General features: G+C 38.1%; 5 protein-coding genes across 5 annotated transcripts; 2 read left to right on the forward strand and 3 right to left on the reverse strand.

The window, feature by feature from the left end:
* The first annotated feature begins 538 nt into the window (after positions 1-538).
* LOC111880619 (F-box protein At5g03100) lies at positions 539-2,060 on the forward strand. The gene is made up of 2 exons (XM_023877041.3): positions 539-1,571; positions 1,760-2,060. Exons 1-2 carry the CDS (start codon positions 567-569, stop codon positions 1,892-1,894), a joined length of 1,140 nt encoding a protein of 379 aa, XP_023732809.1. The 5' UTR covers positions 539-566; the 3' UTR covers positions 1,895-2,060.
* A 3,130-nt stretch (positions 2,061-5,190) lies between these two features.
* LOC111880644 (F-box protein At5g03100-like) lies at positions 5,191-26,210 on the forward strand. The gene is made up of 7 exons (XM_052765646.1): positions 5,191-5,565; positions 20,720-21,655; positions 21,757-22,475; positions 22,990-24,070; positions 24,225-24,333; positions 24,440-24,524; positions 25,755-26,210. Exons 1-3 carry the CDS (start codon positions 5,191-5,193, stop codon positions 21,910-21,912), a joined length of 1,467 nt encoding a protein of 488 aa, XP_052621606.1. The 3' UTR covers positions 21,913-22,475; positions 22,990-24,070; positions 24,225-24,333; positions 24,440-24,524; positions 25,755-26,210.
* LOC111880645 (uncharacterized) lies at positions 26,116-29,301 on the reverse strand. Its single transcript, XM_042896718.2, has 5 exons — positions 29,256-29,301; positions 28,487-28,849; positions 26,855-26,999; positions 26,635-26,658; positions 26,116-26,557 (listed from the first exon to the last, which is right to left on the reverse strand). Exons 1-5 carry the CDS (start codon positions 29,299-29,301, stop codon positions 26,506-26,508), a joined length of 630 nt encoding a protein of 209 aa, XP_042752652.1. The 3' UTR covers positions 26,116-26,505.
* A 400-nt stretch (positions 29,302-29,701) lies between these two features.
* LOC111880791 (uncharacterized) lies at positions 29,702-34,008 on the reverse strand. The gene is made up of 8 exons (XM_052765527.1): positions 33,931-34,008; positions 33,197-33,437; positions 31,512-31,656; positions 31,168-31,408; positions 30,833-31,024; positions 30,591-30,692; positions 30,351-30,412; positions 29,702-30,125 (listed from the first exon to the last, which is right to left on the reverse strand). Exons 2-8 carry the CDS (start codon positions 33,207-33,209, stop codon positions 29,990-29,992), a joined length of 891 nt encoding a protein of 296 aa, XP_052621487.1. The 5' UTR covers positions 33,210-33,437; positions 33,931-34,008; the 3' UTR covers positions 29,702-29,989.
* Positions 34,009-35,163: 1,155 nt separating this feature from the next.
* Positions 35,164-39,292, reverse strand: LOC111880646 (F-box protein At5g03100; the record flags this gene model as incomplete). The annotated part of the gene is given in 3 exon segments (XM_052765647.1): positions 35,164-36,865; positions 37,261-38,113; positions 38,291-39,292. Coding segments are annotated over 2 exon segments (1,086 nt in total), but the record flags the coding sequence as incomplete, so codon positions are not given.
* Positions 39,293-72,089: the final 32,797 nt, after the last annotated feature.

Raw genomic sequence — 72,089 nt, forward strand, 5'->3', positions numbered from 1 at the left:
TGAGGGGGTGAAAGTGACATTGTAGAATGGTAGATGGTGGAAAATAAAAAGGGTGAAAGTGGCATTTTAAAAACTTAAAAGTTAAAAACGTAAAAATGATATTTTAAAAAGTAAAGGATAAGAAAGCTTCATTTTTCAAAATAAGGGTGCAAAATGTAGGTAGGTAGAAGGTTGAGGGTTGAATCAAATGGAAATAAGAAAGTGGAAGTTTTTTCAAAATAAGGGTGAAAAATGTAGGTAGGCAGAAAGTTGAAGGGTAAAGAATGGTGAATCGAATGGAAAATAAGAAAATTGGAAGTTTTTCAAAATAAAGGTAGAAAATATAGGTAGTAAGAAAGTTGAGGGGGTAAAGTGTGGTGAATCGAATGGAAAGTAAGAAAAGTGCAAGGGAGGAACCGACTTTTCTATTTAGAATAATTCTCAGCTTTTATAGGGATTGAATTGTACCGATTCAAAGTTTAGGGGCTAAATCAAAACTTCATTTCACAGTTTGTATAAATTTACGCCTAATTCGAGTTTCGTTTCAAATTTTCGGGTGGGAAAGCAGCGAGAGCTTTGTTGCGACAATGGAAATGGTGGAAGAAGGACAAAATCAACCTAAAATTGCTACAAAGCGGATAAAGTTTGAAGAAATCATGGAGGTGGGTGGAGGAGATCGAATAACTGCGTTGCCGGATTGCTTGCTTGTTGAAATCCTGTCTCGTTTACCCTCCACAGAGGACGCTATCAGAACAGGTACTCTCTCCAAGCGATGGAAACATCTCTGGAATCCGGTTCCTTCCCTCATTTTCGATGATGAGAATCATCGGCGGTTGAATTTCGTTTCGTTAGTCACCAAAACCCTAAATCAATGCCGCCAACAGAAGCTGAAGAAATTCGTAGTGTCTACCGGATATGATACTCGATCTGAATCGCAAGTCCACAATTGGATTCGATATGCTGTAAGTTGTAACGTTGAAGAACTTAATTTAAAAGTATGGAATGTGGAAGTCATAGCTGATGAGTTTGTTTTAGATCAATTTTTCTTCATCAATTCATGTTTTACTGATCTAAGATTATCCGGCTGCATATTGAATCCAATTGGGGTGATTAGTTGGAAAAATCTGAGGAGTTTATGGATATCCGAAGGGAATTTAGATGAAGATTTGATTGAAAATATATTATCCGGGAGTCCTCAATTGGAAACGTTGGTGTTCAATGAATGCTATGGTTACAAGCGGCTTGATATTACTTCAAAGAGCGTTAAGAATTTGGTGTTCAATGGATACTACTGGGTTCCTCCTGATGATGAATGTGATGATTTGTCCCATATTATTGAAATTAACGCTCCTAATATTTTATCCCTAACAATCGAAGGTGATTTGTTGTTGTGGAAGCTTTTGTTGGTAAATGTGTCTTCTTTAATTGAAGCCAACTTAGATTATACAATGCTTGGGCATCACGAGACAACAGAGTATTCACTTTTTGGGTATCATGCAACAACACTTAAAGACGAAGAAGAGATGCTTGAAGAATTTATACTAAACCTTTCCCATGTCAATGAGCTTAAAATTCGAAGATCCTGTTCTAAGGTAATCTGTCCTTTTTAACAGCACATAAACTCTAATAATTTGCAAAGATCATCAAACCATATACATATACTGATATACATTTCAGAGGTTGTGATTGCAAGTTATACTTTTGTTTGCCTTATTGATAATAATAATGCATTTCATGGTTCTTTTTGTTGTCTTCTCACTTGTATTGTTTGTGTTGGTAGGTTGTGTCTCGTTTGGAATTTAAAGGATTTGTTTTTCCATCAAATATCAAGTTTCCTGATGCTGTTTATGATTGGTCTGATAGTGAATCAATTGAAAGCGGAGATTGTTATTCAGTTGAGAGTGGAGATTGGTGATGCTTTGAATTCATGATTAGACATTTTAGTTATCTTGGAATATTTTTGTCTCTTTTTTTTGGTTCATTTTTGTAAGATTTACTTGGTTCTATTGGGTTATCTCCTTTGTGTTGTGTTGTGGATCATTTCTCTTATTTTAAAATATTGATTCATTGACTGTTTCATATGTTCTTTCTTTATTTAGCTAATACATTATTACTTGTTACTTTAATGCATTTATTGTAGTTTAGAAGCTCTGTTTTTGTTCTTTTCTTTTGTTTATCCGCTTTGAATCATGTTTTGGCTAGACATTTGTTAAAGTATCCTAAAATACATAGATTTGTTACACCCAAGGTTGTAAAAATTGCTCGATGTTAGCTAGTCGGTGGATCGGGGTTAAGGGATTAATCGGCTAGACGGAGATTAATCGAAGGATTAATCGGGGACCATTAATTGCTAATTTGTTAGATTTTAAATAATTAAATATGACTAATATCATATAAAAGTTCATAAATATCATAACAAAATAGGTTAATATGATAAATACAAAACTAATCATATCTCAAATAGTTTTTATTGAGATATATAACTTCTTCAAAGTGTTAAAATTTCTTCGGGTTCTACTGTTTCAGTCATTTTGTATGCATGGATTAATCGCTAGACGTTCTCTAATCGGTCGAGTAGCGCCTAGGGATTAATCGGGATTTTTACAACATTACACCATGGGATTTTGAATCGAGTAGTTTATGATTAATGCTTGATTGCTTGTTTTAATTGGCTCTTAAGCTTATTATATGTTGGTGTTAAACCTCTAGTCTATGGTTCTTTGGTTCAAGAATGATTTGAGGTAATTCTTAGTTTATGTAATCTATTTTGTGATAGTTTGATGATTTTGTATGTGCATTTAGGTGTTAAGATTTTAATGTTGTTTCGTTTATTTAATGGAATATATTAAGGAAATGACTTTCAGTGAGTTATATATAATATATGTATGTTTTCGGCGAATTGTCTTCTTCATGGGACTATGATGATTGACTTGCATTAAAAAGGATTTAGGTGAAATTTCTTAATACATGTACAAGTGGGAACATTATTAATTGGATCAATCTTCATTTTGTTCTTTACATATATCATTGGGCCCTCGTTGAACTCTTAAGGATTTAATTGATTTTTGAACTCTTAAGGATTTAATAGATTGCCACGTCACATTAGTATACCCTAACTCTTTCATTACTGCATCCATTTCATGAATTGAGAGCTCGTATATGTCCAAAAAATTGATGAAAACACCATTGTTGAACCCTAATAGATTTCACTAACGTATGACTAAAACTTGCCACATTGATTTAATGAAAACACCATTGTTAAATCCTAAATGGTTATCTTATTGAAAACACCATTGTTAGACCCTAAATGATTATCTTATTATGTTGCTTTAACAAATATGTAAATCGAATCTCGATCTTTAATAGTGTCAAATGTTTGGGAGCTATTGGTAGTCAGCTCAAGTGGTCTATCTAGTGAGCTTGAGACAACTCTAGTGAGTTTGAGTCAGTTCAATCTAATAACTTAAGTTTCTGGCCCGACTATTTTGGCCCAAAGTAAAAAAGTCCATCCGTATTTGTTATGTAATTCTCAGTGAAGAAAGGTAGGGTTAGTGTGTGTGAGAAGAACATCACGTATTGTAGAGGGAAAGTGAGGTCAATTGCTTAACCTAATACAAAAGACTCTCTCTTCTGGTGTGGATGTAGGCAAATTTGCTGAACCACATAAATCTCTTGTTTCTTTCTCTATTTACTTTCATTACTTGGTTGTTGTCATTATTTGATTTTGGGTCCAAAGGGAAAAAATTGGAATATAAGATACATAATGTTAGTTGTTTTTCTTTTGATTTCTGCATTGTTTTTGCTACAACAACAATTGGTATCAGAGCTTAATATCAAATTCGGGTGGTAGAGCTTGGATTTGAGGTATTTATGTGGTATTTTGTATTCTGCACATAAGGTGTTTGATAAAAGTCCCGAGAGAGGAAAATTCTGAAACAAGCGGGTAAATGACATCTATGAGCGGAACGGTTAAAGTTGGGAATTATGAATTAGAGAAGTTCAATGGAAAGAATGATTTTTCTTTTTGGAGGATGACAATGAAAAACTTACTAATCTCACACAAGTTACATAAGGTTTTGGTGGGTAAGAGAATGAAGCATAAAGTTATTTCCGATGAGGATTAGGAGGAGTTAGATCCTGAAGCACGGGCATCGATCATTACATGCCTTAAAAGAGATGATGCTTTCTTGGTAGGTAATGAGGAATCGACAGCGGCAATGTGGAAAAAGTTGAAGGCAAATTTCATGACGAAAACTCTAACAAACATGATCTATTTGAAGTCCAAGTTGTTTACTTGCAAAATGGATGAAGGTTCTTCAATCCGAGAACACATCAGTAAATTTGATAGGTGTATTTTAGATTTAAAAGACATTGATGTGAAGGTAGAAGATGAGGATCAAGCACTTTTAATACATATTTTGTTGCCAAATTCTTATGAGAATCTTGTACAAACATTAATGCTTGTGGGTAATAGTCGTACGATAGATGAGACTAGAATGTCAGTTCTAGCGGATGATATTTGAAAGATTGCAACTGGTGACATGACTGCTACTAGTGGAAACAAAGACCAAGCATATTGACTGTTTGCAAGAGGTAGAAGTAATGAGAGAGGAAAAGGAAAAGAGGAAAGTTTAGATCTAAATGTAGACGTCTTGCCGAAAGGCGGTGTTTCAAGTGTAGCGAACTTGGGTATTACGAAGCAAATTGTCCCAACAAGAGAGTAGGATGGAACAAAGACAACAACAACAACAATGGAAATACAGAAGAGAAGTAAGAAGCTACTTACGGCTCAGGAGAAGGAAGGAAGTAGCGATGCTTGTTACTTTGTCACTTCTGATGAAGAAATATTTGGTAAATGGATTCTTGATTCGGGTTGCTCTTATCATATGTGCCCAAAAAGGAAGTGGTTTATAACTATAGAAGCATAAATGGTGGAACCGTGGTAATGGGGAATAATCATTCTTGCAAAACAGTTGGAATTGGTTCTATTAGAATCAAAATGCATGATGGAGCGGTCAGAACTTTTTTGGATGTAAGACATGTCCCTGAGTTACGAAAGAATCTCATTTACCGGTGGGTGTAAGATAATTACATGGGAAGGAGTAAACAAGGTTGTTTGAGGTTCTTTGGTTGTAATGAAAGGTATTCGTAAAGGAAACCTTTATGTTCTTTCGGGTACAACAATGACAAATGATGTGGCAGTTGGAAAAAATGGTAGTGGTGGTGACCCATGTAAAAGCACTCGTTTATGGCATAGACGGCTTGGGCATATGTCTGAAAAAGGGTCTTGATCTGCATGGTAAAGAAGGTTTGTTGAAGAATTTTAAGAAGCCTTGTATGGATTTTTGTGAGCATTGTGTGTGTACAGTAAAGCACACTGGATTTAGTTCAAGTCAAGCAAACACAAAAACAAAGGAATTTGAGATGTTCAAGTCTCAAGTAGTTGATATAGAACCTAAAAGCCAACAAGGTTCTAATCGTGTTCACGAGAAAGATCATGATGGTATTCACGAGGTTATTGAACATGAGATGGTTCAACAAGAAAATGTACAGGAACCAGAGGAACAAGAGCTTGAGGACAATTCGGTATCAACTAGGCCGAGAAGAGCATATAAGAAACTTCTAAAGTTGGGGTCTGATCAACCCTTGAATCACTACGGACATGCAAATTTGGTTGAGTATGTCTCCTTCAAGGAAGATGAGTAGGTCTCCTTCAAGGAAGCTATTCAGAATGGAAATACTGAGAGTTGGTTGGCTGTGATGGAAGAAGAGATGTAGCCTCTTCGGAAGAACCAAACTTGGGAGGTGGTCCCATTTCCCATAGGGAAGAAAGCTATTGGTTGTAAGTGGGTGTACAAGAGAAAAGAGGATCCTTCCGAACTCGGTGATACAAGGTACAAGGCAAGACTAGTAGCAAAGAGATTTTCACAAAAGGAGGGAGTAGACTACGATGAGATATTTTCTACGGCAGTGAAACATACTTCCATCTAGGTGTTATTGAGTATTGTTGCTTATGGTGATTTGGAGCTGGAACAACACGACGTAAAAACTGCTTTCTTGCATGGAGAATTGTGTGATGAAATTTATATGCATCAAACTAAGGGATTCAAGGTTGTTGATAAGGAAAGTCAAGTAGGTCGCTTGAAGAAATCACTTTATGGATTAAAGCAATCTCCTCGATAGTGGTACAAGCGATCTGACTCTTTCATGCTGAAGCATGGGTTCTCCAGAAGTCTGTATGATTGTTGTGTTTACATGCGGAAGCTTCATGTAGGTGATTATATTTATCTTCGTTTATATGTGGATGACATGTAGGTTTGTTCGGGAAATGCTAAGGAATGTATGAGTTGATTATTGTTTTTATTCGGTTTGTATTTTGAAGTTAAAGGGTATTTTGGTAATATGGCAGCTCGGGCTTTTATGGAAATTGGAGATTTGTTCGGGAAATGGTAAGGAAGGTATGAGTTGATTAGAGTGTAGAGCTTCTCGTTACCTTTTCATGGATATATGGATCGTCGGAATCAGATTTATATCGAAGAAGTTATGGCCTTCATAGTGCTTAAGGGTTTAAGATGAAACCCTAGTACGCAGGGCGTACGTAGGGAACACGCGGGGTGTACTGGTGCGAAGGACATTACGTTGGGCATAATATGGTGTATGCTTAACGTACTGTGAGGTTTTGGTTGGGGTGCGAGACCTCGTATGCTGGGCGTACGAGGGAAAAGTGAAAACCTTAATTCTTGGAGTTGTACACTATATAATCTCATTAAGTCTTTTTGGTTGTCCCCTTTTACCAACCTCCAAGTCCCCAAACCCTAGAAATCATCCCTTAGTCTCCATGGTGGTGTTTTCGAGCTCATTATGTGCATCTTGGTGTTTTTGGTCATTTCCAAGAAGATGGCGTTTGGTGCAAGGTTGTGGATCAAGGAAGAGTTTGTGGATCTTGTTTTTGTGCTTTATTTCCAGCATGTTCTAGACGTTCTTTAAGAAGTAGATCTGTGGTCTGGACTCCTGGTCTTGAATATTAAGAGCTTAAGAAGGGTTGTTGGGTCAAAAATATGGTTTATACTTTACTTTTCTAGGCAAATATATTTTTCTGTAATATTTCTGGAGTTTACGGTCATGTTTACGGCCGTAAACACCTTACGGCCGTAAACCCATTTACGGGCCATGTTATCCGGCCCATGTTCCCCTTGTATATATATAGGTGTTAGGGTGAGGAGTAGAGATTAATGAACATAAGAGAGTTTACGGCCAGAGAGAAGTTTTGTGTGTGTGAATCTTTTGTATCTGGAACTTTAATTCTAATCAATTCATACAGAGATTCATATTATTATTATTATTATTATTCTCTTCTATTTTATCTGACATCATCCGTTTGATTGGGATTCCGCACCATCAAACGGATCTGATTGCTACACAGGCAAATTAGGGACTTACAATTGGTATCAGAGCCAAGTTGTTTCAGTCAGTTTTGTCAGATTTGGAGCATTATTTGATTTTATTTTCGAAATATTCTCGCGTTTTTGGATAGATCTCTAAAAAATAAGGGGGGGGGGGGGGGGGGGGTTGTTCTTCATGTTTTTCATAAAAAAGGGTTTTTGATCGAGTTTTGGAGCTTCAAAGTCGAAAAATCGTTGTTTTTTTGTCGTAATCAGCGAGGAGTTTGCGGTCGGCGGCTAGGGTTCCGAAGAGTTTGCGGCCGGTGTTTGCGGTCCGAGGCCTTGCAGGTTTACAGTCCGAGCTTGCAGCCTCGGAGTTCACGGTTTGCACCTCGCCCTCGCAAGCAGCAGGTGTCTTCGCAGCGTCTATTAAAAAAGGAAGAGGCAGACAGAATTTTAGAGGTGTCGGGGATCGAACCCGGGTCTTCTGGGTACTAAGCCTCGCGCCTTTCCAACTCAGCTAGAAGACTCTTTGTGTCTCTCCTTCCTAATTTAATTCATAAAGCGTCTTTTTCGCTTCAAGTTTCGCATTTTTGACACTCTTAACCCAAAACTCAATTTCTTTTAATTTTAAATTCTTTTTTCCTCCATAATAAAAAAAATTAAAAAAAATTAAATAAATTAAATAATAATAATAATAATAAAATAATTTTAAAAAAAAATAATTTATTTTTAACTTTTATTTTTGATTTTTTATTTAAATTTTGAGTTTGACTTTCAAGTTTGACCTTTGACTTTAATCTTTGACTTTCTCGTTTGACTTTTAAAATTTCAAATTTAGCTTTCCGGTTTGACTTTTGAGTTTGACTTTTCAAGTTTGACTTTTGAGTTTGACTTTTTAAATTTGACTTTTAAGGTTGACTTTTGAGGTTTGTAGTCAAAGGGTTTGACTTTTAAGTTTGATTTTGGTTTTTAGTTGTGCTTTTTAATTGATTTTAAGGTCTACGAGGGAGTTGAAAACATGAAAGAGAGTCGTCAGGATATGTTAAGACAAAATTTCAACATTTTCGATTATATCCCTAGAGAAACCCTCGAAACTCAGTTGCAGCGATTTACTACACTTACTACTGAGATGAATATAGCTGGGATCTTCTTGTCTAAGTTTGAGATAAACAAAAAGCTGCTGAATTCACTTCCGAAATCGTGGGATATGAACGTGGCTATCATCAAGAAGACAAAAGATCTCAATCATCTTAGTCTTGCTGATGTAATTGTAGAACTTGATGCTTTGAAGTGTAGAAAAACAATGAGTTCTGAAAACATTCCGATCACTGAAGTTACATGTTACATGTACTCCAGCTTGTGAAATTACGATTAAATTTCTTTAGGAACAAATTGATTTATTAAAAAGAGAAGTTGAGGACCTGAGATATGAAGGATATCAACTCAGGAAAGGACAGAAACCCCTAAAGGCTGAATTAGAAGCAAAAACCAAGGACTTTAGGAAACTTCAGGAAGAGTATAGCAACAAGTGTGAAAATTATGACTATATTAAGAGACAAGTTGTTGCTGTAACTGAAGAACTTGACTCTTTGAAAATTAAGTGTGGAAAAACAGACGTCAGTTTCAAAAATTATACTGCGTCAAGTCAGACAGTCGAGTCCTTATTTGAAACCCAATTAACATTTAAAGATAATCAAAACAAGGGTCTAGGGTATACTAGTGTTCCTCCACCTTTCAATCATAACTACACATCCATCACTATGACTCAGGAAGAAATTGACAGGGAGGCACATCTTCGATATGGCAAACTAGCTGGGTTTGTGTCAGGAGGTATTCAGGTAGAAAATACTAATGTTTCTACTTCATGTGCAGGTAAAGTAGCAGAAGATGAGAACAAGGAGAACACTACTGAACAAACCAATGACTCCTTGAACTCAGAATCTGTTGCCTCGAATTCTGTTACTCCTAACAAACCTGCCGTTGAGAAATACAGGCCTCCAATTCCAATGAAACAGAGTGCCTGTTGTAATTGTGCTTGTGGGAACCATAAGAGACAAGGCATGGATATGCCACCAGGGGCAGGAAGAAACAACTTCACAGTGAAGAACAAGACATGTTTTCACTGTGGAACACCTGGACACATTGCCAAAAATTGTCCTAATCGTGCATACGTTCCCTACTGTGCACAAGGATGGCAGAATGCGCCAAGAGGGAGATACTTCAAAAGAAACCCCTCCAGGTCACGTTCAGACAATGGTGACTGGAACGCGTAGAAGGCCAAGAGTCAAACCCACAAGGCAAAGAATCCGAATCCCAATGGCAAGAAGGAAATGCCTGCCAAGAAGCCAAATCCAAAAGATGCTCCTGTGAAGCCAAGACCGGTTAGGTCAAAGTCATCTTGGCAGCCGGCTTCAAGTTCCAAATCAAGTGCCGAGGCACCCATCGGATCAAACAAGAAATGGGTTAAACCCGGATATAGATGGGTACCAAAGGTGAAAACTCCCAAATCTTCTAATGACTCTAATATTTCATCGTCTTTTGTTTGTGATAAGCAGGATATGTCATGGGAGAGAGTATCGTGCAAGGATGACAAAGGTCGAACCAGTTTCAAAATGGACTGGGTTCCAAAGACCAATTGATCCCACTCTGTGTCGGAGCAGCGATGGAGGCATATTATCAGACTTCAGTTTGTTGGTAGTGGCTGTTCCAGGCACATGATAAGGGACATCTCTTAACTGTACAACACTAAGAACATTATTTGAGAGTATGTATCTTTTGCGGGAAAGGAAGAGATCACAAACGGGGTTAGTGCTTAATGACATGAAGAATTTTTGGATCTATTCTTAGATTACGCGTGCTGTGCTTAGACCTTCTGAATACAGATTCAATCGGTGAATTACGGTTTGCGTTTTCTTCTCTATACTCTTGAGTTTTTCTTAAGCTGATTCACTTTAAAGACTAATTTTTGTTTTAGGATAGTTAAATTTGCACATTTATTTTCATTTCTCTCCATGCACAAATTTAGGGGGAGAAATAAAAACAAAACAAAAATTAGAAAATTAAAAAAAAAATCCAAAAACATTACAAAATCAAAAAAAATATGGTGTTAATGGAATGTTCTTGCAGGAGATGTTTTGGGAAATGAAATTAGCAAGTGATAACGGGCAATCTGAATCGGCGTAACGTACCTAAGTTGAATCATCTATGCTCTGTGTTCGATGTGCTGATAGCCACGAAAGATTTTAAATGGACTTAACTAGGGAGAGTTGAACCTAATGAATTTAAGGACTTGACAAACTTTGACCTAGTTAGATCCGTTTAACCTGATGTCACGACGCTTGGATAGGTTGAGCAGGGAGATATACATGGGAATCTACCGGTCACATTAAATAACCCGTATCTAGAACTGTAGATTCACTTTTCCTCGATGTGCGGATTCTGTCCTTAATTCCGGTTGGATGGGGCGACTGGTAAATTCCGATAAATTAGGCCTGTAGAAAATCGTTTTCTTTCTTTCTGTCTGTTAGTCATATGTTGTCTCCTTTGCGTGACTTCCAATTCGACCTGGTACACAACATATGCAACTCTATTTCTCTGCATGTTTTATATATATATATATATATATATATATATATATATATATATATATATATATATATGAAATTCCTCTTATCTGTTAGCCATATGCTGTCTCCTTTGCGTGACTTCCAATCCGACCTAGTACACAGCATATGCAACCTTCTACTTCTCAACCCCTCTGAAACAATAAGTAATAGCAATCTGAATTTGTCCTCTCTCTGAATGATTGTCTGCTCACCCGGTGTAAGGAGTACTCTGGAAGTTCTTGATGGCTGGGGCATATCAGGAAGCGGGAAACACGTTCTAGTACACTTAAAATTGAACATATGCAGATTGTCTGTAGATCTCGCTGCTCAATTTAGGTGGACAACAATATACCTGGTTGTAGTCAGTTAAATGGTCATAAGAAAAATCTATTTAAGAATTAGGGCCAATCATGATAATAAAGTTATAATTAGATATATGCATGTATCATGTCATTGGTAAATTGTCCAAATCTTGTCACAAATGTTTTGTGTTTAAGTGGACCATAATATTGGCGATCGACCAGACAAAGACGTGTAGATAGAAGGTACTGACAAGCGGATAAAGGTTGTCTAAAAAACTTTGATCCCAAATCATCCTTAAAGTTAACTATTATTTTTGTTTTTGTTAAGTTTGTTCATAGTGTTCTTCTAATTTAAATATTATGGGAGAATTAAAAAAAAATCAGAAAATTCAAAATAAAATAAAAAATAGTGTTATTTCTCTTTTATTTCTTGTTCAAGAAAATAAAAAAAAATAAAATAAAAAAATCCAAAAATATTTTTGTTTCTATTTTATTTTTTTTCAGAAAATATGAAAAACCCAAAAATGTTGTGTGCTAAGTTTTCTTTTAGTTTTGTTTTGTCTTGAAAAGTGATTTCAGGTATAGATGAAACTCATGGAGTTTGTGTCGAAGATTTCTGAGCCAAAACCTCGTCCGTGAGCATCGAAGAATTCTCATTCGAAGGAGCAAGAAATGAAGATTATTCTTTCAAATTCAATCTTTCAACCCCAGAAGCAAGGTGAAGCTGAAATTGAAGATTATGTGACGGATTGCATTGAAGCTTCCTTAATCAGTCTGTTGCTATCTATGAACCTGCTGAAGTGATCCAGAAGATTTGTTCTCTCTGAAGATTCTCAAGCTGAAAGCACCAATTTTCAAGAATCAGTACAAGAAGCCTCCTCACCCAATGTGCGTTAAATGTCAAATTCTGAAGAAATTCCCAAGTGCTCAAGATGAAGTCATTCATTGAAGATTCATCAAGTACATCTTGAAGTTGTGAAGAATTTGAAGATAAATGCTAAATCCAATCTCCCAATGAAGATTAACAAGAAGAGCCAGCTACTTTTTAGGGGGAGCTTGTTGGGTCATTCAAGAAAAGAAAGCTATAAACCAAGGGGGAGATTGTTGGGTCAAAAATATGGTTTATACTTTACTTTTCTAGGAAAATATATTTTTCTGTAATATTTCTGGAGTTTACGGTCATGTTTACGGCCGTAAACCCATTTACGGCCCATGTTATCTGGCCCATGTTCCCCTTGTATATATATAGGTGTTAGGGTGAGGAGTAGAGATTGATGAACATAAGAGAGTTTACGGCCAGAGAGAAGTTTTGTGTGTGTGAATCTTTTGTATCTGGAACTTTAATTCTAATCAATTCATACATAGATTCATATTCTTCTTCTTTTTCTTCTCTTCTATTTTATCTGACATCATCCGTTTGATTGGGATTCCGCACCATCAAACGGATCTGGTTGATACACAGGAAAATTAGGGACTTACAAGGGTTTTGGCTTAATAGATTAGTACGTTGGGTGTACATGTATGTACGCATTGCGTACAAGCCAAATAGCGAGTACGCTTAGCGTACAGTTGAGTACGTTGTGTGTACTCAGTCAGGTGGTTTTTTGCTTTTGGGCTTCCTTTTTGGGCTTGCGTGTTTGAGTTCTTAATAAGCCATCTGAGCATAAGTGTTTCGGACTAGAAAATTGGTTGGGCTTTAGGGTAAGGCCCATATAAGGGTTTGGGCCCAATTTAGAAAATTAGGCCATATTTCGGCCTTGGTTGATTATTTGGCTTTTGGGCTTTCAGATTGTGACTTTGGGCCTTTGTCTTAGACCAAGCTAGGTTAAGGGTAAAATTGTCCTTTCACCCAGAGTATGGATTATGTTTATGGAGTGGAACCCAATTGTTAATTGGGTGTTATATTGCTACTAATAGTTCAACGATTTGTCAGCCAGTAGCTAGGGATCTTTGTGTTTTGGTAGTGCGAGGTGAGTCTCATCACTGGGTTTAGTGGATCGAAGGCACCAATGCCATCCTATGGTTTATATGTTAGGATGCTAGATGTGTGTGCGACTCTTGCATGTATTGTATGATGACATGTTTACCGGGTAAGGCCCAATGCCTGGCGGGACCTGATGAGTATATTGAATGGTAGTTATAAGTATATGTTTTTATTCTTAATGGGCAGGGCTTGATGACTGTATGGTATGCTATGGTCTTTGTGATTATTGCATGTGTTAGTAAGGTTATATGTTTATATGATTATATGTGTATCGGGTGGGGCCCAATGTCAGTCGAGGCCTGGTGATTGACAAATCTGTAATTTGAGCGGGACTCGAAGCCAGGCGGGGCTTGAGGCCGAGTAGGACTCGATACCGGGCGGGGCCCGAGGCTGAGTGGGAATCGATACAGGGTGAAGCCCGATGGAAGGTGCGTGCTCAGTATGTGATTTATGTATGTATAGTATGAGATATCTTGGTGAACTCACTAAGCTTTGTGCTTATAGTTTTCAGTTTATGTTTCAGGAACTTGGATTTTCATATGGAAGAGCTCAGGATGATTGCAGAGCACACACCATAGGTTTCTGCATTTCGCAATTTACCCTGATTTGATGATGATTTGCTAAATCTTGATTACCTTGGTTTTATGGAAATGATATGTACTAACGATTTATTAATCTAAAAATGAAAAATTTATGTCATTATGAGTGGGACGTTACAAGTTGGTATCAGATCCTTGGTTTGAGGGATTCAGACATACTCTTGGGTGTGTCTGAACTCAATGAAGATTTGTTAATGTTTTTCAAAAGTGAAAGAAAAACGATTTAAAAAGGAAAAAAAGAACAAGTTTTCTAATACAAAAAGGGGTATGGTGCTAGCAATTGACCAAGCTCAAGTAAGTTTCTCCCAAAATACTCATACATGATATCTGGTATTACTTGATTTATGAATCTGTGAATCACATGCTAGTTAGGGCTAAGGATCTGCTCGGTTTTTGCATGATAGAATGCTAGGAGAGATGCCTTGTATAGCTATTGTATGAGCTTATAGACTTGCATGCTAGTTATGATTAGCTAGTGATAGGGTGGCTTGTTATTTGATGCTTGGTAGCCTAGGAAGCATGGGATGTTGGATTGGGTTGATTTGGATGCGTAAGGAAATCAGTAGTAGGAGTGAGAGCTCCTAGTATTAGTTATAGTATGTGGGATTGGAGTGCTACTGCTCGAATGCTGCTTGCTTTGTGCTTTGTGGAACTCTCAAGTGACGGGAGTTAGCTACTAAGTGGATATGTCAGGTCACATATGACAAAGGTTGAATAATCTCAGAGTGATGGACTTGACCCTATTACGCAACTCTTGTTTGAGTCCAAACGTTGTAGGGATGAGTATGTTACTCGAAGGATTATCTAAGCTTTGTTTCATGTGATTGTATTCATGAGGTGGGTGACTAGCATTATGGGGAGTTCTTCAGCAGTTGATGGATGCGTGAGGTCGGAAACCTAGGAAAGCCTAGGGATTGCTTCAATGGGTTCTGTTGTGCGGGTTAGCAAGTGTTGGTGTATGGATTTGAGAAGGCAACTTAGAGGATTCGGGTGGATTCTTGAGGAAAGTATGGATATGTGTGGAAGGTAGTATTGGGCCCGTACTACTGAAAGCACAAGATCCATACTTGAATCGGTGGGAGTCATGGAAAATCTAGGAAGCCTGTGGGATGAGGATTCTTGGGAATATTCAGATCTGTTGCATGTTGTTTCGGTAAGGTGTTGAGCACTTAGGAATGGGGTTCAGATGCTAGTTCCAACCCAGGAGCAGGTGCTGAGTCGATCGATGCGCGGATGCAGGAGTTCATCTCATCAAAGATTACTCATGGTATTTTGGAGTGGAGCGTGGTGGTCTTTGGTTTAGTCAAGGAAGGGAATTTGGAGTTCTTGGATGGTCATCTCAGGGCCTTTCGGGCCAACTTTGTAGCAGGGTAGTTGGGGGCTCATCTGGAGCCCAAAGCTTTTGGATCTCTAGAATCCTTCTGGAAGAAGGATCCTATCGTTAGTTCTTATTATTTGGGATCAGAGGGGAGTTTTACACCATATCCTCGGGATGGTCGGGGTAACTCAGGAGGAGGAAGTCAGGATTCCTTATGATGCTTTTGCAAGCATGTTATCTTCTGGGTTGTTATCGGGAATTTGTATTACGTTGGAATTTTGTTGGGGTTTGGGTAAGTTGTATCTCGGGTTGCTTCTCTGATATTGTCTGGATTGTATTATCAAGGATTACAATATGCCATTCTGCATGCCAGGAGTCTTCGATGAATCTTTAAAGGGTTGTATTTTGTTGGGCAGGTTCTAGCGTGTTCAGTTGTTGATCTGGGTCTTTGTCGGGATCAATTCAGGAGTTTTGTTTGGAAGATATTTGGTCAAGTTTTAGTGGTTTTATCATTTGTTCTGGTATGATTGGCGGTTGCCTATGGAAGAACTTTTGGGTTCAAACCCTACTATTTCTCGGAGAGGAGCGGTAGCAGGAAGATGGTGGTGTCAGTTGCATAAGTTGTTTGATCATTGGATGTGTTAGGAGAGTTGTATTTTCGCATGGATTGTAGTTGGTTAGAGTTTAGTAATTCTTTGAGAATGGGTATTGGGGTTAATATTTGTCAGTGCATGGCAAGGGTTATGGTTTCTACTCACCAATATAAGAACTCAATAAATTGGTAAGGTATCATGGGAGGTGATTTGGGTTATTAGAGGGGTTAAGATTTCAAGAGTATTCTTCAGGATTTCAGGAATTGGGCGATCATTGAGTTTGACTAACAATGGAACGTTAGTTTTGATTATCGCAAATCATAGGCGGTTCATACTATATAAGGTTGATGTTTGTTGTCTTGGAATCCATGGGATTTATGGGATGAGAGAAAGCTTCGTCAAATCCAAGAGGGGGAGAATCGATCAGAATTACGGGAGTTCAATCGGGTGTGAAACTATGGCAAGTTTCACAACCTGGTCAGGAGGGAGATGACCCAAGTGGCTGTTTAGATTGAGGATGTGTAAGTAGGAGTTTAGGAAACTTCCAACCGTTGGCCGGCGCCTTCTTTATTTTGTATAACAGGCTTGTGGTTGAGTCCAGGTTAAGGGTTTTGGAATTCGAGGTATGAACCGAACACCTAATTGGATGCAGTTGGATGTAGGTATCGGTTCAAGATGCATGGGGTTGTGATGGGTAGGGTGTGGTTAGGCCATGCGTGGTAACCATGGTTGGGTTGTAGTGTTGTAAGGTTGCGATGGGATTGTAGCATTCACCAGTTCGAGGTAGACTATCGTTGGAGGTGGTTATGAGCGTAAAGTGGGGAATCCGTTTGTTCCTTAGGCACGCCGACCGGGATTGGCGAGGAGTATTTCTCTATTTGAGTTGATGACCATTGGGGTCTGAGGCGGAGTCGGGCCTGTGTATCTCTAAATGGGTGGGACCCGTGGGCGAGGTTGCTTCGTGGTATAGTTGGGGGTGACCTGTACGTGAGGCATGTATGATTATGGCAATACAGGTGGGACCTGGTGGAGACCGTTGGGCAATGTTTTGGGATCTTGAGTTGCAGGAGTAAGCGGGTGGTTAGTGTGTGACGTAGAGGGGTTTATAGGCTGGGTAGCCTCGTGATTTGGGAACCTGGTGGTGGGACCGGGTGCAAGATTGGTAGTCTCAGCAATGGTTGGGAACCTTTATATATTGGTCTAGTGAGGGGTTGTCGTGAATTAGAAGGTTTTGGGTGAAATGCAAGCGCAGATCCATGGATCTCGGGTTATGAGTTAAGTATCAGGTTGGATTTTTGGGTGAGATCTCGAGTTGGGAATCGCGAGGGTTTATGTGTAGAATTTTCTTTTCATGGGATGAGAATTTAGGGTATCTATATGCCGAGGGCATCAATTGAAGGGTTCAAGGGTAAGGAATCGATCCAGTTTTGGTGATAAATCAAGCTCTTTTGATGGTGTCTTGGATTGGTTCTATCTGTGAAGGGCATCAAGATAAGTCAAGGTGGTGTTATTGATTTGGAACTCATGTGTAGAGTAGCTTGTTATTCGGAGGAGGTGTAGGTCACTTGCAATTAGGATTGGATAATCTCAGAGTAAATGATTTGGTCCTATTGCGCAACTCTCGTCTGAGTCTAACCGTTACAGTGATAAGTCTCCTACCAAAGGATTCTTTGAGCCTTCTTTCAAGTATAAGTGTTCTGCATAGATAATTGGTATGTGATTATGTTTTCTAATAGGAACTTCAAGTTATCAGAAAGTGAATAGTCAGTTGGAAGATAAGTGGAAAGGAATAAGCAATGGTTCAGTATGGGCGGTCTGTCAGGGAGTCAGACCAACTCGAGTCTTCAGGTTTTAGTTTGAGTAGATGTGGTTATTTTGCAAGGGATTATTTTTAGGTGGAGAAAGGATTTGTTCATCTTCGAGCTGGAGAGCCCTGCTAGGGTTGGTTTCGGTTGCCTTGGGAAGGTTGTGGTATGCCCAGGTTATGGCTGTGTTGCTCAGGTTGTTTGGTGTGTCGAGAATGATAAGGAATGATTTCGAGGACGAAATCTAATTTAAGTGGGGGACAGTTGTAACGCCTTGCTTCGAATCGTTTCCCATTGCGGGGTGGTTATCAAGGATTGTGTATTATTAGACTTAGGACCCTTGAAGAATTGAATTTTGGGCTTACTTGGAGGTGGATGATGTAATTTGGATGATCCAGGTATTCGGTTTGTGTTTTGGAGTCAAATGGTATTTTGGTATTATGCAAGGTTGGGCTTTTATTGAAATTGGAGGTTTGTTCGGGAAATGGTACTGTAGGTACGAGTTGATTAGAGTGTAGAGCTTCTCATTACCTCTTCATGGATATATGGATCGTCGAAATCAGATTTATAGCGAAGAAGTTATGGCCTTCAGAGTGCTTAGAGGTTTAAAAGGAAACCCTAGTACGTGAGACGTACCTAGGGAGTTCGCGGGGCGTATTGATGCGAAGGGAATTACATTGGGCGTAATGTGGTGTACGCTTAGCGTACTGTGAGGGTTTGGTTGGGGGTGCAAGACCTCGTATGTTGGGTGTACGAGGAGTACAAGGGGCGTACGAGGGAAAAGTGAAAACCCTAATTCTTGGAGTTGTACTCTATATAATCTCATTAGTTCTTTTTGGTTGGCCCCTTTTACTAGCCTCCAACTCCCCAAACCCTAGAAATCGTCCCTTAGCCTCCATGGTGGTGTTTTGAGCTCATTATGTGCATCTTAGTGTTTTTGGGTTATTTCCAAGAAGATGGAGTTTGGTGCAAGGTTGTGGATCAAGGAAGAGCTTGTGGATCTTGTTTATGTGCTTCATTTGCACATTGTTTTAGGTAAAAAACTTTGATCTTGTTCATTGTTGTCTTAGATATAGTTTGTATGAGTTTTGGTTCATTTTGGGTCCTAAGAATGAGATCTAGTGGTTTGGTACGACTCCAGTAGCAATGAGTTGCCACTCTGATGTTTCTGAGGTTCTAGATGCATAAAGTTTTCTCCTTTAGGGCTTGGAATCCCTCATGCATGAGATGGTGTCCATTTGGTGAAAGTTTAGTGCTTTATCTTGAAAATTGGTTATTTCGGGGCATGCAAAGTCATCAAGTCTATGACTTTATGGTTCTAGATGTTCTTTAAGGAGTAGATTTGAGGTTTGGGCTCCTGGTCTTGAACATGAAGAGCTTAATAAGGGTTTTGGCTTAATGGATGAGTACGCTGGATGTATAAGTCTCTACGCGCAGTGTACAAGCCAAATAGCGAGTACGCTTAGCGTACAGCTGAGTACGCCCCACATACTCAGTCAGGTGGGTTTTTGCTTTTGGGATTTATGGTTGGGCTTCCTTTTTGGGCTTGGGTGTTTGAGTTCTTAATAGGCCATCTGAGTACAAGTGTTTTGGACTAGGAAATTGGTTGGGCTTTAGGGTAAGGCCCATGTAATAGTTTGGACCCAATTTGGAAAATTAGGCCATATGTGGGCCTTGGTTGATTATTTGTCTTTTGGGCCTTTCAGATTGTGAGTTTGGGCCTTAGTCTTGGACCAAGCTAGGTTAGGGGTAAATTGGTCTTTTTACCCTGAGTATGGATTATGGTTCTGGAGTTGAACCTAGTTATTAATTGGGTGTTGTTTTGTTATTGACAGTTCATGGATCTGTCAGCCAGCAGCCAGGGATCTTCTTTGTTTTTCGGTAGTGTGAGGTGAGTCTCCTCACTGGGTTTAGCGGGTCGAAGGCAACAATATCAGACCATGGTTTATATGTTAGGATGCTAGATGTCCGTGCGACTCTTGCATGTATTGTATGATGGCATGTTTACCGGGCAAAGCCCGATGCCAGGTGGGGCCTGATGAGTATATTGAATGCTAGTTATAAGTATCCATTTTTATGCTTACCGGGTGAGGCCCGATGCCGGGCGGGGCTCGATGACTTTAAGGTAGGCTATAGTCTTTGTGATTATTGCATGTATTAGTAAGATTATATATTTATATGATTATATGGTTATATGATTATGTGTGTATCGTGGCGGGGCCTGGTGATTGACAGATCTATAATCCAAGCGGGGCTCGATGCCAGGCGGGGCTCGAGGCTGAGTGGGACTCGAGACCGGGTGAGGCCCGATGGAGGACGGGGGCCAGTATGTGATTTATGTATGTATGGTATGAGGTATCTTGGGGAACTTACTAAGCTTTGTGCTTATGGTTTTTAGTTTATATCTCAGGTACTTCGGATTTTCATATGGAAGAGCTCGGGATGATTGCAAAGCACACACCACATGTACCCGCATTCTGGAATTTACTCTGATTTGATGATGATTTGTTAAATCTTGATTAACTTGGTTTTATGGAAATGATATGTATTAACGATTTATTAATCTAAAAACGAAAATTTTATGTCATTATGAGTGGGAGGGTACATGATTTTGAAAGTTTAGTGTACAAATGTGTATGCAAAAGGCGGCAATAGAGATATGTAAGAGAGTAACGGGAGGGGATGAGTTGACTTGAGAGATTTTCTCAAATGGTGTTTGAGGACAAAGGAGGGGCTAAATCAACAACAAAATGGAAAGACAGAGGACTACTATGATAAAATGAAAAGTTGGACTTGTACTTTTTTTTTGTGTGTGTGTAAACCATAAGAACCAAACTCATGCATTATTCCTATCTTTTTCTATTTAACGTATTATGTATAGATAGAGTAACGCCACAGACTTTTTATTTGCATCATTGTTTTAATCGCTAAATGTTATTTTCACTGTTGTTTTTAATGCTGTCTTGGCCAATAAACAAACACTGAAAATCGATTTGAATATTGAAAAAATCTCTCATTTTCATAAAGAATGAATTGTAGTTTTTAACGTTTAGAGGTGAAAGCAAAGCTTTATCTCACCATTTGTATACATATTTACACCTAACTGTGTAGAAGGACTAATAAATCAAGCTAAATTTGCCCCAAAACAGATAAGGTTTCAAGAAATTATGGAGGAGGGAGAAGATGATCGAATCAGTGCTTTGCCGGATTGCTTGCTTCTTGAAATCCTCTCTCGTTTACCCTCCATAAAACGTGCCATTAGAACAGGTACACTCTCCAAACGATGGAAACATCTTTGGACTTCAGTTCCTACTCTCTGTTTCAATGATTATACACGTACACTTTCCGATTTCATTTCATCCGTTGACAAAACTCTAACTCAATGTCATCAACTGATGCTCAAGAAATTCCTTGTGTGTACCACTTATGATACTCGATATGTATCACAAGTGAACAGTTGGATTCGTTATGCTATAAGTTGTAACGTTGAAGATTTTAGTTTAACGTTATGGAATATGAAATTTGAAGCTGAGTTTCTGTTAGAACAAATTTTTTTCATTAGTTCATCTTTTACCGAACTGACATTAAGAGGCTGCATATTCAATCCGGTTGGGGCTATTAATTGGAAAAATCTTAGAAATTTGTGTATAACTTGGGGGAATTTACATGAAGATTTGATTGAAAATATATTATCCGGGAGTCCTCTGTTGGAAACTTTGGTGTTGAGATATTGCTATGGCTATAAACGGCTCAATATTACTTCGAAGAGCGTTAAGAACTTGGTGTTCTCTGGACACATTATTCGTGATGATGATGATGATGATGACGACGATGATGATGGTGATATCACATATATTATCGAAATCAATGCTCCTAATATTTTGTCACTAACAATTGAAGATGATGTTGTGTTGTGGAGGCTTTTGTTACTAAACGTGTCTTCTTTAGTCGAAGCTAATTTAGATTTTGCGAATATGGGGCATAATGAGATAATACCTGAAGAGGTGGAAGAAGAGATGCTTAAAGGATTATTACTAAAGCTTCACCATGTCAAGGAGCTTAAAATTGGCGATTTATGTTCTGAGGTAAAATTTCTTGTGTTTCACAATTTATTCTTTTGTAATAATCGTATAAAGTTTTTAGTTGTAGTAGTACTTTACTGATTATACTTTGATAAACATGTTAGGTTTTGTCTCGTTTGGAAGCAAAAGGTTTCATTTTTCCATCGAATATGAAGTTTCCTGATGTCATTCCACCTTTATGCTCTGATAGTAATTCCAATGAGATTGAAAGGTGCTCTTGCTTGACCATGGTCCTAAAATTGATGTGCTTAATTGATTGATGACACTTGAGCTCATGTTTGGGTACTTGAATTATTTTTGATCGATGTCACCACTTCCATCAACATCTAAACGTCTCATTATGATATCTATTATCTCGTTTGTTGGTATCTTGCCCTCCATCGGAATCTCGTCCAAGTTCAATTCTCTGACATACTTTTTCAATTCAAGGCATGTAATAAGTTTATCGTCGCTCACAGATAGGTTAGTAGCACAAACTAGGTTCATTGAAGTACTTCAGGGAAACTGATGATGCTTACCAGATTGATTGTACTTCCTCCCCGACTGATCAAATACGGATCATCCATCAAATTTCTCGTTTCATCAAGCCACTTTTTGAACATATCATAAAGTTTTTCCCTGGTCAATGTTTTGTCGTCGTTAGGGTCAGGGTGTTTCAACAAGTTCTACTCTGCAAAAGATCGATATGCCCAGAAAGAGAAAGTCAGCAATTAAAATTGCAGATGTATCTCCTTGCAACTTCTGTTTATAGGGAATCGATATATACCTGAGCATGGAAGTTTGTAAAGAAGTACCTAATCCCAAGAAGAAGTGACAGAACAAGGTAACCGTTGTTTTTTTCACTAGAAAATGATAAACGAATATTCAGTGTTAGAATGGCAACAAAAGGTATAAGTGAAAGTAACATCTTCAAGGCATGATACTTAGTTTCATCTTCTGTAAGAACACCTGAACCTGTTAAAAACTTCAATATGTTAAGCTCGCCAACGAGTGATAACTTTTCAGATGATCATAAATAGTTCTTTGAGCATGTTAGTTATCAAAACTCTCAGGAGATCAGACGGCAAGAGCAAACCTGTTGATAGTTGTACCACTTTATTTTTCACTATTAGCACTAAGAACATAAGTTTGGCATGATAACTGGTTTCTTCCATATCTGTAAGAGCACCATAACTTGTAAAAATATCAATATATTTACTTTGTTTCCACGGAACAGAGTTAAAGAAAATGACTATTAAACTTATACAGTATGTTTTTTAAGCATATTCAAGCAAATAGCAAACTCTATGCAATCAAACCTGTTAAATATAGTTGAGTCCCTTGATTTCTTTGTGTAGGACTAGGTTCTACATCGAATTCTGTTTTAGCACAGATGAAAAATATTCCCCATACAAGTGTGAGAAGCAGTATTGATGATCCAGCTAGCAATCCAACACCCGTCACAACATATTCTTGACTTTATCTTTACTACTCATTATTCCAGTTGCTGCAATCAGACGATCAATAACAGAAATGTAAGAAACAAGTTCATCGATGCTGAAGTCAAGCAAACCCATTCAATACCCAAAACTCTTTAGATAAATGTCCTCACGCCACGGTTGAGGTGCAAAATTCCATACAGGAGGATCAAGGTTCAAACCTTGCACGCTTATAATATCGCTAGTGCTCTAGGATTTACCCCCACATGATGGGTTCAGCATGGTTCGTCCAGAGCCATTTACCCCTTTTTAGTATTGGATAAATTGATGTGTGAAACTTTGCATCACTACTATACTTGGAATTTCATAAATATAGAATATTATACGGTCATCTTTTTTACAAAGACGCATAGAAACAAAAAGGTGGTTGATATGGAGAACATAAAAAAGAGAAGCAACCAAGAAGTATTAAAAATTCTGGGAGTTAATCGATAAGCCGAGAATTAAATTCAGTCCAGAAGCTCTCACTAAAGGCATGATAAATTCATCAATCACCACTCGCATAATATTCCCCTTGATATAATAGGTACCCGTATGTAACAATCAGGAAGAATTGACTCAGGACATTGGTTGCACATGGGAAAAACCCATACATTATCTGGCAATGCTCTTCAGAAGAATACATTTCTTTAAGATCCAGAAACGATTCTTGCTCTCGAGCAACAGCATCATCAGTAACACCATCATTGGCCACCAACTCAGCAGACAAATGATCAAAATGACGACTATACTGCCTTCCCAGATAACAGGAAAAGTATAAAAACAAAAGAAGAAGATGCAATACTTACAAATAGCTTTCCCATTTTGAAATTGGTGATCCGGTTGAGTAACATTACCTATGGGTATCCTGCAATATATGGAGCCATGGGGGCAACCTTGTAGCATAGAGGGGGAGCATAGTCAACGTTTACTAGTATTTTTGGTCTTCTAATATAACAAGGTTAGGTAGAGTGAATCCTTTCTCTAATCTTAATCTTAATATCTTAGTATAACATTAAACTCATCCTCATACATTAATTGCTCAAAGTGTATTTAGTTTTGTAAGGCCACATTGACGTCTAACATATAACAGTTTAATTCCTGGAAATTTTCAGGTAAAATTAATCTGTGGCATGTAATTAAGATTTGCAGAAATGGATAGTGGTGCATATGTGCTTTACAAAATCGCAAGTTTTCTCTAACATTTGCATTGCGTTACATAGGGTATATATGTCCTTATCCTTTTGATTTATTTTGGTTTCGGCCTCTTATCAATGTGAATTGACTTTCTTTCCATGATCTTCACCTATTGTTCAAACCCCACTTTCAGTTTCCATCCAAGGACTTTCATGGTAGGAAAAGATCCTAAAAGAGTCCAGTCCACTGACTAGACACGAGGAAACAAAGCATAACTTGTAAGTTTTTTGTCTCACCCAAAAAGGTGAGACATAGATTTGCTCTTAGTTTCGGATATTTAATTAGGTTGTGTTTGGCGTGCCACAACTAGCTGATAAGTTAGCTTATTTTTCAAGTTTTTTTAAGTTGTCATGTTTGACAAGCCTAAAAATAGCTTATAAGCTAGCTTTTTAAAAAGATACTTAGGCTATGTTTGGTGTACTAGCTGAAAAGTAGCTGTTAAATAAAAAGCTAGCTGATAGCTGAAAAACTAACCGATAAAAAAATGATGTTTGATAAACCTAGCTGACATATATAAAATGACATAAAAAAACATTTTAAAAGAATGTGTTTCTCTAATTAATTAGGGGGTATTTTTGGAAAATTTTAAAAAAGCTCTCAAAAAGCTAGTCTAAGTAGCTTTTTAGAAAGTTAGCTTATAAGCTACTTTATGGCTTACCAAACACGACAACATGAAAAAGCTCGAAAAACAAGTTAGCTTATCAGTTAGCTAGCTATGGTACATCAAACATAGCCTTAGACTAGCTTTTTATGAGCTTTTTTAAAAAGTTTCCAAATATACTCTTAATTAGTTATAGAAACACATTTTTTTTAAATGTCCTTTTAAGTCATTTTATATTTGTCAGTTACATTTTCAGTTAGTCTTACGAAACGACATTTTTTATCAACTAGATTTTTAACTATCAGCTATTTTTTATATAACAACTAGCTTTTTAGCTATCAGTTAGTTTTTTCAACTACCAACTAGCTTTTTAGCTAGTATGTCAAACATAGCCTTAGTCACAGTGTGACAATCATTACAAACCCGTATCCTGGTTTCCTATTCAAGAATCCAAACATAATTTCAATCCTTTCAATATGCCCACAAAGAATCTCCCTTTTCTCATCCTCTCCAACATCATGGAAAACAGATGTCAAATTACTAATATACCCTTCTTTGACTATTAACTCACTAAGAACTTCAAACAACTTCTTAACCTCTTCATATTGTTTAAAACACTTGTCCCCCATTACCAAAAGCATACATTTTTTTAATCAATATCCAACCAACTACGCCCCGTATCTTTCCTAAATCCCTTAACTTTAATTTGCTCACCACTCTAGCTTGATCCGATTTCCCTAAAGATGCATATAGATTATATACCAAAACATAATATCCTGAATTATCTCGGTTTAAACTAATTATACGTTTTGAAGCACGTTCTGCAATCTTAGACGTTTTTTTTCAGGAACCACTAAGTAAAGAACCATATATGCTTGCATTGGGGGTCATTGGCATGGAAAGAATGAACTTGTCTGCTTCAGGTAGCTGCCTGGACCGTGAAAGAAGGCCAACTAAACAAACATAGTATTTCGATCATTGGTTCCATTAGGTGATCTTTTGTCATTTGGTCAAACTTGTTTGCATTCTGAACGATGAATTAGGGATTAACTTTGCATAGTTCACAATTCTCAGCAAAAAGAACCCACAGTACATAAGAATTAAATTGCTAAAACCCTTGTTAAAGCAATCTTAAACACTTCATTAGTGAATGAACAATGTCATAAATCATAGAAGAACAGAGATTACGAACAAAAAACCAACACTACTAGAAAAAGGTTAATAGAGTACGGTTGAAATTATGAATATAGTACTTACATAGCAGGCGTATTAGTAGAGGGGTGTATTAGATTACATGCATAATAAAGTACAGCTATTTAACCGTATTATATGTATCATATACCATCTCATACAATCATCTAGTACGCCATATATACACATCTAATACACCAATAAACAACCGTACTTGATGTCTCAAGTATCATCTAATACGCCATATGTACACATCTAATACACCAATAAACAACCGTACTTGATGTCTCAAGTATTATCTAATACACCTTATATACACATCTAATACATCAATATACAACCGCACTTGATGTCTCACATCCCCATTCCTTCCAGCCCATTCTGGCTTTGCATTCTATCCTTATTAATCAGCCAATTCCACTCCATGGATGCTGTGGAACACATGGATCACCATTCCAACTGAAACAAACTCAACTGTTAAATTTGATAGATAGTCTTTAGAATGGTCTCTAATCAATGTCACACTTCTTTTTTACTTTTCTGGACGATCCATTGTATGCCTACAAAAGCATAAACACTCATATAATTAATTCTAAGAGTCAAACACAAAAAAAATTTTTATATAAAATCGAAGATACCCAAGGTAAGTTTATGTTCTTTTCAAAGCAAATTCAATGCTTTATGTACTCTTGATTCATATATTAACTCAAATAATGTTTGTTAATATGTATATCAAATGCTAGTTAATATGTATACCTTGCTTCAAGATGTTTCGTTCTGGGTTTACCAACACTTCTTTTTCTGGTTTTTCTTTCTACCATATAGATCCTCCTACTCTTGGTTGTTTGCACTAGTACCTCATCTATATGTAATGGTAAATTTCTGATGTATAACCTCATACCTGTTGATAAGAAAATGAGCATAAAAATGATCACAAAAAATGACGAGGGTAATGATATGTTAAAGATTATGACTTAATCCAACTAATGATATTATTATGACACTTTTTTTTATATATGAAATGAGAAGCAACTCTGATGTTTTGTATAATGTTTGTATAGAATGTTTTGGTAATTCAAGAATCCATGAAAGAATCTTGAAAAAGATGCATCACCTAATCTTTTCACATACAACATCCAAAACATAAAAAAATCATACCAAAAAAGTGTGATATAGTCATTTCATTTAGGATAGAGACCTTGATGGTTATATAACATAAAAATAAGGACCAAAATTACATTTGATGCAATTTATAATCAAATACAACAATAAACAATTACATTTGATGTAAACAAAAAGAAATATGATGCAATTTATATTCAACCCTTATTGATGGGTACTGCAAGAACGGTCAAATAGAGGAGGCGTTTTCACTTTATAATGAGATGGTTCAAATAGGTTTAACTCCAAATGTTGTAACTTATACTTCATTGGTTGACGGTTTATGCAAACAAGTGAAACCTACAAGGGTATGTTGGGAAAAGGAGTTTCCCCGAATACCAACACATATGATGTTCTAATAAGAGGACATCGTAAAGCAAGTAATATGAAGGAGGCATGGTTTTTGTATAAAGAAATGGTGGAGAAGGGATATGATCTCACAGTAAATGGTTATAATGCTCTCATCAAGGGGTTCATTAAAAGGAAAAATTTGGAGGCAAAAAGTTGTTTGATGAAATGGAAAAAAAATCCAAAAATACCCTTTGGACTTTTCTACAGTCAAAATCAAAAGCATGATATCGATATGATATGAGTTAAGCTTTCAACATGCATCCTCATATAATGTACAATTCCATTTAGGTGAAAAAGCACTTGTTTTCAAGAATATAAATAGTTCACTTGTAGCATGGAGAGGCATAAGCACGTTTGTAACAGAACTAGCAATGATAACAGATTGATCATACCCATCCATGGACCCCACTGACCTCCCACCTTCTGAGAAAAGATCACCAAACAAAGGTGTTCTAAAACACAATGATGTTGCAGAAAATTGTGTGAACGAAGTAGAGAAACGCCTCCAGTAGCAACAATACAAGGCTTTCGATATTGAACTCAATAGAAACATTGTTTGTGGCAAACTCATATCTACTTGCAAACAAACTAGACAACACGTTGATAAATGATGCAAAAGATCCCAACAGCTTAGCATAATATTCAACATTTCAAGGAGACAAGGAATATGAAGGAAACAAAATAGAGTCAATGATGTTTACAAACTATATGAATGGATGCTAATGCCACTCCAAAGATGTACAAAATAGAGTTGATGATGTTTTCTAGGTTTATCAACAATCAATATGAAGTAATATGTCGTACACAAAGAAGACATTGTCATAAACAAAACATTAATCAACGAATCAATCAACTACACCGAAAAGCCGATCGTACCTGTAAACAATGTGAAAGAAGGAGGAGGCGGAAGCAGCTGTAGGCCGGAGTAGGAGACTTCGTATGTGTTTTCGACCGGAGACCAGCGGTGGAGGCGTCGTTGGCCGAAGGCGGAGGCCAAAACAATGTGAAAGAAGGAGGAGGCGGAAGCAGTTGTAGTCCGGATTAGGAGACTTCGTATGTGTCGTCGACCGGAGACCGGCGATGGAGACGTCGTCAGCCAAAGGTGGAGACATCGATGGCCAGAGGCGGAGGCGTCGTTGGCAGAAGGCTCCGTCGTTCTCGTGATAAGCAAACAAGTATAAGCAAAAGTGAAGAATTGCAATTTAGACTTTTGGGTCAATTTTGTTAAGTTTGCAAATTCTTTTTACCCTTTTTTTCTTCTGTATTAGTAAATCTTTTTTTTTTCTTCAAGGAGCTCAAATGGTCTCCTTATTTTTACGGAAATTTTATTCCAGACAATAAAAACCCACAACTTTTATTTCGAGTGTATAATTATTATTTTTTTCACGTTTATTGTGATTTTTTTTCTATAATAACTTAGTAATTAATTTAAACTTAAGAAACCCCAAACAAAATATTCTTAGTTTTCTATATAACTTTAAACATAACCATGTTTATAATTACTCATTATTATTATTCGCAAGAAAACATGTCTAATTCTCAAGTATCTTCATGAACCATGGCATGGACTCAAAATTTAATGGGCTTGATTATTGCAAGAAAACATGTCCAATTCTGATGTAGCATAAGCGAGCAAATTGATTACCAAAAGGCAAAAAAGCTACCGATTCATTGGCAGATAATGTTGTCATGTTGTGACATAATTTTATGATATTTGCATACGTGATATGTATTTGGTTCATTTACTCTGAGCAATTTTGTGTGTTTTGTTGGCGTAATTTAGGAAAAATCCCACAGAGGCATTTTAGGAAAATTGCTTTTATTATGTTTGTTTCCCGGTTTTAGAGTATGACTTAAACTATTTTTTCTTTTATTATAAATATGCTACGTTATCACCGGTAAAATCAAAGTTTTCGCAGCAATAAAAGTTTTCTTTTCCACCAAGCAAAATCAAAAAATCCTGTGTTTCTCTTCCCCTGTTATCACCAGTTGCTTGCTATGCAGTCTTCTTTCCTTCTTTCCTTCATGTTCTGTTTTGTTTTGTGTTCTTAGGCAACAAGGTTGCAGCAAGGTATCAGGTAGATACACTACTAGAAAAAGGTTAATAGAGTACGGTTGAAATTGTAAATATAGTACGTACATAGAGGGCGTATTAGTAGAGGGGTGTATTAGATTACATGCATAATAGAGTACGGCTATTTGACCGTATTATATTATCCTATCTACTTTTTACAACCATCGCATACAATCATCTAATACGCCATATATACACATCTAATACGCCATATATAGACATCTAATACACCAATAAACACATTTAATACACCAATAAACAACCGTACTTGATGTCTCACATCCCCTTTGCATTCCAGAGCCTTATTAAACAGACAATTCCACTCCAATTGCATTCCAGAGCCTTATTAAACAGACAATTCCAATCCAATTCCACTCCAGCCTTATTAAACAGCCAATTCCAGTCCATGGATGTTGTGGAACACATGGATCACCGTTCCAACTGAAACAAACTTTTCAATTTATACAAAGCTACTATATGATTACCATGTGAATTATAACCGAAGGATCAATCTCTACAAAATACAAACCTACTGTATGATTCCATTCCAACCATAAGAAGTGGGACATCACAGATCATGTTTTCATTTTCAGAAATAGAAAAAAAAAATTACAATGAACTTAGTTCATTAAACAGAAAAAAATTTGTTAATGTCACATCTCTAACCTCTCTTTCCCCTTTGTCACCTCTAACCTCTCTTTCCCCTTTGTGGTTGACTCATTGTATGCCTACAAAAATTAACAAGAAAACTTAGGATTCAAAATCTCACATAACTTTTAACGAAGAAAACTCAAATTATAGGACCTTCCTGCCATTAACAACTTCATCTATAGCAATGTAAGGGTGAAAACTTCTCTAGAACATAAAAAATATGAGCAAATACAACATGAAATACAATTTGTGTACCTTACAAAAAGGCTTCACTTTATCACCAAAAGTTCTCATCCATGTTTTAACACGTTCCTCCAATTCCTCACTAGAAAATAGTTTTTTGTCCTTCCAAATGTTCTACAAACAAATTAAGATAACAAATTTGTTATTTAACAAAGGTGAGCCTTTATTACAATAAACAAAAATGAAAAAAAATATCTAACATTAGAAATAGTAAAACATAATAATATTATAAATAATAATAAACTCAAACATACCTCAAATTCTTCCGTGGATTTTAGAACAAGGAAATTTTTCCACATTGCTTTGTCAAGGTACGGGTATTTTTTTACTAGATTGACACCATTGTCCCACAACTTAAGAAGCTCCGACTTGTAGGCCTTCCAATGTATGTTGCAATCTCTAAGTACTTGTGCTTTATGATCATCATCTCGTATATGCCAATAATTCTGCTTTTTTAAATAAAAAATGAAGATAACAACTTTTAGGTATATGATATGATACAACTTGTATGATAGAAGAGAATAACATGGCAGGAAATTGTGATTGCTAGTATTAAATGATATCAAAAGTGTGCTGAATTGAGTTTTACCTTTATGTTTAACCACAATTGATCTTTGGCACATTGATCCACTAAATCCCAACTATCTATCAGGATAGAAATCATCTTCCTCGTAGTCACTCCACGATAACCCGTGAACTTAAAGCGGTTAGGTCCAATAGCTCTACCAAAGTGATCGAACTCAACTGTTAAATTTGATAGATACTCTTTGGAGTGATCTCTGATCAATGTCACACTTCTCTTTTTCTTTTCTGGACGTTCCATTGTATTCCTACAAAAGCATAAACACTCGTATAATTAATTCTAAGAGTCTCGAACACCAAAAAAAACCAAAATTTTATATAAAATTGAAGATACCCAAGGTAAGTTTATACCTGGCTTCAAGATGTTTCGTTTTGGGTTTACCAACACTTCTTTTTCTGGTTTTTCTTTCTACCATACGGATCCTCCTGCTCTTGGTTGTTTTCACTAGTACCTCATCCATATGTAATGGAAAATTTCCGATGTATAACCTCAGACCTGGTTATAAGAAAATGAGCATAAAAATGATGATAGAAAATGATGAGGGTAAAGATATGTTAAAGATTATGACTTAATCCAACTAATGAGAAGATTATGACACGTTTTTTATAGTAGATCAAAACATAAAAAAAATCATACCAAAAAAATGTGATAGAGACCTTGATGGTTATATAACATAAAAATAAGGACCAAAACTGTAAGAGAAAGCTTTTAAGGACCAAGATAGCTACCATTGGCACTCTCAAAAGAAATATGATGCAATTTATAATCAAATACAGCAAAAAATAATTACATTTGATGGAAAAAAAACAAATATGATGCAATTCATATTCAGCCCATATTGATGGGTACTGCAAGAATGGTCAAATAAAGGTAGTTGTCTGCATGGCAAATTTCTGTGAGGTTTTTAGGCATACAGTAAGATGTTTGAATGCTATAAATGTAGGAAAGACAACTAATTTTATATAATATTTGTGTGAGGTTTAGGCTCCCATCAATTCAACCCATTTGTTTTTATCTATTTTGACAGGTTAATGGTGTAGCACAATTGCACAGTGACGTCTTAAAGGCAGAGTGATTTGTAGATTATGTGTCAATATGACCAAACAAGAAATTTGGGCATTACTCCTAGACATTGGCTCAGATTTTGTAGTCCTAAACTTAATCAGATCATAACAAAATGGTTAAAAACAGACAAGTAAAACGCATTAATTCCATTTGCAGAAAATAGGTATCTAGTAACTACTTGTGGGTCTGCAGGAGGTACAAGTAACTAGTTTAAGTGCAGTTAGATTATCTCACAACCTGCTCTTCCCTAAGCTTAATCTTTAACCCTAACCAAAAAATTTCAAATAAGAAACTAAGGTTTTTGGAGGTGTGTTGATTTTCACCATGAATGGTGATTTCAAACCTTGTAGATTAAAGAGATAAAAGTATGGAAGCAAAACCACCTACCTTTTGGACTTAATCTAGGAGAACTTGAAGAAGGTTTGAAGTTTTATGATGCTATGGATGGTTTTTCCACCAAAGAGGTTAGAGAGAATGAATAAAATAAGATGCTGCTCAACTAAATCGATTGGAACAGAATTAGAAAGTTTGGCAACCAAGAACTGAATCATTAATAATAGATGAAGTAGTTTTATATTTATATCCAACAACTTAGCATAATGGGATTTACAGAATAACTATAGTACTACTGGTGTATACAGTTCCTCTTATACCAGGAAGTGAGGTGTCACAGCATATAAGTACAGCTGGAATGGAAGCTAATGGGACAAGTAATATGAAATTTGCACTCAATGGATGCCTGATTATAGGAACATTAGATGGGGCTAATGTTGAAATCAGGAAGGAAGTTGGAGAGGACAATTTTTTTCTTTTTGGAGCAACAGTAGATGAAGTTCAAAACAGAGTCGATGATGCTTTCTAGGGTTATCAACCAGAAATATGAAGTAATATGTCTTACACAAAGAAGACATTGTCATAAACACAACATTAATCAACGAATAAATCAACTACACCCAAAGTCTGAGCGTACCTGTAAACAACATGAAAGAAGGAGGCAGAAGCAGCTGTAGGCCGGAGTAGGAGACTTCGTCTGTCTCGTCGACCGGAGACCGGAGGCGGAGGCGTCGTAAATCGGAGGCGGAGGCGTCGTTGGCCAGAGGCGGAGGCGTCGTCGGCCGAAGGCTAAGGTTTCGTATAAACAACTCTAAGTAATAGAGCTGGAGAATTTTATTCGTCGTGGAAGAAAGTCAAAATCTCTATTTCTTACGTACCTGCGAACATCCGTCTAAGTTTTAAAATAAACGTAATGAACAACTTTGTTATTTAATTTTTTATTTCAAGTATTTTGACTCATAACAATCTCATATTGAATTTAATTGCCTCATGGTATTTTCTTCCCTTGTACTCGACATGGAATATATCAAAGCATTAGTATAGTAACATGACTTGGATAAGATTAAATACGAAATTTTAGTGTTTTTTTTTCTAACAGGAGTCCGTATGATTTCTTTTCTTCATTCAACAAACTGTTTTTTTTTATCTGAAAACCGATAACAAACCTAAAATAATAATAAAAAAATAAATAAAAAAAGTCACTTGTGTTACCCCACAATTCTTCTTACATGAAACAAATCATAAAAAATAAAAATTAGGATGAAAATACAAAAAAGGATAAAATACAGAAAATAGTCAAGTGGTTGAATCAATAAAGTGAACAAGAACTGCTACAATTATTATTATCAAAAATTAAGGGGTAATATTGACCTTTTGGCACAGTTAGTCTACAAAACTGCAGCTTTCTAAAGGATGAGGGCAAAATGGGAATTCGATTATTGCTTGAACTAGTTGCCCAAACCTTGGGTCATTCCTAAGCTCTGTCTAAGATCGCCCATTCGTGCTTTCATGGCCTATAAAGGGGCAAAATGGTCAAATTAAAAATATATTACCCCAAGGGTAAAATTGTACTTTTATATCATCATACAAACCTGGACACTTTTTTGATGCACATCTCTATATGCTTCTGTTATGTACCTCTCTTTTCTTTTCTATGACAGGAATGGAATCAGTCATTCCATTCGCCTATCAATTCCATTCCTTTGTGAATAATGGTTTTGTGAATAATCAGTCATTTTATGTTTTGGACAATGCAAATGGATTCCACTCAGCAGTGTTAATTTTAATTTTCTAGTCATTTGATTTTCAAGTTTTTACATTTACAATATAAGCTTTTTATACTTTAGACATTCAGTTGTTTAATTATTTAAGTCACCAATCATAAATAAAAATAAATAAATAAATAAAAATAAATAAAAAACATCCGACTTTCCATTTGTTGACTTTTTGACCGACTTTGACAGAGCCCAATATCAAAATGAAGACCGAAGAGGAGTATGTTGAAATTTCTATAGCCCTTGCTTGTTGTTTCTTTATGTATAGATAACAACATCTAACAGAAACAAATAACACAGCACATATAATAAGCAAAACAATTAACACATCTATCTAACAACTGCAAAGCCAATTATTGTTTGAGAAAAGAATTGTTATCCCAACAGTTTGTGATGCTTAACTACTCCATGACTCAAAATTCTATCAACAATTACTATAAGAATTTTTTGAGACTACTGATCAGGAATCCTCAGAGGAAGATATGCCAAAATGACCATATTGTCCTTTTTAATTCTCTAATCCTTCTTTGATGTACCTGAAAGAAAGTGAGCAAACCAAACCATGAATGAAAGGGCATTTTGGTCATTTGATCAACACTCAACTCAAGACATTTTTAATGAATCCATTAGGGGCATCACACTAGGAAAACTTTGCATCTCCATCAAAGCCAAAACGCTTCCTTGTCCTTCATGAACAGTTGTAGTTCCTTTGTATTTGTATTTCTGCTCTTGTTTTTCTGTTGCAAAAACAGAAATCAAATCTCTTACCTTTAAATTTGAACCGCTACCTGTGTTTGTCTATTGCAAAAATAGAAATCCAAGCTCTTACCCTTTAAATTTGAACCGCAGGTCCAGTGGTGGGATTTTCAGGTTGGTTGAATTATTGGAGGTGCTAGGCGAGGCGAGGTTGGCCGATGATGATGATGTTGCGACAGGGGAGATGGAGATGAAGGACCGATTAGTGTGGGGAAGAGGAAGCTAAGTATGTGAGGAGGAGGAGGCGTATTCAATTTAGGTATTAGCCGTACTTAATCAAAATGGGGGGGTATTTTTAGTTATTTGATTTTGTTTCTAGTACGTCTCATTAACCGTATTAAATGTTGCAATTAACTGTATTAGATGCTGCAATTGTATGTATTATATTTATTTATCCCTTTATAATACGGGTTTTTTTACAACCGTATTAGATGAGGGTGTGCTTTATAGCCAATTTTCCAGTAGTGATACTTTACATGTCTAGTCTTTTGATTTACAAGTAGCTGGTTGACAGAATGACACACCAATCTAAGCAATTTAAGAAGCTTGGCTTGTAAAGTTTCTTTATAGTGGGGCCAACATATGAATATATCTTGTAATCAATTCATGCCCTATTATATTTAGCCATGTGTGACTTACTAGCATTGTTAACTTAGCTACATAATTACAGATCCAAGAAAATTATGCATAAAATATTGATAATAATATATTTAGTTTCTGCAATAGTCACTGAAGAATTAATGCATTGATATGTACATACTGCATGAAACTATGAATGCCAAAAGATAATGCCTCATAATTTTTGCTTTTTCAATGGTCTGCATATTGGTTCTTGAATTTCATATTGAAGACTATTTATGATTCTTACTATCAATTCTCAGGTGATAATGGTATGTCCTCATACATGACACTGCTCAATGGATCCTGAAAGCAAGAATTTTGGAAGAGGTAATCTTGAAGATCAAATACTTTCTTTTTTTCCACTTCCTATTCAGTTAAAATAATGTCAATAAAGGCCAAGAAGACATAGATCCTATAATCACTACAACAAAAAATTCACAATAATGGAACAATTGTGAAACTTTGTTACTAGTTAATAAAATTCTTTGTTACTTTATTACACAAGTAACTATCTGCATTGTGATGTGTTGGTAATCTAGGACCAAGGGAGCTCACTGACATCACAATCTGAAATTTCAGCTCATGTCAAGATTTATTTTTTTGGAGGATGGAATGGAGAAGGTAATGGAATGAGTTATTCCATTCCATTTCTTCCCTGATTCCATCATTACCAAAGACTGATTCCATCGAATTGCTTTCACTATTTCGTTCTTTTTTATCATTCTCTTCTAATCTGTTTGTTTTCGTTCATTAATCCCGGAAGAATTGCTATCCCAATAGTTTGTGGTGTTATTTTTATCTTGAGGGAATTTGAGTTCATAACAGTGTCACATAATTCACATTAATCTTGATGCAAAATACAACATGCAAAAGTTGTAATAAATGTTGATATGTATCCAAATTCCACCATCAATAGTAACCAACATGACCAAAAGTAAAATGACTATATCCAAACAACATTTATTTATATGAAAGATCTAGTATGTAATGACATATTTACCCCTGATTAAGTAACAAATGGTGATGCTGAACTACTCCATGACTCAAAATTACTATAAGAATTTTTTGAGACTGTTGATCCGGAATCCTCAAAGGAAGATATGCCAAAATGACCATATTGTCCTTTTTAATTCTCTAATCCTTATTTGATGTACCTGAAAGAAAGTGAGCAAACCAAACCATGAATGAAAGGGCATTTTGGTCATTTGATCAACACTCAACTCAAGACATTTTTAATGAATTCATTAGTGGCATTACACTAGGAAAGTTTGATATTGGATAAACTGGCCAACAATGAGCTGACTTCTACAAGTTTTCACATGTCAATGGGGGCAAGAATAAATAAAGGGAATGTGGTCTCTGTGAGTAAGAAGTTGATATATTGAAATTGATTGGTATGAACTTAGTACTCAAGGACTATCAAGTAGTATTTGTCATTCCAATGTTCATGTTAATTACAATTGATTTTAACAAGAGGGTGTTTGAATTTTATGATTCCAAGGTCATCTAGTTAAAATTAAACAATAAGTTTTCAAAATAGAGATCCTACCATTTGATTTTGCATCTCGATCACAGACGCTCCCTTATCCATCGTGAAATAGTTGTAGTTCCTTTGTATCGCATGTGTTTGTCTGTTGCAAAAACAGAAATCAAAGCTCTTGCCGTATGATGATGATGGTCCGGTGGTGGGTTGGTTGAATTATTGGAGGTGCGAGGCCGGTGATGATGGTGTTGTGACAGGGGAGATAGAGATGAAGGACCGATTAGTGGTGTAGAGATGGAGGAAGGGTGGTGTTAAGGTGTTCGGTTGGGAGGAGAAGTGTGGGAGGAGGAAGCTGAGTACTTGTTCAGCGTATTCAATTTAGGTATTGAGCCGTACTTTATTTCAAAATGAGGCGTATTTTATTTAGGTATTTGATCTTGTTTCTAGTACAACTCATTAACCGTATTAGATGTTGTAATTGGGCGTATTATATTTATTTAGCCCTTTCTAATACGGTTTTTATTTACAACCGTATTAGATGTGGGTGTACTGTATAGCCTGTTTTCCAGTAGTGCAAGCCATTAAACTACAATAAATGCATTGGGGTAATAACAATGCATTGGCTAAATAAAGAAAGCATACACCAAAAGGTCAAATGATCACTATTTTGAAGGGTATCCAAGTAAACTTTACAAAATGAAACAGGAAAATAAAATGAAAACAGTTCACAATAACTAAACTGCATAAACATGAACTCAAAGCATCATCAATCACTTAACCTCATCACCTTTAGGACCATGATCATGCAAGAGCACCTCCATCTAACAGAATAACCTTAATATTGACAGTTATGAGTAACAGCTGGAAGCTTCATATTTGGTGGGAAAATGAAACCTTTAGTTTGCAAACGAGAAAGAACCTGCAAGTGAGAAGACAACGAAAATGACATTATATTATAATCATTGATCGACTGAGAAGACAATAGAAGGATACTTGAAACAAGTTCAACAAAGTATAATCAATAAACTACTATACAACTAATGATCATATGATTTTTTTAGTTACATACAAATTGCCAATGGAAACGAAATTATACCTCTGAACAGAAACTTCCAATTTTAAGCTCCTTGACATGGCGAAATTTTAGTATAAATCCTTTAAGCATCTCTTCTTCCGTTTCTTGATGTACTAGCCCCCCATTCCCGGCCTTGTTATAATCTAAGTTAACTTCGACTAAAGAAGACACATTTACCAACAAAAGCTTCCACAAAAACAGGTTACCTTGGATTGTCAGTGATAAAATATTAGGAGCATTAATTTTGATAATATGGGCACCCAATGGATTATCAAAAACAATGTATCCAGAGAACACGAACTTCTTAACGCTCTTTGAAGTAATATCGATTCGCCTAAAACCACAGCAAAGCTGCAATACCAAAGTTTCCAATAGAGGACTACCGGATAATATGTTTTCAATCACATCTTCATCTAATTTCCCACTGTATATACACAAACTCCTAAGATTTTTCCAACTAATTGCCCCGATCGGATTGACTATACAGCCTTGTAATTTCAGATCAGTAAAACATGTGTTGATGAAAAAAATTTGATCTAACAAAAACTTCGCTTCCAAACCAGGTAACCTTATATTAAGATCTTCAACATTACATCTCAGAGCAAAACGAATCCAATTGTTGATTTGCTGTTCAAATCCAACAACTCTACTTTAATAACTGGTGTAAACGAATTTTTTAAGCTTTAATTTGCGACATTGAGTTAGGGTTTTGTCGACGCACAACACGAAATCGAACCACAGGTGACTAAAATCATGTTTGAAAATTAGAGTAGGTACCAAAGTCCAAAGAGGTTTCCATCGCTTGGAGATTGCACCTGTTCTAATGGCCTCTTTTGTGGAAGGTAAACGAGAGAGGATTTCAAGAAGCAAACAATCCGACAACGCACTGAATCGATCGTCTTGCCTTCTCCGCGACTTTTCGAGATTTTCTCCGTTTTGGGGCAATTTGAGGTTGATATTGTCCTTCTTCCTGCGTCTCCATGGCGGAAACAGACCTGTCGTCGCTTTACCACATAGACCACTTCAATAGAACTCTAGTTAAAAACAGATGATGAAATCAAAATCAAGTTTTGATTTCGCCCCCGAAGTTTGAAATTTTCAATTTCAGTCTCTAAATAAATGAGATATTTTGTTATCATATTTGAATAATTTTTAGAGTAAATTACACGTATCATCCCACGGTTAGTACAAAAAAACACGTTTAGTCCCTATTTTTAAAAATTAACTCGGACCGTTCCTGTGTTTCCATTTCCTTGCACGGTTAGTCCCTATCGCCGTTAGCCGTTAGTGGTTTTCGTTTAAGTGCCCAAAAACATGTTTAGTCCATCGTTTCTTTAAAATTTATCATTGTAGTCCCTCGTTTCTTTTTAAAAAACTATTTTGCATTTTTTTTATTTTTTTGCTCTTATTTATAACTTATCAATTAAATTAGATTAGTTATAAATTTTAAAAACCTGTATCATTTTCATCTCTCTCATTTTCTCTTTATTCACTGTCGTCTTTCTCAATTCGGGCAACTATCTCATATCATCATCGACAACCATCTCTTTTCACCGTAGGCATATTCACCAACCACCACCCTTCAACACCAAATTTGATATTATAACAAAAATCTAAAACCCAAACCCAAATTTGATACTAGAACCATAATCTAGTACTTATAATCAACACCATATCCTAATCTAAAACCTTTAATCAACACTAATTTTCGAGATCAAGTCCCAAAACCTAAAATCAGTCATGAAATCCCTACATCATTCAAAATCCAGAGGGATTAGGATGTAGAATCGAAACCCTAGATTCGTGTCCTACCTTCTTTCTTAGATTTTGCAACCACCTCTTATCACCACCGGAGAAGACAGAAGAGTTGTCGAAATTTAGATATTGTAACACCCCGTTTATTTATTAGATAAACAAATAAATTAATGAGCAAATAGTAGCCCTAAAATAAATAATTATATATAAAAGGATGGTCTCGAAGATCTAATTGTCACAATTTTAAAAGTCGGGGGTTAAAAGTGTAAGTTCCAGACTCGGTTTATAAATATTTATGAAGACAGGGGCTCTGTGGTAATTATTTGGACTTAATTTAAAAAGGAAAAGAGGTATGGGTCGAATTTGAAAGGGATTTTTGAGGATAGGGTAAAAAGGTAAATTATGGTCTTGTTTTGAAAGAAAATGGAATAGGGAGGGGCTAATATTGTCAATATGTATATAAATTTGGAAAGGGACGGGACTCATAAACCCGTCACCTTGCAACCCTAACCCTAGCCACTTATACTTCAGCCGTCACCTCTCTTCCTCCATCATCGGCCGCCACAACCCTTCCCTCTGTTTTCCGATCAGCAAGGTCGCCAACGACGTTTTCTACGACCAGAGACATCGAAGACAGTTGGGTTTGGTTGCTGCTACCTTGCGTCGTTGTTGTCGTGGTTGGCCGGAAACCCCACCGAGACCAAAGCGTGGGTCGTTAACGAAGAAGAAGAACAGGCCGCGAATGACCATGATGCCACCGCTTTAACTCCTGTCGCCGGAGAAGCCGAGAACCCCAAACACCGACATGTGGGCCGTGAACGGCTAGGTCATAGCACCGCAAATGTTGCATTCGCTGCCGGCGAAGAGCGTGAAGCGGCGGAAGGAACGTTGAGTACGTCGGGAGAAGCTAGAAGAGCTGGAACGTGGCTGTAACGTCGCGATAATCTTCCTCTTCTCCGGTTTGTTGCTGCAATTCTGCGATTACCGCTTAAGCCACCGTTATGGGTGTTGCTCCCGTCACCGCGCACCAACAGGTGGGTGGTTGCATCCATTTTTTCCAAGCATGGGTGTATGAGTGTGTTTCTACTTCATATGCGCATGTATATCGTATGTGTGATTTGTTGGCCGGAAATGTAAAGGGACCACCATGGCTTCCAGCCATGGTGGCAGCCGCCATGAACCACCACCGGCCACCACAAGGGGGTTTGTGTGTGTGTGTGTGTTATTTTATGAGTGTGTGTGTGTTATTTAGACATTATGGAAAATTGTATTGTAATCCGTATTAGAATAACGAAAAAGGAAAGTCTAAACCACCACCGTGAGGTGGTGGTTGCCGCCACCGGCCGCCGTGTCGGGTGGCGGTGTGCCTTGCCTTGTTGTGTTTGATTCGGTTGGGATGCTTGAAACCCTAATGGGCCCAGTGAAGCCCTAATTGACCTAAAAGCCCAAACATGTGACTAATGGGCCTAGTGAAACCCTAATGGGCCTAATGAACCTTAATTGATCAAATGACAGCTATTGGGCCTATTGGGCTGAGATGGGGTTGGAACCCCTAATTAGGGTTTAGAAAACCCTAATGTTGGAATTATTGGTTTGAACTTATCGGGACCCGCACTGGAATTAATTAATAAACTTAAAATATTAATTATCATTCACCGGCTAATTAACCTAAGGCAATATTGGACTTAATGGATTAACTCCTTAATGGGTTAAGTAGGAAGACTTAACCCTAATCGTCATTTTATGTGAAAAAGCCTAATTGGGTTTGTGTTTTAGTTGGGCCATTTATTGGACTAAGCTGATGTGGTCCTTTGTTAGCTAATGGGGAACACAACTATGGACTGAGGAGATTATTGGGCTTTAGGATAAGACCCATTAGAGGGGCTTGGGCCTAATTTGGAAAATCAGGCCATAATTGGGCATTGAGTATTATTAGCTATTGGACCATTAAAATACCAAGTGGTTGGGCTGGAATAATTGGTTAGGCCTTAAAATAAGTCCATGTAGAGGTTTGGGCCTAATTTGGAAAATTAGGCCATATGTTGGGCCTTGGTTGACTATTGGGCTTTTGGGCCTTCAGGGTGTGAGTTTGGGCCTTGGTATGTACCAAGCTAGGTTAGGGGTAAAATGGTCCATTTACCCCAAGTGTAGATTATAGTGCGTATTGGAACCCAATTATTAATTGGGTGTCGTTTTGATGATTGACAGTTCTGGAACCTGTCAACCAGCAGCTAGAGTTTATCCACGGGACTTCAGCAGTATAAGGTGAGTCTTCTCACCATACCAATGGGTCTAAGGCACTAAGGCTGACCCATGTTATGTTATGTGGTACACTAGCTGTAGTAGAGATATGTGGTATGATAGTTAGCTTTATGCTAAGTGGTATGCTAGTGATTATATGATATGTGATATGTTAGTTGTCTGTGTGTTTTGCATGGAAGACCTCGGGGAAGCCCATGGCATTGGATGTAAGACCATGTGGGGTAGCCCATAGAAGTCCTTGGTAAAGACCATGTGGGGTAGCCCATGACATTCTTACAGGTTTTTGTATGCATGGCTTATATGTTATATGTAGCTTCTATAGCTAGCAGGAAATGTGATACATGTAGCTTTTATAGCTAACAAGAAATGTGATATGTGGATTGTGTTTATGGTATGCTCTGGGAAACTCACTAAGCTTCGTGCTTATAGGTTTTGTTTATGGTTTTAGGTATAATCGTTTTGGAAAGGAAGGGCTCAGATTGATCGCAGTGCACACACCTATGATTTCCGCAATGAAAGATTTTGGGATAAACTCCGATAAAGGATTTACTTGACTATGAGTTGAAATGTTTGAATTAAATGGTATCAATATTTTATTTATATTAAAAATGAAATTTTTACCCTTGATTTTTGGGTCGTTACAAGTGGGTATCATAGCCTTGGTTTGAGGGATTAGGACGTACTTTCGGGTGTGCCTGAACTCAAACTGAGGATCTTTAAATTTTTCAAAAGAAAATGTTTTAAGTAAAGAATTTATAAGATAAGAAAGGGTGTGGTGCATGCAATCAGCCGAGTTCAAGTAAGTTTCTCAGAATACCCACATATGTTGTTTGTTATGATTTGATTATGAATCTGTGAATTGCATGCTAGTTAGGGCTAGGGGAGATGCATGTGTATGTTGTATGAGCTGATAGACTTACATGCTAGTGTTGAGTAGCCAGCAATAGGTTGGCTGATATGTGATGTTGTAAACATGAGAATATTGGATGCCATGCTGAATTGAGAATGATGATTGGTACTTGTAACTGCTATGTATATGCTTTTAAAATTGTATACGATTAGGATCTTATAGCCTTAGAATAATTGATTTGTCCTTATTTCATGTTCCTCATTTGGTTGTGGTCCCAGGGTAGAGTTTGTTATTTGATATTCTATTAGATCCTGTTTTGTGTATAATTTGCATGCATAAGGCAGCCGTCAGTGAGGGTGGATGGATGTGGGTAGCGCGGGTTGTGATATGTAGGTGGAATGTTCTATGGACGTTCTTTGGATTGGAGAGCTTCTACACGAACGTTGCTTGCTTCATGCATTGTGGAACTCTTGAGTGATGGGAGTCAGCCACTAAGTGGATATGACGATATTTAGGAGGTGGATGGCTGGTATCATGGGGAGTTCTTCAGAAGCTGATGGCAGGGTGAGGTTGGGAACCTAGGAAAGCCTAGGGTATGCTCCAGTGAGTTAGCGGGGAGATCAGGTGAAGTTGGGAACCTAGGGGGAGCCTAGGAGTTGCTTTGGTGGGATTGTGATGCTGTTTAGCGGGTATTTGTGTTGGATAAGGTGTCTAAGTCAATAACTTATTTGGTACATACTTGACCCGACCCGGCATGGTCCATTTGGGTTGTACTTCACCCAAACGATTTATGGATTATTTTATGAGAATTGTATACTTACGATTTATTAATATATTATAAGTTATAATATATTAATATGAAGTCATGTTATTTAATTAGTTTTAGTCTTAAATTGATTATGAATTAATTTAGAGGTTAAAAGGAAGACTAATTAAATTGTGGGCTATTGTTTTATATGGTGTGGGCTAATACTCATTAGTTAATGGGCTAGGCTTATATGGAAGTCCATGGATGATCCATGGAGCTTTTAACCCATGGATCCTTGGAAAAGGAAAGGTCATGGGTTATTAGGGTTTCACCCTAATCATGTACACTATATAAGCATGCTTATGTTGCATGAAATAGCCACTAGTGGCACTAGTTGTGTGAGACTTAGTGGTGGCCGATTTCATAAGAAAGTTTACTACTCTCTCAAAGTTTTCCAAGTGTTTGTGGTGATTTGTGATTCCATTTCAGGCATTCACACTATTGGTGCTTGGCTCTCAAACTCCAAACAATCAACCATCATCAAAAGGTATGTATTTCTACTAGTAGTTTTATGATTCATAATCCTTATGCTATGCTAGTTAGGAAGAAACCTTGGAAATTATTATTTGCATGTATTTTAGAAGAAAACATAGATCCAAGGTTTATTAGGGTTGCATGCACACTTAGGAAGTGTTAGATTGCTCAAAACCCAACAATTTGGTGCACCCGTGGGGTAGGTGACTTAGAGGATTCGAGAGGATAGCTGAGGAAAGTATGGATAGGTGTGGAAGGTAGTATGGGCCCGTACTAATGAAAGCACTGGATCCATACTCGAATTAGCGAGAGTCTTAGAGAATCTAAGAAGCTGATGGGAAGGGGAATTCTTGGTTATGCTCTGATAGTAGGGATAAATGCTTTTCCAGATGAGGATGAGCACACATATCAAAGGACCAGGGTTTGGTCCCGTTTCCGGTGGTGAGCCAGGTAGCGGAAGGATTGTCAGGATTTTGAGTTCACCTTGAATCTCTTGTATTAGGCGGCAAGGGTTGACTGTGCGATCTATTGCACTTTCGAGATTAGAGATTATGTCTTGGTAGTATTTTGTAGCCCAGTTTAGGGCAGAGGTTGCTTCAACTACGGCAGCTGAGTCGTGGACGTTTGAGTTGGTGAGTGTGCCAAGGTGCGAGACCCTGATTGATATGATTTCTAGAGCTCGAGAGCAGGGATTGATTTGGGACACATTGGGAAGAGGGGACCATATCAGGTACATACATTGGAGTGTCCCAGGAAGGGACCCAAGAGTCCAAGTCAGTTTTGAGAGGCCAGCAGGGCCGAATTTAGTGCGGTTCTTGTGGGAAACTACACAAGGGAGTTTTTGTTTCGAGGGTTTAGTAAGTGTATTTCTGGGTTTGTTTCCCTGTTTGTTCTTGTACTATTTAAGCATTCTTCATACGTTATTTGCATACCGTGAGTTACGGGGTAGTTAATGAAAAGTTGTTTCCCTCTTTGCTGGTTTGGAGCATTCGATGCTATCTGGGTTTAGGGTTGAGATGGTTCAGAGGCATGATGCAGAAAGTCTACGGTCAGGATTGGTAACTCAGCCGGTGTGCTCGAGTTGGCTTTTGGAGGTGCCGGTGGAAGTGGTCTATTGTAGAGGTTTTGGTCTGGGCATCGGTTATTTGGACTTCAAGATATAGGTGTTGCATCATTTCAAGGCATCTAATCTTTTTAGTCTCGTTGGGATTCGGAAAGTGTTATTCTGATCTTTAGGAGTTGCGTGGCCGTTTGGGATTTGGGCCAGTAATAGAACACTCACACGGACAAGAAATAGGTTGTCATCAGTTGGTTATTAAAGAGTAAGAAGGATTGGGAATCGTTTAAATCTCATGTGTTATGAAGACTTAGTCGAATCTAAGTGGGGGAGATTCGTGCAGGTATTCAGGACAGGGACATGTATGAGACTGGGATAGGCTTCTCATCCTCATCGAGGGAAAATGGCGGCCCAAGTTGCTACTTGGTTTGAGGATCGTGCGAGTTGGAGTTCAATAAAACTCCTCAGCGTGTGATCCGCATCTTCTTGGAGTCTTGATAGCAAAATTTGAAAAAAAAAAAACAGGTTGGAACTCCAGTCGTGAATCGAGTTCAGTTCGGGTGATCGGTCGAGTGTGTGATGAATCCACATGCGTTTTGAATAGATAGATTAGGGGTAAGGTATTGGGCTACAATTGTGTTAGGATGAAAGTGTTGTAAGACTACGGGGGAGGCGTAGCATTCACTAATGCTTAGTCAGGATGAAAGAGTTGTAAGACTGCTGGGGAGCCGTAGCATTCACTAATGGTCAGTTGGTATGAAAGTGTTGTAAGACTACGGGGGGAACCGTAGCATTCACCAATAGTTAGATAGTGTGGGAAGTGTAGAAAGATTGCAGGGTAGCTGCAACATTCACAAATTTGTTCGGATAACGTAGGGCATTGTGGGTCATTTGTCAAGGTTGTGAGTAGGTTGCAACATAACTGGAATAAGGAAGCGATAGGTTGAAGAGGACCGGGTATGATGTAAGGGTACAGTCATTCTGGTATCATTCACTTCTTTGCGGTGAATTCAATGGCGATGGGTAGCCAGCCTATCATGATCGGACGGATCAGAAGGATTAGATGAGCCAAGAGTAGCAGTATAGTTAGGGCAATTATTGTTGGACGAGGAATCCTTAAGATGCCGCGTGGGACTACTGAGTGTGTTCTGGCTCAGCAATCGGTCATATGTCCGTTGCTTCGAGGGATTATCTAGGCTACGGCCAGATATAAGTGTACGACAGGGAAATTTGGTTTGTGACTCTACATTCTAGTGGGAACCTTAGGTTATCATAAGTTGCGTAGCCAGTTGGAAGATACGTATAATGAGTTCGACAATGATTCAGTGCGGGCGGTCTGTCGGGGAGACAGACCTTCTCGAGACTGCGGAATTCGGACGGAGTAGTTGTGATTTTGTTGTAGGATATTCGTTCATCTTCGGGTTCTAGAACCATGTGAAGGTTGGTCACGGCTAGGCTAGGGTGTGCCCAGGATGGTGACCATGTTACTAGAGTGGTAGGGTGTCTAAGGAAGGGTAAGGAATGATTTCAGGGACGAAATCCAATTTAAGTGGGGGAGATTTGTAACACCCAGTTTATTTATTAGATAAATAAATAAATTAATGAGTGAATAGTAGCCCTAAAATAAATAATTATATATAAAAGGATGGTCTCGAAGAGCTAATTGTTACAATTTTAAAAGTCGGGGGTTAAAAGTGTATGTTCCGGACTCAGTTTATAAATATTTATGAAGACAGGAGCTCCGTGGTAATTATTTGGACTTAATTTAAAAAGGAAAAGAGGTGGAAGGGCTGATTATGTCGTAATTAAGATATTGGGGGGCTGTTTGGTAATTTATGGGTCGAATTTGAAAGGGATTTTTTAGGATAGTGTAAAAAGGTAAATTATGGTCTTGTTTTGAAAGAAAATGGAATAGGGAGGGGCTAATATTGTCAATATGGATAGAATTTTGGAATGGGACGGGACTTATAAATTCGTCACCTTGCAACCCTAACCCTAGCCACTCATACTTCAGTCGTCACCTCTCCTTCCTCCATCATCGGCCGCCACACCCTTCCCTCTGTTTTCCGATCAGCAAGGTTGCCAACGATGTTCTCTACGACCGAAGACATCAAAGACCGTCGGGTTTGGTTGCTGCTACCTTGCGCCGTTGTTGTCGTGCTTGGCCGGAAACCCCACCGAGACCAAAGCGTGGGTCATGAACGAAGAAGAAGAACTGGCCGCGAACAACCATGATGCCTGTTGGATTAGTGTCTAAGCCCGTAACCATATTTGGTAAGTACTTGACTCGGTTGTGCATGGTCCTTTTGGGTTGCCTTCACCAAAGCAACTTAAGTGGAGAAATAATAGAGAAAGAGGTTATTATGATTTATTAATATTAAATAAGAATAATATATTAAAATAGAAATCATATTTTTTTAATTAACATTGGTCAAGAATTAATTAAGAATTAATTTTGTGATTAAAAGAAGTTAATTAAACTAGGGGGACTGAACTCTAATTATATGATAGTTGCAAAGTAGGGCAAAGGATGCCCTATATGATAGGGTGGACGAATTCAAGGGGATAAGGCCTTAGAATTCGTGCATGATAAGGTTTCTAGGGTTATCCTTTGGACTGCTTGGTGGGCAAGTAATCAGATAAGGATAATGACTGAAACCTTATTCCTACACCTATATAAAGACCTTTGGCATAAGAAATTCGGCCACTTGATCCTAGGTTTCCTAGAGCCAATTTTTTTCCTCTCCTCTCTCTCTCTCTCTCTCTCTTGCTTCTTCATTTGCTCTTGGTGTTTGTGAGCCATTAGAGGTACCACACTTGTGGTACTTGCTTTCAAAGACAAGAAGATTCAAGATACAAGTTGTTATTACAATATAACAATAAGAGGTATGTAATTCATTCTCCTTCATGATTTTCAAAATTACCTAGGAGCATGTTAGGTTTCTTTTGTCTTCATAATGTTGTATAACTAATAGTGAAAACATAGATCCGTATCTAAGGTTGCATGCACACATAGAATTGTTTGTATATATCCCATCAATGGTATAAGAGCTGTTTGGTTTTGTTTTTCAATTAGTCTTATACAAAAGTATGAATTTAACATATTAGGGTTTATAGCCAATAAAAACTTAAGGCATGATTTTCGAAATCAGGGTTCATAAACCCTAGATTTCGAAAATTGATAGGGTTTCCCAAACCTTTTCCTTAGCCTCCAAGATTTCGATTTTAGGGTTATCCAACCCTAAGGTTTCAAAATTTTCCTCCTCCCCAAGATAAGATCCCTAAATTTTAGGGATTTGGATATTGCCATATCTTTTGATTATCTCTTTAATAGTTTAATTTGGTAATTAAAGATTTTGTATTATCCCATCTCATATTTTTGAATCTTAGGGGATTTAAGGGATTAGGTTAAATTAATTGTTTAATTTAACAAGATAACCCTTCAAGATTTAATAATTCAAATTAATAGTTTAATTTTGGTATAATTATTAAATCAAAGTTTTAAACCAAAGTTTTAATATTTAATATTTTAAAACTAAGAGGTTTTAAATTTTAGAAATTTTAAATTTGATTAAAACCCTATTAAAATGTTTAAAATACACCTTATACTATTATCATATTACAAGATTAATATGTATATACGTATAACTTAAAATGCTAGTCTTACCGTTAGTAGGCCTCATTCACGAAGCCGATCTCTATGGGGGTATATGGTTATGGCCTATAAAATGGTCATTTAATGGGTGTCCACTCTCACTCACCGCTTCCTTGATTGTTGGAGGTTCGTTAGCCGAACGAGTAGGACAAGGCAATGCTCTCTCATTAGTAAGTATAATGAACTATAAAAGTAGTTAATGTTTTTTACAAAAAATTTCCAATCTTATTTACTTTAGGCAAAAGGGAATTGATGCAATTCCATGAAATTACACTTTGCACCCTTGCTAAGATGTTAGTGGAGCATGTGTGGTTAACCGCCACACTAATTGGGTTCTAAGAAAAGGTGGCAAAGGGTGACTCATTATTTGTCATAGTTCGATGGAGCGTGTGTGGCTAACCGCCACATCGAATAGGTGACTGTAACAATGAGGGCACCATGTACATTTGTATGGTTATTCACACCCGCTTTGTGATCCCCGGCATCCCAGTCACAAACTAGAGGGGCATATCGAGATTTAAACATGCAATTAAAGAGGTCAATGCATCTCAATACATTTAAAACTTAATCTCTTTTTCGTTTTTCATGGTGGAGAATTAGCGAATCGTCATTCACTTCCCTTCAAATTATTTGCATGTTAGATTACGACATTCCTTTTTCTAATATATAAATAATGTTGTTGGATCCTAGCCCTAATTTCTCATCTGGGTGTTTAATTGGGATCCAACTCTAATCAAACTTTGTTCTTTTCCTTTTCATATGCCGAACATGAACAACAACAACGCTTTCGGCTTGAATTCCTCTGGCTCATTCTCACTCATGAACTTGTGTGGGAGGGTGATATTTGACGGAAACAATTTCAATGATTGGATCTGTAACATAAGAATGGTCACCCATTACAAGGACAAAGAGTATGTCCTTGACAAGGAGCTGAAGGAGATCGACATGAACATTGCCACTCCCGAAGGGATCGCTCCCTGTGAGGCCCACGAGCGTGATCCCACGAAAGTCCATTGCATCATGCTAGTGACGATGACTTCCGAACTCCAAAAGTCCTATGAGGACATATTGTTGGATGAATGTCTAAGTCCATAACTATATTTGGTATGTACTTGACCCGACCCGACATGGTCCATTTGGGTTGCACTTCACCGACACAATTTATATGGATAGTCTTTTGAGAATAGCATATCTATGATTTATATTAATATATTATAAGTTCTAATATATTAATATGGAACCATATTATTTAATTAGTATTGATCAAGACTTAATTTAGAATTAATTAAGTGATCAAAACGAACTAATTAAATATGGACTCTTATATATATGGAATGGGCCAAGTTCATTTAGGTTGGGCTAAGCTTTCATGGATAGTCCATGGAGTGTTTAACCCATGGATCATATGAAATGAAAGGTCATGGGTTTAACCCTAGTCTCCACACTATATAAAGATGTCATTGGTCGGTGAAATTGGCACTAGTGTGGGTACACTAAGAGGGCTAGCCGATTTCACTAGAGAGAACCAAAGTATTCTTATTCTCAAAGTCTTCCAAGGTGTTTTGGTGATTTGTGATTCCACTTGAAGCTTCCACACTATTGGGGCTAAGCTCTTAAAGCTTGAAGACATCACGCTACACCAAAAAGGTATGTTATCTAACTAGTCTTTGTAGTATAGTTGCTTCATAATATGCTAGTTAGGATTTAAGCCTTGGAAAGTTCTTATTTGCATGTATGATAGAGAAAACATAGATCCAAGGTTTATAGGGTTGCATGTACACCATAGGAGTGTTAGAATGCTCAAAACCTAACAGTGGTATCAAAGCCAAGGCTAGTTTTCTTGTTATACTTGCAAAATTGGCTGAAAAATCGAGTTTTTATGCTTTCTGCTCAGCGGACTCGCCGAGTCCAAGACAAAATGCATCCAACTCGCCGAGTTGGTTCGTGCATTCGACGAGTTGGACCCCCAGACAACATATATTCGATTGTTTTGGCTAGAAATGGACTAGGAACATTACCCTAACCTGCTTTTGAACTTATAAACCTATTTTGATGTGGTAATGTTCATGCTAATCCAATTTCAAAGATAATTGTCAATAGATTCATGTTTTGTATTAGTTTAAGTGTTATGCTAATTACATGAAAAAGTTTGATTCCAATTATCTTGTTCATATGATTTTCTTAGATTAATAGAAAATGTTGATTGATTATGTGTCTTTGATCCATTTTAATCTAAGAGTTGATTCTAAAATGTGTTTATGTAACTTGTCCTCAAGTTACATGAAAAGTCACATTAAAGTTTCTTAAAACTCATAAAAGTTGGCAATGGTTACAAAAATGAAGAGTCTTGTCCTAATTAAATGGTTTTATGACTCCATAACTTGTCCTCAAGTTATGGAGGTTCAAGAGTCTCTTCATTAAATAAAATATGTGTAACCTTAGTTAAACTCATAAAGTTTCCATAAGTTATGAATTATGAAGAGTCACTTTCTTAATTAGTTTAAAGTCTTCCATAACTTGTCCTCAAGTTATGGAACTTGAAGAGTTTTTAATTAAAACTACTTTAAACACATAAGTTATGGAATAGAAAAGTTTTTAAAGTTACAAAACTTACCCTCGTGTTTTGTAATTTGAAAATTTTTCTCTTATGAATACTTTAATTCCAAGTTTAGCCCTTAGAATTTTAAAAGTTAAAATTCAACCCTTATACTTTATAATATTATAAGTTAATAATATATATATATATATATATATATATATATGTATGTATAAGAGCAACTCAGTCTTACCGTTAGTAGGCCTCATTCACGAAGCCATTCTATAAGGGGGGTATAAGGTTACTGCCTATAAAATGGCAGTTTAATGGGTGTCCACTCTCACCCACCGCTTCCATGACTGGTGGAGGGTTGTTAGCCGAACGGGTAGGACAAAGACTAAAAATTCTCCCTTCATTAAAAGTATTAATGATAAATACTAAGTAACTAAACCTTTTATAAATACCCAATCTTAGTTACTTAGGAAAATGTGAATAAGGTGCTAATCCATGAAATTACACTTTGCACTTTGTTTAAGTCGGTTAGTGGAGCGTGTGTGGTTAACCGGAACACTAACTCGTATTTAACAAGGTAGTGAAAGGGTAACTTAATGTTTATCATAGTATCGCTGGAGCGTGTGTGGTTAACCGGCATATCGATTGAGGGGTATACACTTAAGGGTACCAAGTAATGTGCATGGTTACTTCACACCTTGTTTTGTGATCCTCGGCATCCTAGTCACAAAAACTGAAGGGCACACTCGAGATTGAAACATGTCTTTGAAAAGTTCAATGAATCTCAAAAGAATATAGGAGTTTCAAAACCAATTAAAACATAATAATACATTTCGTTTTCATGGTGGAAATTGGTGAATTGTCATTCACTTACCTTCAAATATTCTATAGCTTGGATTACGACATCCCTCTTCCAAGTTATAAAATATTGTGTTGGGTCCTAGCCTTAATATTTCGTATTGGGTGTTATATTAAGGACTTTAAATCAACTATCTTGAATATCTCCCAAAAGATGTCTAGTTCAGAAATCTATGATCTTACCAAATCTCTTGGAACTTCACTTCCTCCACCTCCTCTAATTATTCTCCCTAACCCACAAGTTCAAGGTCACTCAAGCCGTATTGGCAAGGCGAGGTCTATGTGTGATCACATCTTGGAGATGAAGTCACATACTGACAAGCCGGGAGAGTTGGGTGTCAAAGTCATGAGAAAGTTAGTGGTTCAATCACTTTCTAAGTCACATAGTGAGTTTCTTTGGGACTGCTATGAAACAGACTATGACAAGATCCTTAATGATCTTATCTATTTGCTTGGTGCTGCTGAATCAGCAATGATTTGGAAGGCTAGTAAAGCAACTTTGATTAGAAGATCTACTTCCGAAAACTTTATGGACATTGAAAATGGTGACACTGGAAATCCAGAAAAAGCATTCTCTTCCCAATGGAAAGGGATCGGCAATAGTCAACTCGGTTGACCAAATGGTAAAGAGAAAGGCTAAGTCTGATATTATCCCATGTACCATTCGCAAAGGATCCATATGGTTCTATTGCCAAAAAGGAAAGGGCATTGGTTGCGAAGCTACCAAATTTACCTGAAAGATCATAAGGTTGTTAAAGTCAATAAGTTTGACTCTACTTCAGGTAAAGTCCACTATCAAACTCTATTAAGTTTCTATTCTGAGATTCTTATTACATGATGTGACTGGGTCACATGTTGATGTTTTAAGAATCAAAGGAAAAATGAAGGAAACTTAAAGAAAGAGTATGATGAATCTGACCGCGAAGATGTATTTCTATCACTTGATTGAAGATCAGATTCTTGAGCTACTTCTTAGGAGTTATGATAGATTTCTAGGAAGCATGTAATAACATAGTTTTCATTTCAAGTTACAATGTAAGGAAAAAGTTTTTTCCGCATTTTAAAATAAATAAAAGTTTGTTTTACTTTATTTTTATACCCTTACAATGACATTCATGAAATCTTGATGTTTGTATGTTTATAGAAATATTGGAAATATGAATTTGATTCTTTCGTTTGTGGTAGTGTCTAAATTTACCAAATAAGGAAAGATTCTCATCACCCAAGTTTCAATTGGACCGAAACTTGGAATCATACAATTTGTATAGTATGATGTATGAGAAGTTTCATTTAGGAAAACTAAGACAAGTTCCTTGTTCACATGTATATGTGACTCAAGAGAAGGACTAAGGGATCAAGTACACATTTTTGTGCACTAGCCAAAGTTCACGACAAAAGATGGATAAGACTATTCGTTATGATTTACTAAGGTTTAGTAAATATGATTATACTTACAAGCTTAAGTTTAATTCTGAGACGTTGGAAAAGTTCCAAATGTATGGCAGAGCGAATAAGAAGAATCAAATTAGGCAAAAGGATAAATGTTTCTCAAATCTGAAAAGATGGGAGAGTACTTTAGTATCATGTATATATGATCATCTTATTGATTAAGAGACCTTATCACAATTCATCCTCTAAGTGCATTCTGATAGCTAAGAAGAGGAGTGGTGAATTGTTGAAGTGGTTAAACTAAGAAGATGAGTCATACTTCGTTCCAAAACAAATCTTAGAGTCATACTCGAAGATTGTAAGTTGAGTGACATATCTTAAAGAAGGTTTAAAACACTTGTCAAATGTAAGAGTAAAAGTTTTTTACTCTTGTACATTTGAAATTGGTAAGTTGTGATGTTTTGGATAAAACAAAGACCAACTAAGGCTAATTGCGTTAAGTGTCTGTCTTGATTAGAATCCACACTATCTCTTGAATATTTAGCAAGAAAGTCTTATAGGTCAAGGAGACAGTGGGAGTCTAAAAGATCCTGAAAGGGTTTCAAGAAGTAATCAAGAATAAAAACATGTATTTCATCACTAGCACACAACTAGAGGTTTATAAACTATCGTGTTGACATTTATGTGCCCATTCCAGTTAAGTTGGCTATACATTTGAGTTCTACATGTTCTCAATTGTTTTCATAGCTACTTAGAAGCAATGGCAGGCCCTTGAGCTGCCAGGTGGCAAGAAGTTAAGATTGCACAAGTTCAATCCATATGAGTTAGGATTTGTCACTCACCTAGTCTTGCGATTATGGTTTTGACAAATTCGCATGGATAGGAACACTTACACCATAAAATCTAACTGTCATAAGGTTTCTCTTTGATTCATGAAAATGATGGTAAGGAAACTCTTTCACTAAGTAGGTTTTGAGTAGATAGCAATTGTGGGAATGACAAAAGGTCTAAACATTATGATTACGACATCCCTCTTCATAATTGTTTAGACACATCCGTGAGCTATCTAAGAGAGGTGTATGATTTTGATAAAGTCTTATCAAGGCAATCTAGTATCAGAAATCTAAACTTTGGTGAGAAAGTCAATAAAGTATTGATTTCTAGAAGTCCAGTTGATTTTTGGGTACATGTCAAAGCTAGTGGGAGCATAAGTGTTATGCTAATAATCATCATGTTAGTGGGAGCATGATAATTATGGTAAGTATTGCAAGTTACCAATGATAATTATAGAAAACAAAAAGTTTCAATTCGTGAGGTTGTAGGAGTTGAAAAAGTTGTTTTGCTATAATTAAAGGAAAGGAAATTATATTTCATTTCGACTCTAAAAAGCTTAGATTGAGTTTATAATCATTCTAAAGAGCTTATATTGAGATTTTAATCACCTTTAGTCAAGAATATATATATATATGAATTTCATGTTGGATTGGTTCAACCGAAGGAAATTCTATATATTGCGTTCTCAAAATTCGATTATGATTAGGACATCCCTTTTCATAATCAAATTTTGAGAATATGGCAAAACAAAAATTATTATGGCAAAAGACTGGTCTAGAACCATGTATTTATGTGAAACATCATGAATCATGTCCCATTTACTTTGGTTACAAGATCAATTACATGTGCTATAATATTTATCCTTTCTGAATTTTCCAAATGCCTTGGGGCATTAAGGAGGAAAATGTCTAGAATTGGATATGACTAAAGTGATTAAGCAATTTTCGAGGACAATCTAAGGTTTACCAAAGATTGGTTGCTTAAGGACAGTTGGATGTATATTGTTAATATTGGAAGGACCATATTGACATAGTCTGAGAAGAGGCAACTCTTGTTCAGAAGTGATAGTCAAAATGTGAATATAGAGTTGTCTTCATAGGTGGAAGCAATATGTGTAAGGTTAAAGAAACTTAATGCAAGAAGCATGTTCAAAGCAATGCGCTTTGAATATGAGACATCGTTTCCATGGAATTATTCTCCATTGGAATGTTATGTAATGATTGTTGCCAAGCCTTTGTGGCTTTGTGCATAATCATTACAAGAGGAACAATGCATTTAAGTTTAAAATCTAAACAAATTTCGATAAATGAAAGGAATTTGGAATTCTTACATTTAAGACAAGGAATTAGGAGTGTGAAAAGAGAATAATTGAAATTATGTTCAATTAATCTAATTCACAAAGAAAATGATCATAGACAAACATAGAGTTCATACTTGGTGTATGGAAAAGCTATTGTTTAGAAAACTTAGTGTACATGCTTGGAGCATGGGACACCTAGTGTTTTAATTCAAGTATAAAGTTGATAAAACCGAAACAATGAATAATGAGTAATCAGTATGGTGATAAATAGAAAGTGTTTTATTTTTATTCATAGGGTTTGATACCATATTTGATTCATTTATTCTTGTGTTTCACTTTGCATGTTTTGACTTCCATAATAACTAGGTTATTCTTCCGGAATGACTAAGTTATTCAAACCATCTACTGTCGGTCATATGTTGGAAGTAGATATGAATCAAGATTGTCATGGGTTGGCTTGTAGAGGTCCAAGTTGGTGGAAAAAGTTATGCTACAACACTCATGAGTGCTCATAAGTCCTGAGTATTGGATTCAAACCGCGCTCATTTGAATCACTTCGTGGATTTTATCACGAGTGATCATGAGACGAAAATATCTTATATTCTTCAAACCTAGAGATATGAGTTGTTACTATGAGTTGATAGTACATTGATTGCACGAAAATACATTGCTAACTCGATGTTATAAAACGTGTCTCTGTGTATGATTCAACAAGTAGTAGAACAAGCCATATGAGTCGAAGTTTATCCATTCCTTTTACCTTCGGGATAAAAGCGATATCTGTGGGCCCCTTGATGATTTAATGATGACACATGTGAGTGCTTGGCCAAGCCAGGACTGATTTGATTTGTTCAATCAGTCAGTCGTCATGAATCGGAAATCGGAAAACAAAAAATGGACAAAGAGAATGATTATAATCCATGTCTCAGTCCATATGATATCTAGAATGGAGGAATATATGATCCCTTATCTAATGGACAAGTCATTTACAAGATCAGAGTTCGACAGTGGCTTTAAGAGCTACGATTTCCAGTTAGGTTTTGAAGTCATAATAATAGTTTTAGACTTATCCAAGTGGGAGACTGTTTGAGTAATATCTAAGTCCATAACTATATTTGGTATGTACTTGACCCGACCTGGCATGGTCCATTTGGGTTGCACTTCACCGACACAATTTATATGGATAGTCTTTTGAGAATAGCATATTTATGATTTATATTAATATATTATAAGTTCTAATACATTAATATGGAACCATATTATTTAATTATTATTGATCAAGACTTAATTTAGAATTAATTAAGTGATCAAAATGAACTAATTAAATATGGACTCTTATATATATATATATATATATATATATATATATATATATATATATATATATATATATATGGAATGGGCCAAGTTCATTTAGGTTGGGCTAAGCTTTCATGGATAGTCCATGGAGTTTTTAACCCATGGATCATATGAAATGAAAGGTCATGGGTTTAACCCTAGTCTCCACACTATATAAAGATTTCCTTGGTTGGTGAAATTGGCACTAGTGTGGGTACACTAAGACGACTAGCCGATTTCACTAGAGAGAACCAAAGTATTCTTATTCTCAAAGTCTTCCAAGGTGTTTTAGTGATTTGTGATTCCACTTGAGGCTTCCACACTATTGGGGCTAAGCTCTTAAAGCTTGAAGACATCAAGCTATACCAAAAAGGTACGTTATCTAACTAGTCTTTGTAGTATAGTTGCTTCATAATATGCTAGTTAGGATTTAAGCCTTGGAAAGTTCCTATTTGCATGTATGATAGAGAAAACATAGATCCAAGGTTTATAGGGTTGCATGTACACCATAGGAGTGTTAGAATTCTCAAAACCCAACACATATATCCCTATGAGATGCACCAAGACTTGTTTGACCGGTACCAACAACGTGCGAGGCAAGAAAGGTATGAGATCATCACTTCGATGATCACTACCCTAATGGGTAATGGAGAGTCCTTTACTGCCTATCTGCAAAAGATGTAGATAAATGTTGATCGTCTGCTAAAGTTGAATGTTAACTTTGATTAAGAGTTGGCGATTGGCATCATCCTTCACTCCTTGCCTCCCTGCTACAACCAGTTCCGCATGACCTACCACATGAATAAGGAAGAGGTCACCTTGAGAAAACTTCAAGGCTTGCTAAGGACTGCTGAGAGCAATCTCAAGGATAAGTCTGTTCCATCAACTCCCGCTCCAACTTCTGCCCCTGTTTTGGCTATTGGGTAAAGGAAGGGTAAGAAGAGGAAAGTTGTAACAACATAAATTTTCAAAAAAAAATCATTTTTAAAACATAATTTCATTCATAACAAAATCCATTGTATCACATATTATCTCAATAAACAACCCCATAATCTCATGTACATAAATCTTCATCAGTGTATACAGATCATGTCGGCGCCTTCCCGCGATCCTCGCTAGTACCTGAAACACATATCACATAACACGGTAAGCATAAATGCTCAGTGAGTTCCCCAAAATACCAGATACAACACATACGTCACTCAAGGCCATACCTCTATGGGACCTTTCGATCCATGTGTCTCAGGGGACTTCCGTCCTAACCCTGGTAGACCTTCCGGTCCTACCCATAATGACCTTCCGGTCCATTCCATCATACTCATAACATTACACATACATATCACATATCAACATATATCACATACTCTGCATAGCATATAATACCTTCCGGTCACACATAATTACCACCCTCGGTAAAGTATAGTGAGAAGACTCGCCTCGTATGAAGTCGGATAAACTCTCGTGCTCGAATATCCCTACCTAGCCTCCTCCTATCAACAGGATAACATCTCTTATCAAAATTCTCTCATGTTCTCATCTTTAAAAATATGGGTAGAAGACCATTCTACCCCTCTCTGACCTCTCTTGAATCAGCTTGACTAAAACCCCAAGGTCAACGGAAGTCAACTCTAGTTAACGGTCAAACTTTGACCAGACTCGTCGAGTGCACATGGGTGACTCGGCGTGTCCAAGCATGTCCTCTGGATCCTTCTAAAGCCTAAATTGACTCGTCATGTGAACCTTCCACTCGACGGGTTACCACTGGTCATGAATCGCGGGGCAACCTGATCCGACTCATCGAGTTCCCTTATGGATGCGGCGAGTTTCTTCCATGGCAACACTCATTCGACCTTCTGAGGTCAGATCTATTTCTCTAATTTATAGATCTGGCCTTCTAGCACCCAAAATTCACATAAAGGTCTGAACTTGAGGCTCATGCATGGTGTATTTTGCTCTATATATCATTATGACTCCATTGAAGCTTCATAACTTTAAAGCTCCAAGGTTACTCCTTCATGGTCATCTACTTTCAGGTTCCCTGGACCTCACAAGATCCAAATCTACAAAATAACTCGAAAAAGGGTTTGGATGCACCCAAAACCCCATCAATAAGGTGATACAAGCCCTAACTTAACCACCAAGGGAAATCTACTCAAACACAAGGGAGACAAGAGCTTGTACCAGATCTGAAGCTTGAAATGAAGATCAAACTGATCCACCAACTCTCCTCTGAGATCCTTGCAACACACTTGACCTTCTTCTCAAAGAAATGAACTCCAATTAGCCTCTATCTCCTCTTTAGCTAAAAAATAACTCTAGGGTTTCTCTCAAGGGATGAAGACACTGATGGGAAGGGGCCAAGGAGGCTATAAGTGCCTTTAAATAGGCCCAGGCCCGAGAGAATTAGGGTTTATGTTAACAGCACTGAATCGATGAGTCCGCTTGCCGACTCATCGAGTCCATTCATTTTCCACGTCACCAAGCCGCGATCCTACTCGACGAGTTAAGGCGCCAACTCGTCGAGTTACTACTCATAACTTCGAAATTAAATACTCATTTTATCATACCTGGAAATCCAGATGTTACAATTTTCCCCCACTTAAATTAGATTTCGCCCTCAAAATCGTCCCTCCACATACCGATCGAATCCAATAACCAAATGACACCATCGATAGGATCTCATGCCACATAGCTTCCATCCTCTCTGGACACTAGGATCCCAACAGGGATTCCTAATCCCAGAGGAAAACCAACCCTTCAGATTCTCTCTAGAGATAATCCAACAATCGGATACCGATCCCTCATACCAAACATAGCAACCATCCGAATCACGACCCAAGAAACGGAAGGGTTCACATCCCACCAGGGCTCATCCACTGAACTACTATCGGAACCCAACCGAACAAAGAATTCTCAACTCTTTTCCCTCAAACGCAAAAGAATAATCGTGCTTGCTCTGAAGTGTCATCGGACATCTAAAAAAATCATAAGCCTCAGCTCCATTCCTCGTATCCCTTTCTAACACTGAGTACCAGGACTGATCTCGACCCAAAAGTTGAACCTTCAGGGTCATCCGTTGCATTGTCCCAACCGCCTCCATGGTTTCCTTCTTACTATAACCACATCGGCCCAATGTGAAACACAAGTAACGAAGTTCGCTTAACCCTAAGCGAATGCTACCTTCCCAACTGAAGATCGACTCAACCCCGACCTCTGTCATCTGTTACTCATAGTTCCATGCAACTTGCGGTACCTCCCATACCCGAGTACTGAACCACACATGTCTAAGACAACAAATGACAAACAATACCCCTCAACATGGAACCTACCTCAGAATCCAAAATCTCATCTCGCCTATCCAACGCACCACCAGATCCATACTCAAACTCAAGAGTTTGGTCCGACCCAGAGTTGGAACCACTCATACCAACAAAGCACTCAGCTCAGAACTCATTTCCCGCAACCCATGCGTACCTCACTTATCCCATTCTTTCGGATTGTGATGAACACACCTTACTCATAACATAATGATTCCCTATCATTGAGGAGACCCCGGTCTCGCCCCTGGTCCAACCACCAGGTTCCCAAAAACTCATAAATTAGGGCCACCCCATGCCTAAAACTCTTTTGCACCATGCTCTAATCAAAGAGTACTTTATCATAACAACTTCTCGCTGACTAGCGTGTACTATGTCTTCCCGTAGCATCACATCATCCTCTCACTGGTTGGTGAGTACTACGGCTTCCCGCAGTATCACCACAACCTCTCAATGACTGGTGAGTACTACCACTTCCCACAATATTACCACAACCTCTCACTGACTGGTGAGTAATACGGCTTCCCGCAGTATCACCACAACCTCTCACTGACTGGTGAGTACTACGGCTTCCCACAGTATCACCACACCTCTGACTAGTGAGTACTACGACTTCCCGTAGCATCACAACAATCTTCTGACTAGTGAGTATTATGGCTTCCCGTAGCATTACAACAACCTCTGACTAGTGAGTACTACGGCTTTCCATAGCATCACAACAACCTCTGACTAGTAAGTACTATGACTTCCTGTAGCATCACAACAACCTCTGACTAGTGAGTACTACGACTTCCCATATCATCACAACAAACTCTGACTGACTCACACATTTTGCGGATCAATCATAGATAGGTGCATGCACTTACCCAAATTATGCATCACTGTATATGGTGGCAATCATGATAATGAAACACCCTTCCCTGCTGCAATCCATATCCTTGGACAATCTCACTTGTTGTCATTAACCGAAAGGGCCCCCACTAGAATCATCGATGTTTGACCCACCACTTTCTGTCTCCACTCAATACTCAAAATTATCCGAATTCCAATGCATTAAATTCGGATACCTCGATACACCACATAGAACCTCACGATGTCTTGTATCATCCACTAATCTTCCTGTTCCACAACCTGAAATTGGTTGTCTAATCAACTTATGCCCTTCCCAAGCTGAATAACAGCCCTATCATTGAACCAGAATATCTCAACCGCCGAACTCACCCTACGAGCCAACCATCTCGAATTCACCATTATGACCTCGAAGAATTTCCGTTAACCCCAAGGTCGCCAACCAACGACCACTTGCCGTGGAGGCACTCATCCTTTTCAAACATAACAAATTCATTATCTCGCTCTGCACCTCGTCTCAATCACCAATAACCATGGGCTCATGAATTCGCACTGCCGATCTCTATATCCAGATCTCTAACCATTCTCGATCGAATCTCTGATCCTCTCAATAAATACCCGGTTCTCCCCCACTTAGGGTTCGAACCATCCCCAGTCGGCGCACCAACAATCTAGCCCACAGATTGTTTCCACCGGTAACATCACACCTACTCTTGGAAGGTGCTACGCAACGCTCGATTATCTCCCAACAGAGATCGAGCAACTCCAAATGCCCCAAAACTCAGATGAAATCCTTAGAACTTCCCACCATGACTGCCTCTAGTCATTCAGAATCTCACACCATTCCATCACCAGACCTCCCAACTGTCAAGTACTAACCCTGACTCTTAGTCTGGAAGTAAGGATCTACTGTACTCCTCATCATTGAATCCTCAACCAACATTCCATCACGTCACTTATCATAAGAGCAGAAACCATATTTCTACTCTTAATACCCATCAAAGACAATAAGGGCCACCCACTGATATACACCTCTTGATCGTTCGACGCTGCAGCTAACAGATGCCCTACTATACTCAATTAGGGTGTATCCTGGTCCTTGACCATCTCAGTCCCCTTTGATGACCTGCTCAAGCTATATCTTTACCTCGTGGCAGACCTACTGCCATCTACTCTGGTTGAAGATCACCATCCGTGCAATCCCACATGGCTCACCCCCAAACTCAAAAACCAAAATCTCAACACCTCTTATGCCTCCCATAGGAGACGGAAATAGCACCACTCGGGTCACAGAAAGTGACCTCTCCACTATCGGCTGGATACCCAGCCCATACCGTATTCTCCCATCACGCACCATCCCTACTCATCCCTGAGTCTTGCGACTCCAACTGGCGTATCACCCACAATCCCTCAGAGCTCACTCGATTTCCCCTTTCAAGGGATGCTCCACTAAAACTTGTTCATCATGGACTTCTAGCCCCATACTCATTCACCTCTGATCTCAGTGTAGACAATCCCCACGGAATAAAAGGTAAAAACCAGAAACACTAACCGCCACATGTCATGATACTCAAACCGTGTGGCCACCTCTCGATCTGCTATGAATCATGGTACCTATACCATGTTATCACCTCTTAATCTTCTACGAATCATGGTACTCGAACCATGTTCCCTCTTCTCAATCCACCTCAAATCATGGCACTCGAACCATAACATCACCTCTTGACCTGCTACAACTCATGGTACTCGAACCATGACGTCACTTCTCAATCTGCTACTTATCATGGTACTCGAACCATGAGATCACTTCTCAATCTGCTACTTATCATGGTACTTGAACCATGACATCACTTCTGAATCTGCTACTTATCATGGTACTCGAACCATAACATCACTTTTCAATCCGCTAATTATCATGGTACTCAAACCATGTCATCACTTCTCAATCTGCTACTTATCATGGTACTCGAACCATGTCATCACTTCTCAATCCGCTACTTTAGAATCCTCCGGATTAGCCTTCCGGATCGCCGTGGTCATCTCTTCATGAATCATACAACGAATCTCATCAGTGCTAACACCGCTGCTCTCCGGTGTGTGTGGTGAACCAACCATGATGTCTACCAACATAAAAGAAATTAGAGACTCGCTTGAGTATACTTGCACTCGATCACTCAGCCCTACTTGTTCCTTAGCATCCCTAAGATTCTTACTTGAACCACCCACTGATCCAATGCTTCCAGTAGTACGGGCCCTATACTACCTTCCGCACTGCATCAGCATTCACTCCAAATCCTCCTCCTAGGATCCCAGATCACAAGTACTCTACATCTCGCTAAGCATAGGCTACCCTTCGGTAGACATCTCATAAGCTCCTTACTGCTACCCACTCACTCTCGATGCATCTCATAGCAGCAAAAATCTCCTAGGCTAAGGCACCATAAATTAGGCCACTCTAGTCCTAATATGAATATCTAGCCTACTCTAGCATGCATAACATATCATATCATATCTCATAACACACAATGTAAGGGTATTTTGGGAAATCACCGTTCGGGAGCTGGCTGATCGTACACACTGCTCCTTTCTTCTTTTCTCAAAGTCCTGTACTCTTTTAGACAAGTTGTTCCTTTTTATGAAAAACTTTCTCAAATCCTCAGTTTGAGATCAGATACGCCCAAAAGTGCATCCGAATCCCTCAAAGCAAGGCTCTGATAACAACTTGTAACAACGTAAATTTTCAAACAAATTTTCATTTTTAAAACATAATTTCATTCATAACAAAATCCATTGTATCACATATTATCTCAATAAACAACCCTAGAATGTCATGTACAAAAATCTTCATCAGTGTGTACAGATCATGCCAGCACCTTCCCGCGATCCTCACTAGTACCTGAAACACATATCACATAACACGCTAAGCGTAAATGCTTAGTGAGTTCCCCAAAATACCACATACAACACATACGCCACTAAAGGCCATAGCTCTATGGGACATTCCAATCCATGTGTCTCAGGGGATTCCCGTCCCAACCCTGGTAAACCTTCCGGTCCTACCCATAATGACCTTCCGGTCCTCCTCATCGACCTTTCGGTCCGTCTCATCTTGACCTTCCGGTCCATACTTTATTGACCTTCCGATCCATTCCATGGTACTCATAACATTACACATACATATCACATATCAACATATATCACATACTCTGCATAGCATATAAGACCTTCCGGTCACACATAATTACCACCCTCGGTAAAGTATAGTGAGAAGACTCGCCTCGTATGAAGTCGGATAAACTCTCGTGCTCGAATATCCCAAGCTAGCCTCCTCCTATCAACAGGATAACATCTCTAATCAAAATCCTCTCATATTTTCATCTCTAAAAATATGGGTAGAAAACCATTCTACCCCTCTCTGACCTCTCTTGAATCGGCTTGACCAAAACCCCAAGGTCAACTGAAGTCAACTTTAGTCAACGGTCAAACTTTGACCAGACTCATCGAGTGCACATGGGTGACTCGGTGAGTCCAAGCGTATTCGTTGGATCCTTCTAAAGCCTCACTCGACTCGTCGTGTGAACCTTCCACTCGACGGGTTACCACTGGTCATGAATCACGGGGCAACTCGATCCGACTCGTCGAGTTCCCTTATGGACTCGGCGAGTTTCTTCCATGGAAACACTCATTCGACCTTCTGAGGTCAGATTTGTTTCTCTAATTTATAGATAAGGCCTTCTAGCACTCAAAATTTTGAAAGCGGGGGGAAGGGATCTTTTTTCTGCAACGGATAAAAAACGGAGCAGATTTGACTCGGTACAACCTAACGATACATCCAATACCAATGATCTGTGCTTAGAATGCGTTTCTAGATCTCTACTCTAGAAAGCTATACAGGCAACAACGAGTGCGGGTTGACCCAGGGCTTACCTTTAATTACTTCTTTCACGACGAGAGAACCGCATCCGCATCAGTCGAAGTGGTAGAAGGCCCCCTGAGTCAAAGGGAGAGCTTCTGCAAAAATTCACGTAAAGGTCTGAACTTGAGGCTCATGCATGGTGTATTTTGCTCTACACATCATTATGACTCCATTGAAGTTTCATAACTTCAAAGCTCCAAGGTTACTCCTTCATGGCCGTCTACTTTCAGGTTCCCTGGACATCACAAGGTCCAGATCTACAAAATAACTCGAAAAAGGGTTTGGATGCACCCAAAACCTCATCAATAAGGTGATACAAGCCCTAACCTAACCACCAAGGGAAATCTACTCAAACACAAGGGAGACAAGAGCTTGTACCAGATCTAAAGCTTGAAATGAAGATGAAACTAATCCACCAACTCTCCTCTGAGATCCTTGCAACACCCTTGACCTTCTTCTCAAAGAAATGACCTCCAATTAGCCTCTCTCTTTCTCTCCTCTTTAGCTCACAACTAACTCTAGGGTTTCTCTCAAGGGATGAAGACACTGATGGGAAGGGGCCAAGGAGGCTATAAGTGCCTTTTAATAGGCACAGGCCCGAGAGAATTAGGGTTTCTGTTAACAGCGCTGACTCGGCGAGTCCGCTTGTCGACTCTTCGATTCCATTCATTTTCCACGTCATCAAGTTGCGATCCTACTCGACGAGTTAAGGCGCCAACTCGTTGAGTTACTCTTCATAAATTCGAAATTAAATACTCATTTTATCATACCTGGAAATCTGGATGTTACAAAGGCTCCCTCAAAGAGCCACCACAAGGGAAAGTCCCAAGATGGTACCTCTTCTAGTGGAACCAAAGTTGGTCCTACTAAACCCAACTCTAACCCTAAGGAGGCAGAGTGCCACCGCTGCCACAAGATAAGGCATTGGAAGAGAAGCTGCCATAATATATGCAAGCCATCAAGGATGGGAAGATCAAGCCATCTTTCGCAGGTATTTACATAATTAAATCTAATGATTCATCGCATGCTATTTCGTGGGTTCTTGATACAGGATGTGGTTTTCACATATGTTCTGATTTGTAGGGACTAAGAAGAAATAGGGATGTGGAGCATGGAAGGATAAATATAATCATGGGAAACAAAATATCGTCGCCTGTCACCAAGATTGGAGTTTATTCCTTAGTGCTTAGTAATGGATTAGATTTAGATTTAAACAATTGTTGCTATTCACCAGATATGGCAAGAAACATCATTTCATTTCAAGGTTTATATAGACAAGGTTTTAGATATTAATTTGATAATGAAAAGGGTTCTATTAATGCTTATCTTAATGGTGTCTTTTATTTTGAAGCATTGCCTTGTAATGGAATATATGAAACCGTGATGGTTGTAGATAACTTAGGAAATGATGTGTTGTGTGTTGATTCTTCCAATAGTATGGACAAAGCATGCTTGTGGCATTGTCGTCTTGGACATGTCAACAAGAAAAGCATAGCCCAACTCCAAAAGGATGGAGTGTTGGAGTCATTCGACCGTAGGGACGATGACGTGTGCGAGTCTTGTGTATATGGAAAGATGACCAAGTCACCCTTCACTGGCACTTGTGAAAGGGGTGAGGGTTTATTGGATCTCATACATACCGATGTGTATGTACCCTTTAGATCCACCACAAAGTATGCGTGTCGTTTCGACATGAATTTTACCGATGACTATAGTAGATATGGGTATATCTACTTAATCGAGCATAAGTCAGAAACCTTTGAAAAGTTCAAAGAATTTAAACAAGAAGTTGAGAATCAATTGGGTAGGAAAATCAAGATGCTTCGATCTGATCGAGGTGGATAGTACCTAAGTCTTGAATTCCACAACTTCCACATTGAATGCAAAATCGTTTTGCAATTGACGCCACCTTGGACACCACAGTTGAATGGTGTGACCAAGAGGCGTAATCGAACCTTTTTAGACATGGTTCGTTCGATGATGAGTCGTGCTTCCCTACCTATCTCATTATGGGGGTATGCCTTAGAGACTTCCACCCATATCCTTAACTTAGTCCCTACGAAGAAGGTTGCCAAAGCACCTCACGATATGTGGACAGGGAAGGCTCCCTCATTAGCACATATCAAGATTTGGGGTTGCGAGGCTTTCGTAAGACGAGAGACTCACGACAAGCTCGAACCTCGTAGTGAGCGGTGTATTTTCATCGGCTACCCGCAAAAGTCCTTTGGATATCTCTTATATAGACCGAGTGACAGTGTTGGCTTCGTTGCGAGGAAAAGGGTTTTCCGAAAGCGAGAACTCATAAGCCAATGGGACAGTGGGAGGCAAATCGATCTTGAAGAGCTTCAAGAGTCGAGCGATGAAGGAACCTCTAACGTTGGCGCTCAACCCGAGGAGGAAACTCCGGTTGAACCGATTGATGAGTCCTTACCTCTTAGACGTTCTGATAGAGTTAGGGTTCAACCCTAGTTTTATGGTTTTCATCTTACTTCAGAAGGGAATACGTTCATTATTGATAGTACACTAGTGAATTTGGATGAACCTAACAACTATAAGGAAGCCATGACAGGCCTAGAGTCTGCAGGGTGGAAAGAGGCAATGGACAGCGAGATTCAGTCCATGTATGACAACCAAGTTTGAAATTTGGTTGACCATGTACCCGGACGTAAGACGGTCGGGTGCAAGTGGATCTTCAAGAAGAAGACAAACATGGATGGGAATGTGCACACATATAAGGCGCGATTGGTCACAAAGGGTTTCACTCAAACTCCCGGAGTTGACTATGATGAAACCTTCTCACCGGTTGCTAAAATAAAATCTATTAGGGTGATGCAAGCCATTGTTGCATTTCATGACTATGAAATATGGCAGATGAATGTCAAAACCGCTTTCCTTAATGGGAAGTTGGTTGAGGATGTTTACATGGCTCAGCCAGACGCTTTTGTCAATGCGAAGCATCCCAATAGAGTGTGCAAACTTGACAAGTCCATTTATGGACTTAAGCAAGCATCTCGCAGATGGAATATTTTTTTCGATGAGAAAGTCAAAGAGTTAGGTTTTCTATGAAGTGAGGATGAATCATGTGTATATGTCAAAGCCATTGGGAGTGTAGTTAGCTTCCTCGTATTGTATGTCGATGAAATACTACTCATAGGAAACAACATCCCGACACTGCATGAGGTTAAGTCCTGGCTCGGGAAATGCTTCGCTATGAAGGACCTCAGAGAGACTTCCTATATTTTGGGAATAAGGATAGTGAGAGACAGAAGTAAGAGACTAATATGACTTAGTCAGAATACTTACTTGGACAAGGTAGTAAAGTGTTTTAGTATGAAGAATTCAAAGAAGGGGGAGTTATCGATCCAAAGTATTGCCAAGTTGAGTAAGACTCATAGTCTGAGTACTGAAGTCGAGATAGTAGAGATGAGTCGAGTACCTTACGCTTCCGCAATTGGCTCGATCATGTATGCTATGACTTGTACCCGCCCTGATGTGGCCTTTGCTTTGATCATGGTCAACAAATATCAAGGGAACCCTGGCAAAGCACATTGGACCGTAGTCAAGAATATTCTTAAGTACCTTCGGAGGACCAAGGAATGGTTTCTAGTCCTCGGTGGGAGTGATGACTTAAAGGTGCGAGGGTACAGTGATGCCAATTTTCAGACCGATCGGGACAACTACCATTTGCAGTCGGGCTGGGTCTTTACCCTTAATGGAGGAGCAATGACTTTGAAAAGTTCCAAGCAGGAGACCGTAGCTGATTCAACGTGTGAATCAGAGTACATTGCAGCGAGCGAAGCGTCAAAAGAGGCAATATGGTTGAAGAACTTCATTGGAGACCTTGGAGTTGTGCCAGCCATAAAGGAGCCCATGGAAATTTTATGTGATAATGAAGGAGCGGTTGTCTTGACCAAGAAACCGAGGGATCACGACAGATCTCGACATATCAATAGAAAATATCACTTTATTCGACATCGGGTGGAAGAAGGACTCCTCGTAGTAAAGAGGGTATCGTCAGAGTATAACCCATCAGATCCTCTTACGAAGGGACTGAGCAGGGTTAAGCACTTGCAACATGCTAGGAGCATCGGGCTGAAGGACGATATTAGTTTAGATTAGATAGTTTAGAAACGTGTAATAGATAAATTGTAATTAACATTTGATGATGAAATAAAAGAGTATTATTTATAACTACTGTTGTTGTCTTATGTTAATTGTTTTAATTTGCATGTTTTGACTTCCTAAATAATAAGATTATTCAAACGGTCCACATTCGTTCATATGTTGGAAGTAGATATGAATGAAGACTGTAGTGAATTGGTGTGTAGATTTTCTAAAGTGTATTAGACATAGCAAAAGTTTTCTACAATGTTCATGAGTGCTTATGAGTTTGATTTGAGCATTGGAATAAACCCACGCTTGCTGGAATCACTTCATGGAATTTATCTCGAGTGATTGCAAGACGATAATATCATATGGTCTAAACCTAGATATATGGTTCATCGTTTGCTAATTGGTTGTGCATTGATAATGCGTAAACGCATTAGTAACTTGATGTTATAAAACACATTGTTGTGTATGATTTGATTAGTGAATAGTAAATGCATATAAGTCGAAGTTTATCTGTTCCTTTTATCCTAAGAGGGTAAAAGCGATATCAGGGCCCCTCGATGATTTGGTTTGACTTCTTTGTCGGGTCCTGGTCAGGACTGAATTGGTGTGTTCAATTAAGTTCTATGTCAAATTGTTGGGCAATAATTATGACTATGTTCCATGTGATTTTCCACACGATATATAGAATAGAGGATTATACGATCCCTTATTTAAAGGACAGGTTACTGATAAGATTAGAGTTCGACAACGTCTTTGAGAGCTAAGATTGCTAATAGGACTGTACTTGCATTTATGGTTACTAGACTTATCCAAGTGGGAGACTGTTGGATTAGTGTCTAATCCCGTAACCATATTTGGTAAGTACTTGACCAGGTGGTGCATGGTCCTTTTGGGTTGCCTTCACCAAAGCAACTTGACTGGAGAAATAATAGAGAAAGAGGTTTTTATGATTTATTAATATATTATAAGAATAATATATTAAAAGAGAAATCATATTTGTTTAATTAACATTGGTCAAGAATTAATTAAGAATTAATTTTGTGATTAAAAGAAGTTAATTAAACTAGGTGGACTGAACTGTAATTATGTGATAGTTGCAAAGTAGGGCAAAGGATGCCCTATATGATAGGGTGGACGAATTCAAGGGGATAAGGCCTTAGAATTCTTCCATGATAAGGTTTCTAGGGTTATCCTTTGGACTTCTTGGTGGGCAAGTAATTAGATAAGGATAATGACTGAAACCTTATTCCTACACCTATATAAAGACCTTTGGCATAAGAAATTCGGCCACTTGATCCTAGGTTTCCTAGAGCCAATTTTTTACCTCTCCTCTCTCTCTCTCTCTATCTCTCTCTCTCTCTTGCTTCTTCATTTGCTCTTGGTGTTTGTGAGCCATTAGAGGTACTACACTTGTGGTACTTGCTTTCAAAGACAAGAATATTCAAGATACAAGTTGTTATTACAATATAACAACAAGAGGTATGTAATTCATTCTCCTTCATGATTTTTGAAATTACCTGGGAGCATGTTAGGTTTCTTTTGTCTTCATAATGTTTTATAACTAATAATGAAAACATAGATCTGTATCTAGGGTTGCATGTACATATATGATTATTTGTATATAACCCATTAGATGCCACTGATGTAACTCCTGTTACCGGAGAAGCCGAGAACCCCGAACACTGACGTATGGGCCGTGAATGGCTAGGTCCTTCCAATGTTGCATTGAAGTCGTCATAGCACCGCCACTGTTGCATCCGCTGCCGGTGAAGAGAGTGAAGCGGCGGAAGGAAGGCTAAGGACATCAGGAGAAGCTGGAAGAGCTGGAACGTGGCTGTAACATCGTGAAAGCTTCCTCTTCTCCGGTTTGTTGTTGCAACGTCGCCATTATAGCTTAAGCCACTGCTATGGCTGTTGCTGCCGTCACTGCGCACCACCAGGTGGGTGGTTGCGTCCATTTTTTTTCCGAGCACGGGTGTATGAGTGTGTTTCTACTTCAGATGCGCATGTATGTCGTGTGTGTGATTTGTTGGCTGGAAATGTAAAGGGACCACCATGAACCACCACAAGGGGTGGCTGTGTGTGTGTTATTTAGACATTATGGCGAATTGTATTGTAAATTGTATCAGAATAATGAAAAAGGAAAGTCTAAACCACCACCGTGAGGTGGTGGCTGCCGCCTCCTGCCGCCACCGGCCGCCGTGTCGGGTGGCGGTGTGCCTTGCCTTCTTGCGTTTGATTCGGTTGGGATACTTGAAACCCTAATGGGCCCAATGAAGCCCAAATTGACCTAAAAGCCCAAACATATGACTAATGGGCCTAGTGAAACCCTAATGGGCCTAATGAACCTTAATTGATCAAAAGACGGCTATTGGGCCTATTGGGCTGAGATGGGGTTGGAAACCCTAATTAGGGTTTAGAAAATCCTAATGTTGGAATTATTGGTTTGGACATATCGGGACCCGTATTGGAATTAATTAATAAACTTAAAATATTA

This window comes from Lactuca sativa, chromosome 7 (genome assembly GCF_002870075.4).
Source record: "Lactuca sativa cultivar Salinas chromosome 7, Lsat_Salinas_v11, whole genome shotgun sequence".
Classification (NCBI taxonomy): Eukaryota; Viridiplantae; Streptophyta; class Magnoliopsida; order Asterales; family Asteraceae; genus Lactuca; species Lactuca sativa.

Excerpts from the sequence above, each read along its gene's own strand:
- LOC111880645 (XM_042896718.2), bottom strand. The coding sequence starts at position 29,301 with ATGACAACATTATCTGCCAATGAATCGGTAGCTTTTTTGCCTTTTG. Across the intron at positions 28,850-29,255 it reads GGTAGCTTTTTTGCCTTTTG|AATTTGCAAACTTAACAAAA; the intron begins GTAATCAATTTG and ends AAGGGTAAAAAG. Across the intron at positions 26,659-26,854 it reads ACGAAACATCTTGAAGCAAG|GCATACAATGGATCGTCCAG; the intron begins GTATACATATTA and ends ATGCTTTTGTAG.
- LOC111880644 (XM_052765646.1), top strand. The coding sequence starts at position 5,191 with ATGGTAGTGGTGGTGACCCATGTAAAAGCACTCGTTTATGGCATAGAC. Across the intron at positions 5,566-20,719 it reads AAGAGCTTGAGGACAATTCG|ATAAGGTTTCAAGAAATTAT; the intron begins GTATCAACTAGG and ends GCCCCAAAACAG. Across the intron at positions 21,656-21,756 it reads TTGGCGATTTATGTTCTGAG|GTTTTGTCTCGTTTGGAAGC; the intron begins GTAAAATTTCTT and ends TAAACATGTTAG.
- LOC111880791 (XM_052765527.1), bottom strand. Across the intron at positions 30,693-30,832 it reads AATCCACGGAAGAATTTGAG|AACATTTGGAAGGACAAAAA; the intron begins GTATGTTTGAGT and ends ATTTGTTTGTAG. Across the intron at positions 30,413-30,590 it reads AAGTGAAGCCTTTTTGTAAG|GCATACAATGAGTCAACCAC; the intron begins GTACACAAATTG and ends TAATTTTTGTAG.
- LOC111880619 (XM_023877041.3), top strand. The coding sequence starts at position 567 with ATGGAAATGGTGGAAGAAGGACAAAATCAACCTAAAATTGCTACAAAG. Across the intron at positions 1,572-1,759 it reads TTCGAAGATCCTGTTCTAAG|GTTGTGTCTCGTTTGGAATT; the intron begins GTAATCTGTCCT and ends TTGTGTTGGTAG.